Source organism: Echiichthys vipera (genome assembly GCF_963691815.1).
Source record: "Echiichthys vipera genome assembly, chromosome: 9".
NCBI lineage: Eukaryota > Metazoa > Chordata > Actinopteri > Perciformes > Trachinidae > Echiichthys > Echiichthys vipera.
In genome coordinates, this window is record NC_139834.1 from 18358869 (window position 1) to 18419816 (window position 60948).

At 41.1% G+C, this 60948-nt stretch overlaps 1 protein-coding gene across 5 annotated transcripts; it reads right to left on the reverse strand.

The window, feature by feature from the left end:
- Nucleotides 1–20520: 20520 nt before the first annotated feature.
- scn8aa (sodium channel, voltage gated, type VIII, alpha subunit a) lies at nucleotides 20521–59559 on the reverse strand (the record flags this gene model as incomplete). Of its 5 annotated transcripts, none has more annotated exons than XM_083919626.1 (26): nucleotides 20521–21680; nucleotides 21775–22045; nucleotides 22149–22253; nucleotides 22346–22483; nucleotides 22982–23035; nucleotides 23395–23679; nucleotides 27915–28037; nucleotides 32682–32855; nucleotides 33505–33659; nucleotides 34469–34586; nucleotides 35318–35791; nucleotides 35927–36283; nucleotides 36438–36611; nucleotides 38506–38744; nucleotides 38977–39112; nucleotides 40654–40968; nucleotides 42451–42732; nucleotides 42820–43026; nucleotides 44690–44831; nucleotides 44994–45057; nucleotides 45332–45529; nucleotides 48703–48794; nucleotides 49690–49818; nucleotides 50687–50767; nucleotides 52993–53126; nucleotides 59284–59559. In XM_083919626.1, 26 exons carry the CDS (start codon nucleotides 59557–59559, stop codon nucleotides 20521–20523), a joined length of 5883 nt encoding a protein of 1960 aa, XP_083775752.1. The 5 variants fall into 5 exon arrangements, with proteins under 5 accessions (XP_083775752.1, XP_083775754.1, XP_083775753.1 ...); XM_083919628.1 differs by having other exon boundaries at nucleotides 38977–39109; nucleotides 40687–40968; nucleotides 59281–59559; XM_083919627.1 differs by having other exon boundaries at nucleotides 40687–40968; nucleotides 59281–59559.
- Between the last annotated feature and the right edge of the window lie 1389 nt (nucleotides 59560–60948).

Here is a 60948-nt window from a genome sequence, read left to right on the forward strand (position 1 = left end):
CTCTTTTCTCTAGTTTTCTCCTTTGTCTGAGAGAGCACCGGGAGGGAGGGAGCACCATTGACAGCTTTACTTAAATATTTATGCTGACAGGGAAAAGACAAGAATGTTATCTCCAATGAGACGTGCTTCCATATCAACACATGCTCCAACTCAAGACACTCACATGAAAAATTTGCTTCCTACGACCCCTCCACCTTCACTTAGAAGTTGTTAAAAAAAAAGGTATGTGCACCAGTGAAAAGATCGAGAAGCCAGATAAGACTTATATTGCTGCTTTCATCGGGTGCTGTGAATATTAATATAATTTTTTAGCTATGGCAAGGCAAGGCAGGAATCATGAAACTAATACAATTTTAAAATCACACTCCCAGTCTCTCTCTCCAACCCCATGAAATGACTTGCACCACTTTCACCTTACTCGGGCTCATTCTGCCCTGTTGTTCACTCTATGAGTTCATTTGGCTCTCCACTTACACAACACAGATGGACTGGTGTTACAGCGCACCGGCCCCGGGGACATGTGTGCGAGAATGAGGCAGCACTGTACACACAGATGCCACATCTCATGTGATGCACATGCCATTAAAAAAAGGAGGGTGGACAGCTTCTCCAATCAACAGATCACCTTTTCAAAAAGCCCTTTGTTTCCTGACCCCCAGCAGCTGGTAGCAATTAGCTGCCAGGACAGAACACAGCAGTCCAGCTCGCCAGTCAGTCCATTATGGTGCAGGGTGGAGCATGAGAGCGTAATCACAAGCGCCATGAGCTGTAAATTAGATCTATGATATATGCTCTGGAATTTCCCTAATCATACAAATCTAACTTTGAAACTTTTTCAAGGCATGTCATACCCAAAGCAAGGCAACGCACAACATTAGTCAGCCCAAATTACGCTAAAGGGGATTTTGTGTATACCATAGTTGAGATATTAGTTTTTATATTCAGCTGGTTTCTGCTTTGTCAAGTTGGCACAGCAGAGGTGATGAGTTCAGTTTACCCAGTGAACTGCCAAGTTTCCCCTTGAAAAGTCTTGTTGCTGACAGTAATAATAAATTACAATCTGACCAATCAATTGTAGACCAGCTTGAACCCCTTAAGTCCTTAAGAATGAGAGGCTGAGGAAAAATCAATTTGCAATTTACATCAGGCTGATGAGTGTTGAAAACACTGAGAAAGAGACGGCTTTAAGAGTCTACGTATAATTACATCCTAGCCAGTGCATTTACCCTAACATCATCATGGGTTTGATAAGCAATGGTACTGAGTAGAAACTCATAGTACCTAAAGAGCTGTCATTCATGTGCACAGACAGCTCACCGAACTGCCAGGTATCAGGCATGGGAAATGATTTGTGTCGCATCAACAGGCAGTAAGTGTGTGATGACAGCCTCTTAGTGGCCCAGCTTCCTGGAAACATGGCTACCTGGATGCAACACAATGACGCTGTGGGGAAGAGGACACCATTGAGGTTAAGGAGCATATTGAGTCGGGATGGTGTCTCAAGAGCCAGAGGCTACAGCCATGTTGTGCTAACGCTAATGGACTCACATGTGGCGAAATCAGATATGTTGAAGTGTCAAGAGAGCGCTGGACTGTGAGGCTTTTAGTTTTTATTTCCGTATGCAGAACAGGATGACGAGTGCAGGAATCATTTCCTGTCTCTCATTTCTCTAACAAACACACATGCAGCACATAGAGGGTCTCGACACATTCATGCAAAGAACGCAGCGCACAGCTAGAGACGGAGCCAAAAGTCATAATGAAAAACAGAAGCAGAGGGAGGGGAATGAATAGTGGCGGTTTCAACTGTGTTTTGTTTTCTAGCAGAGACAGAAAGAAGAGGCAGAAAAAGGAGCAGACTCGAAGGGTTAAACGTTGGCAAAAAGCGGAGAGGGGACAAAAGGGCCATTGTAAGGGCCAGAAGTGTCCCCGGAAAGGAGGGGAGAGAAAAGAAAGCCACCACTGGCCTGTCCCCCGGACCCATTGTAAGCGAAGGGGAGTGCAGCCACGCATGACAGATGTCCCTGGCCATTGTTTCCCAGCAGCCTCCTCTCTGCCTCCTGCTCCGACTCTGGAATTCCATGAGATGGCCTCCGCCTGTGAGAGTCGTTCAACGCGCCTCGCCTCTCGTTCCCCGCCGCTATCCTGGCCGCGCGCAGCGAGACTCTCAAGGTGGGGATGGGGCTACACTTTTCAGGAGGGGACCTCAGTGTGGTGCCAGAAGTTATCCTCACTAGACACTGTTGGTCCCACCGGCCTGTCATTTAGGGTACTGCACTTACCAAGACGTGTGTGTGTGTGTGTGTGTGTGTGTGTGTGTGTGTGTGTATAAACATATTGTCATTACTAGATACAGTACAGCTGTATTTATGCACACACAAAAAAATCAACTTGTACTACATAAGTCACTAAGACCAGTACATGAAATCTGACATTCACCAACTCAGAAATCAATAGAAATAAGATCAATTGCATTTGCAATCATCTGAATAGCTTCAAGAAAAAAAAACAGCACTCACATTTTATTTTAGCTTTAGGGCTGTGAAGCGAAAGCAATTACTAAAGTGTTAAGTGAAGCGCAGGTAAAAGCTTTTCGCAACATAAAGAGTTGAGGTAAGCTGTTTTTACAAAGCAGTGACGTTTTGCATTCCCCATTCAGCGGCCCACCATGTGGCAGACCTACAGAGGCTGCTTGTCGGACTGTCAGTCACAGCAACAGTGTGCCAGTGGGAAGTGAGCGCAACAATGGCCGTGTCTGGTTAATGGGTGAGAGAAATAGTAGACAATCCTTAATTTCTATGCCTTACTACCTCACTGTCTGTTCTCTGTCCTATTCTTCTCTTAGTAGTAACCACATTCTACCAACACTCGCTCACTCAGGCTCCAATCAGTTACCCCACCCCCACCCGCCTGTTAACATTCATTTCAAAAACACACACCACACACACGCTCGCATTCCAATGCATAAGCATGAGAGAGTGTCAGAGAGAGAGAGAGAAAGATCTCTAAACAGAGTGGAAAATCTTTTTGAAAGCAATGAATGTTTACCAGCTTGATCAATGGCTGGCTGTTAAATTATTTGGTGAATTTTAACAGTGCTGTGGGAACTATCTGCCGTAATGTCCACTGCCCCCCCCCCCCCCCCCCCCCAACTAAATACTGCATCAGCACAAAAACAGCAACTTTGCCACTCGTGGGAGAGACTTTCAGGTCATCATGAACAATACACATGCAACGTACACGTATAATATTCTTCACTTCTGACACAGATGCTCGGAGGAAAACTCCATCAATTTTACACATCAAAACCTGTTTACAGGTCATGGGGAATTATATATGTAAAAAAGTTGTAAAAATCCTTTTTGGCTACAGAGGAAGCCAAATCAAATCTGACAAATTTCCTCATCTGCAAATCTAAGACCAAACTTTTGCCAGTAAAGTTGGATTATGGGTAATGTCTGCGCTGAGTTTTGACAATAAAGAAGAATGAGTGGAACATAAAAGACAATATCTCTGGCTCTGTTACATCCATTTGTATCGTCTTTATTTTTCCAAACCGTCCATCGTGATTCTGACTTTAGAGTTTGCCAGTGACCGCTCACAACGGGTCCCGGAATCAATTTTCCCCATTAAATTACTTCACTCTCTTTTCAGAAAATCCTTATTTGAGAGTTTTAAGCCCCGGAACCAAGACAAGGAGTTACAAAATGAATATTGACCATAAAACCTTTTATCCGAAAATCAGAAGAAAAGGCAGAAGAAGGTAGCTCGGCGCCCCATATACAGAGGCTAACAGGTCCTTACGCAGCGGCCCGGGTTCGACTCCAGCCTATACAGATAAAGGCACAAAAGTCAAAAAAAATAATCTTAAAAGAAAAGGCAAAGGTACAAGAATATGTACATAAACGACTGTCAATGATGAGATCGTCGTTTGCGGGTTGGACAACATTTCCGTGGTAAAAGCGAGCTCCATCAATTGGAGACATTCCTGTTACGCTTAGGATTGTGGGTGGTTAAGCACTTCTCTGTGAGATCGTAAATAAAACATGTTAAATTTAAAACAAGGTTGATATCATACAGACTTGTGGCTTCTACAGGAGCATAAACCATCGTTTCACAATCCCGTAGCTCGTTGTGGCTAATAATCAAAATCTGATGCAGAAAATGAATGGGATTTTCATTTCCAGAAGCACACTTGAGCATTATTTTATAAGTGTACAATGCTAAACACTATATTGATTGTTTAGTTATCCTCATTGACTGTCTTAGCTGTTCAGAACAACTAGGCTATATGCTGTATACTTTTGACTTGTCAGAAAACCTAGATCTGATTGAGCATAACCAATGGGTCGGAGCCAATTTCACAAAAAAAACTTTCTTCAACACATTTATTTATGTTAAATATTTTTGCCTGTAAGTGACAGTGATTTCAGTAGGACTGTTTGACTTTTCACCTCTGCCCTCACCACTGAAAACAAATCTGTTTGTGTCAGTCCTGTTGTTCTGTAGTCTAACTTTTTTTTTATCCTGGGGCTCTTTTTTATTTTCCTTTTCAAGCTCAAGTATTTACCATTTGCTCATATCTGTTCTTCACTGTCACATTTGGCTCCAGGTAACTGCATGACTGAAACACTGTGCATTATATACTGGCCTATTTCTTTTGTTGTGACTGTCAGGTTAATGTCAATGGAGAAGCAACATTAGTGTCATGCGTGTTTCTCAACCCACTCATGTTAAGAGCAACGTCTGGTGTCACAGCTGAAAGCTCAGAGCCAAAACACAGGAAAAGGTCCTGCCCACAAAGAGTATTTATTCTTCCTAACTAGCCTTCATAACCTGGTGGGTCTGACCTTCAAACCGGTGGTGAAGAAAAGCATGACATATGGCCTAGTCTGCCTGTCCACAGGACGACCCTGGGATTGGGCCAGCAGACCCCTGGGTAAAGTCAAATGAATGCATGTAAACATTTAGCCCCCTGCGCACTGTGCCATGATCCCTTGCATGGGCTTAGATGACCCCAGTCAACATCAATCAGACGGAACACAATGGGAAGAGGCACACGGGGGAAAAACCGGGGTCAACCACACTTTTAATAAGCGGACACGGATGGCAGTGTAGAAGCAGATCAGCCCTGTTCTCTTGATCGTGGGTAAGCCGGGCACTCCTGCCCCCTCAACCGCAAGCGGCAATTATTAGGAACCCTCAATGCATGAGCTTTAGAGATGAGTGGATAATCTACTTGGGGCGGATTTAAGACTAATCTGCCATTTCTGTTGTCCAAATCAAATCACAATAGAATACATATAGGGCTTGTGCACTGATATGATGATTTCAAAGCACGGACAGATGGAGGGCGACTCATAGAATGGCCAGGGGAGTATTTGCAAGGATTTGGCAGGAAGATGGTATAACAAGATGAAATGTTTTGGGTTTTTTTGGTTTAGTTTAGAAAGCTGTGCAAGAAAGTTGAAAAGGCACGCACATCCAAAAAGATACTGTAAGTACTGGGTGCTGGACAAAAGAGCAGTACAACGTATAAACTGTGAGTTCGCACACCAGAATCTGCTCCAAATAGCATTTAATGCACCATGTAAGGTTTCGGGCATTCATCAGCCCTTCATCAGACCAAATTGTACTATGACAATCCATAGCCTCTTACTTACCTAGCTCTGTCTCCCGCGAGCATGCATCAAGTAAACAGACAGACAGAAAATGACTGTTTTGACAGCTGCACAGACAGCATTACCCTATGTCTCTGCCTTCTGAGATAAGAACTATCAGCAGAGTGGGGGGAAATGCAGGAGGTGGTCACGCCTTCCCGGCTGGATCACGCTGCAGTTATGTTGTCATGCTGAGGTTTCGAACTATCATTGCTGGCAGAGTTACAAACCCACAGAGCTAATGACGGCAAAACACTAACTCTTGTGATCCTTCAGCAGGAGCAATGACTCTGTGAAAGCGATGTGTCTGCGCGGGTATAAACACACGTAATCATATGCACATGTTCCCACACCTGTTAAAAAATATGCACAAGCAGCACGCTAGATGGTGTGTGTATCCTGACTCGGGCGTCTGTCAGTTAAAATCTCTCGTTCTGGCAGCCCCGGCCCCTCGTTTGATTACCACTCCTCCTCTCTGCCAGACACTTACAATCCCATTATCTTCTACGGCTCAGCTCCAGCCCGAGCCCGAGCCAGAGCCTCTCTGCACAGACACAAACACATTGATCCAACATCTGTACCGGCAAAACAGCAAGGGCAGACACAAGAAGTCCCAGATTCACAGCCACACAATCAATACGGAAGGAAGCGGGAACATCTTCAAAGCAAATTCAGACGAGTCGTTTCAGTCATGCATTTCTGACTAAATCGCTCCCCGCTCTCGTTGTACCGGGCAGATGTTTTTAGAATCATCAAATTATAAAGACTAAATCAATAAATGAACCTCTTATAAATTTAAGTAAGAGCATTGTACAGTCGGAACATTCAAACTGATCGTTAATATCCTCCCTTGCTCTCTGTTCATGCCAAGGAATCTACATGAGGCTGTAAAAAAGTAGGAGGCAATCACTTGGTTGCGTAGGTTTGAGAACACAGTTGTCCACAAGCATCCTTCAAAACGGCTGCAAATAGACTTCCTCAGCTGCTCCACAACCATATTCACCCAAGCTGACTGCTACACCCACCCCCTCCACCTATTCCTCCCTGAGGAGAAAAGGCCGTGCTGCAGAGCATTGTTCAGTATATGAGAACTAATAAGGAAGAAAGAAAATCAAACCCCTCCTGTTCTGGTCTAAGAGTGTACAGGACCACCAGGCCTGTCTTCCATTTTCCATTTGCAGCAAAATGAAAGACAGAGGACAAGAGAAGGAGCAAAGGAAGAATTGGAACATTTTTGTGGGGATGCAGTGCATGGGAGCCGATAACACACTGAAAGAAAAATCCCAACCAACGTAAACTGCTGTGTTCTTGCAGGCTTCCTTTCGTCTCTCCCTCATCCCCACCCCCGCTATCAGCTCTGTCTCCTCTGTCAACCATGGCTGAGCGTCCATGCCCCGAGTGCGCTCGCTGGAGCACAGGGCCCTGCAAGAATGGAGCCTATTCAACAGACTGCCTCCAGATGCTCGCCAAAACAGTCCTCCAGGCTACTGCGGGGAGCAGAAGAGGGGAGAGAGCAGGAAAGGGAGATAGGAATCATTAACAGCCCAAATAAATGGAAAGAAAAATCTCAGGTTAAACCACTGCCCTCAGTCGTGATGTTTATAGGTGATAGTCTTATTGTTTTGTCTCCTGTGGCGTCGCAAAAGCCTGTTATGCCTCACCAGAGAAGGTGTTTGTTGTTGCAGATAAATTGTCTAATGTGTGACGTCCGCTGTGATTCACAGACATTGTCGTTAACCTTAAGAGAGGCACGATCCATATAAGAGCGCCGTGCGGGAGTTGCATTCAATGTAAACTAATCCTACATCTTGTGTAACATCCACCCTGATGCTAGATACATTCCTTGTCTTTTCATTCAGGCGTAGCTTAGAATAATAACAAAAGGCAACGTCTTTAATTGTTAGCTTTCTGTTTGAATCTCGCAACTATGGTTACCATCTGAAACAGAATTTTCCCAGGAAATTCACTTAATGTACAGGATCGTGCACAAAATAACACTAGACTGACGGGGACACGCTGCAGCTCCCCTTAAAGGGATGGGTACCGAAACCTAGCATTAAATGGGCCCCGGGGATAAATGATTAAATACCGTAGTATCGGTTCTTTTATGGGTACTTTTTATGGTTTTGGTGTAATTAAATATCACACGCTGCAGCATCTCCTCTGTCTCTGCCGGGACTAAGCTCCTCCAACGACACTCATTGCTGCCAGTATAATGAAACTATACAATAAATCCTTTGCGGGTAAAAAGCCAATACTTCATCAATACACCTGATCAACAGGCATAAAGGTAAGCGACACTCCACCAGCATACCTGCTTATCTGCTGGGTCTCAGTCCTCACGTGTATAGATTATCTGCAGGCTGTTACTTCAGAGCCTAGCTTCAGGTTAAAAAAGTTAAAACTATAGGCTAAGTTACCCTATCTAATACATCCACTCTTGTACAAAAGCAATATTTCAACCGGCTCTGTCAGCAGTCCCTAATTCACTTGCACGTGGCTAATTAATATGCACATCGATGACAACATCAGACCTTGACGGTGACAGAATAGCCTGACTGATGCACAGCAGCAGCGGAGCAGAGGACAGATACATACTGATGTCTTTTGATTTATTTTTATTGCATTTTAGATTGTTTCCACTGAGATATTATTGAGCTTATGAAGCAACTTTCCTGTTGTAAACGTTATCATTGCAGCTCTAGAAACAACATTTAATATAAATACATTGTACTCCTGTTCCGAATTTATTCTTGTTTTGGATATATAATTTTAGTTTTTTAAAGCAATTATTCAGTAATGAAAAATAACTGATAAAAGTATAGATAAAGAACAGAACCGATAAGGAATGTCAATAATAGCAGAAGTTAGGCTTAAATCTTATCGATACCTATGCCCACCCCCTTACAAAGCTTAGTTACGTGATGCGATGTAAGGGAGTGCCCCTGTGTGAATGCAAAGGTACGGATCAATGCAATATTAATGTATCAATCAGTACCAGGTTATCAAGTAGCACTCCAGAAAACAGCTGTGTAGCCCCTGTATGCATGACCCTCAGCTGTATGATCCCTGCATTGAGCTCCTGGTCTTCTCTTAATGATTATATATATATATATCATATATAGACTCAAACATTTATAGCGCTCCTCTCTCCGGGGGTAATGCTAGAGGAGAATAGTGAGCATGAGTTGCGAGGTCAGTGTGCGTGTGAGTATATTTCTCCAAGGATCCAGCACTTTCCCTATTAATACTATATGACTGCACCATCCACATGCTAAAGGAGCTTCTATAACACACCAAGCTGATCAAATATTTGCATTTTCCATCAGCACCTTTATCTTATTATGTCAGGCTATTAAAAATCCAAATCAAACCCCTGTACTAAGCATGGCTTTAAACCTTGCAGACTGCACATACAAGAGCAGTGTTTCTCATGCTTCAGGTTTAGGACCCATATCAGATTATTATTATTGTTTTATAATCCATCCGTGACTCCCTCCATAACTATATGTAATCTATGCCATATAACTGACATATCTGATAAAGACTTGACAAGATGTTACAGTTGCTGGGGTTATAAGAATTTCAGAACTAAAAACAAGGTCTTGGTGTAGAAAATGTTAAACTCTACACATTGAGAGGCCCCTCGACATGAGAGCGCAGGAGACCTGGATCAGCACTGTGGTCAAGTCTGACACCTAGTGGCCGAGGCCTAGAAGTGCGTTACATACAGAAACTGGCAAACATTAATCACAAGACTCAAATATCTATAACATCAAGTCCATTAGAAAAATAAAGATCTACATAAATATCTACAGCTAGGATTTTTTTTATGGCCTGGGGTCTATTTCTGCAGTCTCAGCACGTCATTAACCAAACAGCCATGACTATGAGTGCCTGGACAGGATCTGAACAACTGTTGGTTTAACTTGTTGTGAACTAAAAGAAAAATAATCTCCCACTGTGATGAAAATGTCAGTTTTCAAAGTGAATAGTCAACTGCCTCTGTTTAACTGTGAACACTGAAGAACATGTAATTGAAATAATAATTATTTTTGTGACACGAACACCTGAAATGGACATTTTTTTTCATCATGCTACTACTTAACTTTTAGTCTATTTTGAACAGAGAAGAAACAAAAGGCAGGAGGGTCATTGCTTAAAATGAGATCAAAACTAGCACAACTTTACCAAAAAGAGTATAATGTTTCCCATTCTAGAAACAACAAATCACCTGTCAGCCAATCGCATTATTTCAACTCTCCTTTAGACTGCCTATTGGGTTAAAATTGTTAATAGAAACTGTACGGTCTGAATTGAAGTTGCAAATCATGACATGATGATGCCTGTGAATATTGTGTACTCACATGAGTCAGCAGGGTTGAGGGAAGCTTTTGAAGGCTGGAGAGCAGACGTCATCCTAGTTCGGTGCTCTGCAGAACATCATGGGACCTGTCCATGAAAGTCCTCTCCCGAAGAAGCATTCACAGCACTGCTCCACTGGGGCACAGACTGCAGGTCCACTTCTTTACCTAAAACATTTTATAACCATCAGGATACCATTATAAACTTCCCTACAAGCAGAGCTGGACGATAATACGATATGATCATTTATCGGCTTTCATTGGAATCGTGTACTGATACACAATTACGTTATCCAAATTGATCATAACAAACACATACTGACTAAAATTTCTGCAAAAGATCGAATGTGAAATATTTTGACTTTATATTTTTTACTAAAGTTCTTCATAGAATGAGAAATATTTTTTATTTGTTACATATTAAATTCACACAGGAGTATTCACAAATAGGCTTTGCCATGTGGTTAATTCATACAGACATGCATCACTACAGAGATATAAAATGACCTATATTGGGATATAAGATCTTGGCCCTATAGTCCGGCCCTACCTACAAGGTATACAACATCAACAGATTTTCTGGTGAACACATGAGCATAAGTTGGCGCAGTTTTTGATTTATTAATTTTGTAGTAGACAATGATGGAATTACGTTTGATTGTGAAAGAGGCATCTCTTTTTTTGTAGTTATACATCATTTGTTAATGTTAAACATACATTATGAAGGCAAATTTAATCATTCAGCTCAATTGTATCTGTGCATGGCTATATTTGGGGCTACCTTGTATATATTATTTTTTCACAAATGTATCTTTTTGCTACTAATACGTTGAATTCATGTTAATGTATATATATATATATATATATATATATATATATATATATATATATATATATATATATATATATATTATTATTATTATTTTTTTTTAATTTTTTTTTTAAACGTTTGAAAGATTATCAAACAATTTGGTGGAGCCCCTGCAGTAACTCTGAGGACCCCCTGGGGGTCCCGGACCCCTGTTGAGAACCTCTGGTCTGAACTGTTCCTGTATGTGTAACTTACTCAATAAAATAAAAACATATCCATCAAGTCCAGTTGAACCTGGGTAACATTAGTTGATTAAGCCCAGAGAAGAACTCACTCATTGGATGGACTGAAACCAAAACATTAATCAGTTATCGACCAATCAATTAATCGACACATGGTAATCAATCTGTTCATATAGATATATGCTAACGCGTTGTATTTATTACCTTACTTGTCACTGCTGGTTTGTTCATCATTTTCATGGCTTTATAGTTAATCAAACAAGACAAACAGCTAAATGTTTGACTAACGTTAGCTGGGACATTTATTAGCTGCACATTGTTGCTACCACGTTAGCGTCAGTTCAAGTGTTGGAGGTAAAGGGTCACCGGATTTGTTAATCGCACTCTCAAGGTTTTACGGTAATTCTCAGCGCCCACAAAGAAAAGACACATTTGCTGACTAGTAACCATAGTAACATTGTATTTTGTATTCATATACGGACACAATATTAGCCATGCCTACCTCAAAACGACTCCTACAACTAAAGTAACCTGGAATAACACATGATTTACTATATTCTACTCTTCAAGACGTGAATTAGTTAACGTGACACGTGTCTGTGACGTTGTTTTTTGTTAAAATTTAACAAACTTTATTAACAACACAGTATTATTACTTTAGTATTTTTACAATGTGCAGTTAAAACAATATACAGTTTACAATTTCAGTTTCATAACAATAAATAACCAACTTAAATCATCTGGCAATGCTGTCCATAGTGTTCTTCAAGATATGAGATGTCTTTAAAGCTGTTTTTGTTTTTTAATACTTTACATACAGAGTCGTAAAATGTCTGAAGTTGACCATAAAACCATTGTTTGGCGGTCTTGCAAAATGGTTTTCGTGCACAACATGAAAACAAGATGTCTGTGTAATAACTTACAAAGCTACAAGAGCAAATAACGTGCCTCTGTGCATTTTAACATGTGCCATTGGGAAACCTTTTTAAATTACTTCATTATCTACAACTTACTTTGCTGCTCTGGCTTATATTTAAGTTCAGTCTTAATGTGTTGTTGATGTCCCTTATACGGTCAAATATCGCAAAAAACGCTTGAGCCATCGGTGAATTATATTAATATGTTTTAGGACTTTATAAATGCGGCCTATTATGAACTAAAGAAAACTGCTGAGACTGTTAGATAGATACATGTACAAGTGATGTGGTGCTGATGGAGGACAAGACAAAATATCAGATGATGAAATCACTGCAAAAGATTTTTTTTTTTATTATATGCTGCATTTCATCACTACAGAAACCATGCATGCTACAGTTCATAATAAGTTCTTACAGCGTGCTGCAGATGGAGAAAATATCTACCCTCTTATTCTGAAATGTTCATTCAAATATTAGCATGGAGTCCTGGAAGACACTGCAGTTTGAAAAGACTTAAAGGCCTAGATTTCAGAATAAATAAGTAAAAAATGCAGTTTCGGAGTCATGTATTTGGCGTCAGACGCCGGATCGACATTTCTTCACACCTGCTACTGTCTGAATAAGTGAGTGTGATTTGACCTTTGACCTCTGTGGAGACTCATCCCAGTTCAGATAAGCTAGGACCCAGACCGTTTTAATGAGGAAGAGGGTCATCAGCTGTGGGAGCTGACCTACAGTATATGTCACACTGGGACACCTGCTTATTTGCAGTTTATTCCACTCTTAGTGTATCTTCAAGGAGTTGTTTAACAGTGTAGGACTTCTCCGTTTATCAGTATTACACTGAATGTGCTCCAGACAAGCAGGTACAGCACTGGTAACCCTAACCCTATGTTATGTTATGTTATCCCATATGTGCAGTTTTTTTTAATCTAATTTAGCAGAATAAACAGTGTGTTTGTTTATGTGTTGACCCAAGGATGAGCCTACACGTGTGGTCTTCGTCGGTTGTGTTTCTCTGTGCAAGCACTAAAGAGATGTTTGTCGATAAAACCACACCAGCAAGGTGTGTAGTCAGTCTCTCTCTGTATAACTGGATACTGGCATGTTCAGATGTTTAGCACCACTTTTACATTTTACAGGACTGAGCAACAATAGAGACATTCTGTGAAAACAACATTTGACAGAAAATGACAGCTGTTTTTGTTTTGTTTTTATTTTACTATTGTAGATATTTTAAGTCGTTTTTGAAATATGTAGATGAGAAACACAACCTGATGTGAAGCACTGAGATTTTATTGAAAATTAAATAGCTTTCTCTCATCGACACCACTTTTCTAAGATAGAATCCATATCAGATGGGAAAAGGATAAAACTTCATCCCAAACCTCAAAAGGCATTCAGATGGGACATTCACCTGCGACTTCACCCATTTCCTCAATAATTAAGACTAAAGATTTTGTGGAGTGGCTGGCAAGCACCTATAAGTCAAATATTTACACTTAGTTTAGTAGTAGTTGCTCTACATTACTAGTAGTGTAGAGCAACTGAACATATCAGTGGTTCACTTTGTCAGTATTTCAGAGTGGATGCATCTTGTGTTTTTTGTTTAACGTCAGTTCCTTTTATTTTACTTGCAGGTGTTATGAGGATGTGCTCCACCGCAGCAGAAGTTTAAAACAGCCCAGATTACATGTACTATACGCTTAATATAGCTTTACGTCATCCAGCAGCATAAAAGAAGATGAATTCTTCTCAACAACATATAACATATTGTATATTCTATTGATTTTCAGATAATGGGTGTAGTTGCATTTTTCTGTTTCCAAAAATAATCAAGATGTTTCCTTTGATTTTGATTTTCCCAGTATGAATAAACTAAGATGCAAAGATGAGATAATAGCTTAAGATAATTAAGGGGTCTTTTTCTGAATGCATTGTGACCGGTAAGTCTTTGCTGTTGTGATAATTATTAAATAATTTAAGATTTTGGAATGAATTCTGTATTGACATTGAAGCTTGATGATAGTTACTCCCATTGCTATCCAAATAAAATGAATAGATGAAGCAGTTTTTAGTGGTGTGTCTAAAAAGGACACATTTCTTACATACACAGGGCTGTCCAGAGGTGGGTGCTGTTGTTCAGAAAATCAGAAAAACCAGGCAGCCAAACAGCTCAGGCTCCCTAAAGGCTGATTTGGGAAAGCTAAAAAAAAAAAAAAAAAAAAGTCAGTGTGTGGGAGTAACGGCATCTGTTTTGTTTCCTTTTGCAGTGCAGACTCTAAATAGCTCACTGTTCACACACACATTAACATTGTTGCACGATAAGGTTATGCAATGAGGCAGGCATAAAATAAGTAATGGCGTTAACATATAGTGGAAAGGAGGGGGCTGGTGGATTTTAGGTAAGTGGAGAGAAACTGTGGGATATAACTGCTGCTGCTGCTGCTGGTGGTGGTGGTGGTGGTGTAGGTTTTTACGTATATGTGTGTTGGGGATGGGTGGGTGGTTATGTGTCTGCCTCATTTCTCATTGAGAAATGTGAATTGTATGAGGGTGCAGCTGTGGTGGGGGCTATTGGCTTCTGGCCATTGCCATGATGGAGAGCTCCCTCATAGAGCTCTATCCTCAGTCCGACTCTCCAGGGAGAAAGGGGAGACCTGGGGAGGAGGGGAGTAGGAGGGAGGGGAGGGAACACCAGCAGAGCACAGAACACAACCCTCTGAACTCAATCAAGGGTTGAAATGAGATCAGATTGTAGGAAAACCCCCCTTTTACTGCTGGTTATTCACACTTACTGCCTGTCTGACATTTACCAGCAGCACTGCAGCAAAATGGGACAGAGCATCCCAGCACTGTGTTGCAACGGATGAATAGTCCTTGTAATGATGTGTCTGTAGTACTGATTGGTGATTAAAGGACTATATTCAGTGTCGCTATCGTGTAAAAAAAGCCTCTCCTTAAAAAGCTAATCGTGGCAAATGAGCTTCTGTGACATGTTTAATCGTTATATTTAGCCACGTTCAGATCTACCCACAGAGAAACCACATGCTATGTGGCAACATGCTTCAGAGGAAGAGAGGTGGGGTGAGAGGAAAGCGAGCAGAGGAGGAGTAGAGGGGGATTGTAGGTGTGGCTGTCTAAGAATTAGGTCGAGCTCCTCCGCATACTAAACACATATTTTGTGGTTCGGTTTATCACGACAACCGGCGCTGTCGTCTTTCTACCCGACCCCACCCAAGGAGCCAAAGAGCCGGGCAGAGGATGTTCGGTACCGCCTTCAGCACCAAGGACAGCTCCTCTGCATAGCGCGCAGCTGTCGGGGATTACGCCGCGTTAAGACGTCGTTAACGAGCCTCACGTTAGGATGAAATGTCCAGATTTTGGTGTGATTTTTTTTTTCCAGCGTGGGAGCCGGTCTCCTAGGCAGCCGTGCATGGGCACACACTGATTGAGGCACTGGGCCAAACTGGGAGTGTGCTGCTGACTCAGCCTCGGCTGCTGCATTAATTTATCTGCACTGCAGTGCTCCACCACCTCCTTTCCCCTTCCTTTCCTTACACCCCCCCCCCCCCCTTCCAGACTCTTTCGCTCTCTCTCTCTCTCTCTCTCTCTCTCTCTCTCTCTCGCTCTCTCTCTCCTCCTCATCTCCACCTCACTGCACTCTCAGGCAATGAAACGAGTTGGGGGGGGGGTCAATAAGGAGGGGGGGGTCAATAAGGACCAGGTTCCCATTGCCCATGTGTAGATTATATACAACAGAGGAACAGAGATTTGAAAATATCATACAAAAATTCAGGGATGTGGAGGAAGGTTTGGGAAGGAGGGGGAGTCTACGCGACTTGAGGGAGGGAGGGAGACGAGCCAGGGATACAACATTTTGTCATGTAATAAAAAAAGGAAAGGGAGGGTAGTCCATGGAGAATTTACTCACTGCGTCATTTCCACACACTTCCACCTACTTTCCAAAAAAGGTTTTTACCCTCCTCTTCCTTGAGGAGCACAAACAGATCAATATCCCCCACATGGCTATCTCAGCTTAGTGCTCTTGAGGTTGTGAGGTTATGTGGGTGATGACTGTAATATCATACCTCTAGGCTATTTACTTTATGGTGGACCACAAACAAGGGCATCAGTTTACAGATGGACTGCATAATAATGGCGCTATAGTCCATCTTCTGCCTGTGAGGGGGATGTTAACTCAGGGCTCTTAACAAATTCAATAAGTCCATTACATTTGAAAGGCTGCCTTTCATGACCCCTGTTACCACGGCACCACTCATCTCCAATTCACAGGATGCTTTGTAATCCACATACAGCTCCACAAAAAGTAAAATAATCTGCACAAAATGGTGACCACTACTTAAAGTGGACCCAATGAATCTGAAATAAGCCTGAAGGAAAGTAGCCAATGGAAGAAAATGGAAAACCAACACACAAATTGTAACTGGAAGGCTGCTTTATTGGTAATAAAAAGGTTCGTGCTCAAATGAAGACAATCTTTCATATATTCTTACCAAGAGTCCAAGTGGTTGTGCAACACACCATCATATTGTACTGTATATCCTCTTTTATCACGGTGTCAAATGATAACAACAGTTTGAAAAGCACTTTTTTAATTTTTCAGCAAAAAGAAAAAACGCCCATAATAAACCATGCTTAAAAAAAGAATGAGTCCTATAATCAATTATTGATACAAAAATAAATTTCAGATGGAAACAGAAACATTGAAGAAATTAAACATAAATATAGAAGGCAAGCTGCTTTTTCACAAGCCAAGTGGGTGACACACATAGCACTAAGAACAGGACATTTTTGAGTTAGCTGTTTTTTCTGTTAACATCACACACAGTTGAATATTAAGATGAAGTGGGGTGTCTGGATCATCCTCTGGCAGTATTTCCGACTCGATATTCCTGATTAATGTTGTGCTCACCCCCCAAAACCTCCATCCGTCCACAGCTCTGACGTAGTTTTATTTTTTTTGTTTCTTTTTTTGTTTTTTAAGTGTGGAATCGACATCCAAATTCGCAGAAAAAGCAGAAAAAAGGCACATGCCATTGAGTGGAACACGAGAAACAACCCATTTAACAAAATAAATGTGAGGATGAGAAGCAAGTACATGATTGTATGCATGTCAAGCTGCAATGGCACTGATGTGTGGGTATGGGGGGGGTATGTACCGTCTCAGGGTGTGTGAGGCAGTCAGCCACACCAGCTGACGTCCTCCGGGAAGAGATCACCGGTAAAGTCGGTGGGCAGTGAGGAGTCACCTGTGTGTGTGTGTGTGTGTGTCCGTGACTGTGGGTGTGTCCTGTATACTCAGTGAAGGTGAGATATATGACAGTAAGTGAGAAATGTGCTGGTAACATTATCCTTTCATCATGATCAGGCTACAATCCATGGCAAGCAGCTCCAGTAATCGCACATGAGCTATTCCCCAACATAGAAGGGTGCTGGAAACAACCAGTTTTAGACATCCACTGAACGTGTTGCACATAAATCAAATGTGACAAACAGTGTTCTTCTGTTTTTATATACATATAGACATATATGTATACATGTATATATCTTTTGTATTATATAATATCTATTTCATTCAATTTCCGTCAACAAAGTGAAAAGTGTCTCAAAAAATCCAAAAGGTAACAAATGTGACAAAGGGCATAGCTGGAAGCCATTCTATATTATTGTTATTATTCATTTTTTGATTATTAGTAGTAACATTTTTAAAATTCCGTATTTACAAAAAACACAACAAAGCATGCCGATAAAATAAAAGAATATAATACAATATTTATAGTTTCTCTCAAAAAGTTCGTTCTTTTTCAGCGATTGTGCCATTTACATCATAGCCTGCACTGTACATATATATGTTTTTGAGTTTTCTTTTTTTGTCTTTTTTTGCTTTTTTGTTTGTTTGTTTGTTTGTTTGTTTGTTTCAAGTGTGAATGTATCATTCTAAAACATTACATCCAAGATGAACATGGGTAAATTTGATGACATTTCTCACTCCTCCTGTGGTTCTCATTGGGAATGTATTTGGTTTCAGTGTGCAGCAGCCAAACTGATTTGGAGACCTCATATTGTAAACAGACCTCAGTTATTTTTACACAGAGGGGCTTCTGGTAGTGGCAGTGTTAAACACACCAAATGGCATTAATGGTGTGACAAAGGATGCCAGATTTATGTCCAGTCATCTACTTATAAATAGGATCATCACTCCTGTGTAGAAAAGAAATGGCAAGAACACCTAAGGAGGCAGTTGTGTCTTGTCTACCACTCGACAAAGCCTCAGATTTTTTATTTTTTTTAAGAAAAACGCCCAGAAAGCTTATTATACAACATAGCTGCGTCGATGTGAGGACTGCTGATGTTCAATCTTGGCGAGTGTTCGCGCTTCTACCTCCATCTCTGGTAATTGTTTTGAAGCAGTTGATAGTACTTGAAAGCCTGCAAGTATGTGAAAAGATGGTGCGAGCCCGGGTCCAACACCACACAGTGTTTAAGAGGTCCCACAAAAGCACAATGATACACTGACAAACATGGGACTTTCAGCACTCCGACTCAGACCAAAGCACTATTCTCCTCTGCTCTTCCATTTCTCTCTTGTTCTCATGGCAGTCAGACGAAAACCCTGAAGGGAGGGGCTCTACTTATTTACTGGTCCACGTTGGTGTTACTGTTCACCTGCCCGCCTCCCTGAAATATCAGACAAAATACATTTAATTCTAAAGTCCAAACCACAAGCCCTTCAAGGCCATCCACCCTCCATACATGCTAGGCACGACAAGGCATGTCCTTGTGACAATTCTCTGCTAACTCTGCTGTTTTCAGATGGTCAGTGTCACTCTCACTGATCAAATCCTTTTCTGAGAATGATTGCATCACAAGATAATCAGAAGAGGACTTCAAGGTTGTTGTTTTTTTCTAAAGCTGGCAACTCAAATTGTCCAAAAAGCGCTACCTAAAACATCACTCACTGGGAAATTCTGAAGTGGACAGTTTCTGACAGAGTACAAAAGAAGAACTTAAAATTAATTAATCAGTAAGAGTACCGTCTACTGTATCTAAATGCAATTTTCAGTTCTTCCACTAGCCCAAAAACAAATCAACAAGAACAAAAAATAAAACAATTTTTCCTTCCCTTCTTCAGAACTACAGTAATAGAGGGGATACCTAATGACACTTGAGCACACCAGACCCTTACTGGCGCCAGTTATGGATTCCTTGGCGTGAAACAACACCTGCTCTCATTGCCGTAACAGGGACCACAGGTAAGTAAAGAACGTGACTGTATAATGAATTAAGTAAACAAAGAGATGTTAGCCCCAGCTTTGGCTCAGGACAACTGACATGGTCTTCCAAATCTGTGCATCCTCATTGTGAGGATATTCTGCTTCCTAATACTCACGCACACTTTCTCTACTCTAACAGAGCAGAGAAAAAAGTGCTTACATCAAGCAGAGCTGAATTAAAAAGATTTGTCAGTTGAAAAGCAAAACTAACTAGTGAAGGGCAGGATCATACAACTATCATTCCCCCAATTTTAATTCATCAGAAATATTTGTTTTCCAGTTATAGTTAATTCCCCAGTGGACAGCTTTAAACTACAGTCAAGCCACTGCAGTGGTCTGAGAATTAGTGTTTTGTGGACTATGATTACTCATGCATGATTCCTGATCAAAACATGCCTTCATGCAAGTCATTTCTATGCATTGAACGAGCACAATAATTACTATTTATCTGGAACTCGGCCTGAGCAATTCTCCTTCAGCCCAAGTCAAAACAATGACTAATGACCCCTACCCAGTCAGTGTGAAAGCCCATGTAGAAATGTCTTTTTCGATGTCAGTATAACAAAGAGGAGATGAAAAGACTAGTGACATGGGCCAAATGTTATCTGTTTTTGCCGCTCAAATAATGTAAAGATGCAAGTATACTTAGCAAAAACAAAAAAATATCTGTCTATGGTTCTGGGTTTCCCCCTCCCTCGCTAGTGTTTCCTTCCTATCTAAACTTGCTTGGTTGATTATTGTTTTCTTCTTGATAAAGACGGTAAACACTGTGTTACAGACGCTCCTTTAGACTGCTAATACAGTTCTAGTGGGAGATGTTTGGTCCAGTCCCGTAGCATTGGAGCTTTGCTGCAGGGGTCCACACTGGGTGGTGGCAGGGATTTTGCAATTCTTCAATCATCCAGCAGAGATTTCTATGCCTTGGCAGTTGGTCCCCAAAGAAATGTGTGTCATTGGCCAGCACACTGTGAGTCCTTTTGTATTTGTTCCTCGTTTCTATGAACTTGGTCATTATGCAGCAAAGTTCCGTGGTAAACTGATTGTGTTTGGTTCAGCTGTCTTTGACGACATAAGAAACCACATTGCCTCAGTAGTATTGAGTCTGTAAACATTTTTTTCTATGTTTTCTTTTTCTTACTTGCAAATGATCACTGTTTCTACATTTGTTGGGTTCGGGCTCAGAGTCTCATCTCGCTGTGTTTTATTGGATTTAAAGAGTCACTAAACCCTAACACTTGGATTCCCACTCATCTTTTTGGTTTTTGTCCTTCTCTTTCCTGGCCCACTCCTCCTTGTTTTCGTCCTGCTTCTCCTTGTCAGGTTTGGTCACACTGTCATAGGAGGGGAGAGAGGCTGTGGATGGTGTGCTCTCCTTCTTCTCTTGGTTGGTGCTGCCGTTCTCGAGCTTATTGTTAGTAAAAGTACGACGTTTGAAGATGATGCCGCGTCGAATGAGGTGGGTGCGGTATGCATTCTGGATAGTTCTGGCAGACACATCCTCCTGTTTGCGGCGAAGAGTGGTGGTGATGGGTTCGTATGACACCTTGGATGGGTTGGCTGCAACAAAACGCTCCTCCATCTGTTGCCTCAACATGTCCAACTCACCACTGTCACCCAGAACTCGCTTTGTGAAGGCAAACAGGATGTCCAGGCAGTGAATGCGATCGCCGCTTACCATGGGCATGTCCATGGCGATTAGTTCTATAGTGTTGGGCTTTGGCACCCGAAGTGGGTGCTCCAGTGTGTCGGCAAAGTCAGACAGCTTGGCAAAAGTGATAAACTGAGAGGCAGTGGGGTCAAACTTCTCCCAGATCTCATAGAAGGTCTCAAAATCGTCCTCACTGAGTGGATCAGCACTTTCCTCTGTGGCAACGCTGAAGTTCTCCAGGATGATGGCAATGTACATGTTGACTACAATCAGGAAAGAAATGATGATATACATGACAAAAAAGAAGATTCCCACCGAGGGGTTACCACAGTCGCCCTTCACAGATGTACCAGGGTTCTCAAAAGTGGGGTCGCAGTCTGGCGGGTAGTTGAGGATGGGCAGGAGCAAGCCGTCCCAACCAGCTGATGTGGTGATCATGAACAGAATGATCATGCTGTTGCCAAAAGTCTCAAAGTTGTACAAGTCATCAATTCCTGCTCCGTGTTTTACGTAGCCAAAGTTAGACATGCCGAAGATGGAGAAGATGAACATGACCAGGAAGAGCAGTAGGCCAATGTTGAACAGGGCCGGTAGTGACATCATCAGAGCAAAGAGTAAAGTCCGGATGCCCTTAGCTCCTTTGATCAGACGGAGGATACGACCAATACGGGCCAACCTGATCACCCTGAACAGGGTCGGTGACACAAAGTACTTTTCAATGAGATCAGCCAGGAACATACCTGGAAAGAAGAAAGGAAGAGATTACAATTGGAATAGAACAGACTTCTCAAGCTACTTTCTCTTTGTGTCGTGTCTTCCACCTCCCTCACTTACCAACAATAGACAGGATGACCACCACCACATCAAAGATATTCCAGCCATTGGTGAAGTAATAGTGGCGAAGGGCAAAAAGCTTTAACAAGAACTCTGTGGTGAAGACTACAATAAAGATGAAGTTGACCCAGTAGAGGACATTCTCCGTTTCATTTGACTGATCGTCTGTTTCCACCATCATGGTAACCATGTTGAGGCAGATGAGAATCATGATGGAGATGTCAAAGACTTGCTGCGTCACAAAGTCAAACACCATGCCCTGGATCTTGTTCTATGAGGAAACAGAGGAAACAAAGAGGGATGACATTCAGGTCTTATTTTTTCATTTGAAATAATCTTTACACAAAAGGCGTAACCCCAAGAAAAAAACGTACCTGTGGTCGAGGAATGGGTTTTTGTGGCTTTTTGGACCCCAGTTTTTTCATGGCATTGTAGTACTTTTTCTGTTCCTCTGTCATGAATATATCCTGACCACCAAAGTAAAGAGATAAAGAAAGGTTATGTTATAATCACGTTTTGACACAAAACTCCAAAAGCAAAATAGGGTTTAAGGGGACAGAAAAGGTCTTATCTTTTTCTTCTGCTGGTTGAAGTTGTCAATGATCACACCAATGAAGAGATTGAGGGTGAAGAAGGAGCCAAATATGATGAAAACGACAAAGTAGATGTACATGTAGATGTTGACTTCATAGTCGGGCTGGTCTTCCACCTTGGGAGGAGGCAAAATGTTGAAGGTAGTGTTATGTTATATTAACACAATTTAAGGAATGATTTGACATTTCAGGATATACAATTATTTACTTTAATGAGTTGGAACAAAAAGCTCAATACCATTTTCCGTATGGTAAATATGAAGCTACCGGCAGCAGCCAGATAACTTAGCACAAAGACTGGAAACAGCTAGGCTGTCTCTGTCCAAAATCCTTCTAGCCACCTCTTACCTGCACAAATTAATTTGTTTAATCTGTACAAAAATCAAAGTACCTGCTCAAGAAATAAACTCTAAAGTTAGTCCAGGCTAGCCTAGTCTTTATGCTAAGTTAAGTTAGTTAGCTGCTGGTGGTAGCTGCATCCCCTTTTCATATTAGTATTTAAAGTGAATAAGCACATTTGTCAAACTTTTCCTTTAAGACCTGCATGTTAATAGTCTGGCATACCATGTGAGAAATAGGCATTATAGTATTTATTGAAGAAACAAAAAATATACCTCTCTAGAATCCACAGCCGCGTACATAATGTCCATCCAACCTTTGAATGTAGCCTTTCAAAAGAGAGACATAACTAAATACATTTGTAGAAAACAAACAGTGTAAATTGAAATCCAAGAAATTCAAACCAAAACTGATGCATGTCCTGTAGTACAGCTTGTGCATGGAAAGAAACAAGCAGACGAAGGAAAGTTCACAGAGAAACACCGGATATGCACAACGAACAAGAACAACAGACAGCCTCGGAGTACTGTGAAAGCAAATGGCGTTTGAAGCGACAACAAACCTTCAGGTGAAGCACAAAAAGAAAAGGAAAAAACAGAAAAGTGCTTATAGGAAAATGAAAAAAAGAAACCATGTTAGCGTGAAATAAGAAATGGAGTCAGAAAGGGAGGAGGAGCGACACTCTCACCACTTGCAACAGGGCTAGGTAGCCGGCGCCCACATTGTCAAAGTTGATCTTCACGTTCTTCCACCTGACCTCAGTAAAGTTTTGATGCATGAGGGCCTCGCACTGGGTTTTGTTGTTGACCACGTCGACGGGAAAGTATTCCTCTGATGTCTGATTGAAACAGTAGTAGTACTTGCCCGCAAACAAGTTGACCCCCATGATACTGAAAATCAGCCAAAAGATGAGGCAAACCAGCAACACATTCATAATGGAAGGGATGGCACCCACCAAGGCGTTGACTACCACCTAGACCAGACCAGGGAAGACAGGATATGACATGAGAACCAGGAAACAAACGCAGCTCTTTCAACCCCTCCAACAAGACACTACATACTGTTATGGCGTTACACTGAGTACTTAAAAAAAAGCTGTTCAACCCTTTGGTACAGGTGACGTTAAAAGCAGCAGTTCAATCCTACTAAGATTTAATGTAGCTGAACATAGGCACTGCACACCACTGTGATGCACATATTGAAGTGTGGAGAAGTAATGGGAGGGATCGCTGTATCAGGCCCTCTCTAATTAAAGCAGCACTGATGTGACTCTGAGATGCTCTTTGATCTGTCGAAGCATGCGGCTAGAAGTTCTTAACGGATACTCAAGCGCGCCCACATACACACACACAAACTAACACTTGGTTACCAAGGCAAATACAGACATTACAAATAATCTCTAAGAATCACGTTTATGATGTAAAATGTACAATTTATAAACATTTTTGACATTTGTGACAGCCACAACTATTTTATATTTTATTCAACATTGTAGAATTGCATGTTGTATTATTAACAATTGTACACTTTACACAACATATTTGATCCGAATATTGTTTTTCATAAGGTTACACACACACACACATACATTAAACTCACACACACCACACCCCAAGGGTTGTTTTTTTTAATTTACTGTATAAAGCTCAAATGTCAGTAAAAAAAAAAATCAGTGTTTGCCATACCACTATGAAGTGTCCACTATTACCACCCCAACCTTAGACAGTCAATATTCTTAATCTTACTGACCCTCTCCCGTAACTAAGTCAAACAATATAACACTATAGCAGTAAAAGAAAAATCAATTTAAGTATAATAATTCCCACCACCAACCCAATCTGATCTCCCGTAAATTAATAATAGCCAATAATAAGCTCAGCACATAGTGAACCGCTCACTACCAGTGTTAGGAAGGCCGACCAGCAGCTCTCAGGCAGACAGCTGAGCATGCATGTCTTTGGCAGACTCGTTTTATGGAGCCATATTCCCTCCTCATTACAGACAGACGGGGAGGAGCTCGAGAGCGGGATTCTCTCAGCGTGTGCACAACCTTCACAGGCTGACTCATGTTGAACATTGAATCTTACATTTGTGCTGTACAGAGGGCACACTGGTAAAAAAAATTTAGGAAACAGCTTTAGGAAGATGTCTTGATGATACAATTGAAGGCCTAAAAAACCCTACCCCTCACAGTGTTGCCATTGCACTCGCTGAGAGAATGACTCTCTGATGCTCGATCTGAGATACAACTGATCCACTTTCGAAAATTCAGTGTTTAAAAAAAAGAAATGAGGCCATGCTGCGTGGATAGCATTCTCAGAAAGAGGGAAAATGGCTTTCAAAAATGCATAATGTGCATCGGCAGTTATAGTACATGCGTGTTACATGGCATTGTGCAATCTTAAGTACCTCTCAAATCAATTAATAAATAAATAGAGAAATGTGTGGATAGAGAGATAGCGACTAAAGAAATAACGGTTGAAGCTTTGCTTGCTTGTGTGTCTAACGAGCCATTCAGATGTTTACATGGTTTGTGTGGGTGACATATATCTACAGCAAAATATGGCTGAAGGCTTATATATTATGCGTTGGCCTGTTCATAGTGAAGACGGGCCGTTCAAGTGATTGGGGTTCAGAGGTTTCATCAAAAGCCCCACGATGACAAATTCCTTTAGATAAAACTACCAAAATCATTATCATTTCAAAATCTTTGGTGTTACTTTAACGTCACCAGGTTCGTCAAGAGAAGGGGGATTTACTGAAAGTGGGTTAAAGATGGCTAGAGATGTTGTCATTCCTGTACAATGCATTGCTCAAAAAAGTAAGACCGAGATGAAAAAGCAGCTTTAAGAGAAAGAGAGAGCAAAGTACGTAGTCAGAACAGCCCATTTTCATTGCATGTTAAGCAGTGCAATGTGTCCAGTTGAAGCTGCGTTGCTCGCTCGGCGCTGTTGAGTTGCGATGGCCTCGTGATGCATCATGCCGTAATACTCAACCAGCGGGGATATAAAAGTTCTCATCATTCTAACTCTCCAGAATCTCTTTCATACGGAGTCATCTCTCCATTCATGTACATCGCTATTCATTTATTCATTGCTTTGACCTTAAATTTTCCATTTTCAGTTCAAACAAAATGGTAACTCAATTGATGAACGTATACATTATAATAATAAAAATGTATACAGCAGGATCAAATTCCTCTGTTTCCCTTTGCGTGGCTGGGCCACCGTCACCTCTCTTACTACATACACCCAGTGAATGGGGTCATTCATAGGGGCACTGGTATTGGCATTATCACAATCAAAAACAAATGTGCCCTGATTTCCAACCCCAAAAATGACATAATAATGAATAGGTCTATTTCCTATCCCATAATTGACAATTACAGCTATACAATTTTAGTGAAACATTCATGACAGCATCCACATAGCCTATCCAGGGCCTAAAAGCATTGATGTCTGCTCATGTGCAATGGCATCACATTTTAGTCACTGGATATCTAGTATGAATGAGACTTCACAATAAATTTAAAATCAATCCACCCCCTACATAATTGCACAGGCCTTCTTCTCCTGCTGGGCTGTCATTTTTGGGACATACTAAAGAGGGGCGACACATTGTCTGTCTAGGGTTGAGAGTGTTGTCCGAACGCTGTAGTACTAGTCGACCTATAGGCCACCACCCACCCAGACCCAGAACTAAAAGTCAGTTTAACAAAGAACTCAAAGAGTTTAACTGGGCCCATTGTTGCCTCCCAGTTTCACTTCCTGTGGGAGTGGAAGGCAACAGGAAGCCAGGGCCTGCTGTATGTGCTACAATATGTGGTGCCATGACATGACAGCAGTAATGCCTTGTGTGAAATGGCAGCCTAAAATATTTGCTAAACTTCTGCCTGCATTCCCGAGGAAGGCAATACAAATGTTTTAACTATCTAATATAGAAAATGTTTACAAAAAGTTACAGTAATAACCTGCCACCCGAATGGACTGTTAGCAGAACTGTCTGACCGTAAGCGCTGACACTGGCAGAAGCTTAACAAATATTATCCTCCCAAAGCCACAACACTGTGAGTGTGTGGTTTTCTGTCTCAGTCCCTGATGCAGAAAGATCCTGGACAAGCAGGAGAGTGTGGTGACCCTCCAGTGGTCCGACCCAGCTGAACCGGGTCAAGGTGGAGCGAGTAGTGGAGGGATAAGGTGGAAGGGTAAGAAGGGAAAGGGTGGGATGGGTGCTGCACATTGAGGTGGGGAGGGACTGAAGTGGAGAGAAGAATCTTATAGTAGTGAGTAGTAAAAGAGAAGGAGCTCAAGAGTTTGAGTAAATGAAAGAGACAGAGATGGGGGGGTGGGGGACTACAGATGACAACAACCAGGTGCAACCTATTGCTACCACCAGTCACAGAGACAGCCAATCAGATTGGAAGAGACGGCTGAAGCAACCAGAGGCCCCAAGTGATTTCTGCCTTGTAAATCACTTCTATCACATATGGGACATACTGGTTGTTTGGCAGCCGCCTTGCATGCAGAGTTTGGGTGTGACTGGTTGGGCAGAGGTTTTGGGGTCCTGCTGGTTGTTCTCGATGCACTGAGAGATGGTGTGAGCTGGGGAGGGGAGGGAGGGAAGGTAGAGGGGTTATGGGGGCACGGGGGGGCTCTCAATTAAAAGCAGTGGTTGAGAGTCAGGCCAAATGAAAAGCTAATTGTTGATTTGAATGCTCTATGAAATGGTATGTAAGTTTGGTTAGCTTTGACCAACTTCACATTCACTTTGGCCAATCAAGAAGAAACAAAGTAAGATGAAGTAATCAGAATTTCTAGGTTGTCACTTATGTGATGAGGCAGCTTTGTGAAAAACATATTTTTGTTGCTCTTTGGGTAATTCTTTACTATGAAACAAATCAATTTGTATGTTTTTTTGTGTTCAATTGAAATGCACGTTGTTCTGCTGGCAATACAACTTTACTGTTACTTTACTCAGTCTCCCAGCTGCATCATGACTTGTTCTTTCGCTCTAACAAAGGCATGGTACAGGATTGCGCATGGAAAGGTGACTTCTTGGCTTTAATTTCCTGGTTTTTAAAAACAATCCCCCAATATTTTTGGGAGGTTTTTTTGTCCTCTTAGTTTGTTTTTTTAAGATCAGTTCTAGCATGCTTTAAACTGTTGAATGGGCATGCGGAAGGATCAGCTGCTTAGCTTTGGATCTTACCCTCATCCCTTCAAAACGTGACAAGGCTCTGAGGGGTCTCAAGGCCCTTAGTGTCCTGAGTGATTTAATGGGCCCTAGATCGGAGTAGCCCAGCGCATTAGCTACAAGGCTGACTATAGACACCTACACAAAAACAGAGAAGCAAAAGAGGTTCCAAACTGTTAGAAGTGAGAATATTCACTAAGGAAGAGAGACGACCCTGGCATAGGCGGAGAGTTGCTTGACATACACACATAAATCTATGCATGTATATGCATGTATAATATTGCATTTATACATGTATATACACTGAGAGAGAAGGTCAATGTTTAGTATAGGTCTTATGTGCGTAGTATTTTTAGTAGCAGTGCGCCATAGGGATTGTTTGTCTGTTATTTTGGGGCAGTTGACGAGATGTGAAAAGTCCTTTGTACCTGCAAAGAAATTTGTGGTTGAGAGAGAAAGAGAGGAGATAGAGACATAAGACTCAAATAGAGGGTAAATTAGACAGAAAAGAGTGCTACATGATTTAGTAAAGATACAAGCGACGGGACTGGAGAGCAGAGGAAGAGGGGTTGGGGAGGGAGGGAAGGAAGGAGAGAGATTACCCTGTAGAAGCTGATAAAAACCCAACAGACTTGAGAGCCTTACCCTTGCCCCTCTTACATTGTCTCTCCATGTCGCTCTTGGGCTGAGGCATAAAATCCCATATAATTTAAGACAGACAAACTAATGGAACCTAAGAGAAAGAATACAAGTAAACATGTACAAGTGTGTCATTTTGCCATTTTCTTTCTCAGACATCAAATTAAAAAATGTGTCACACAGTATTTAGAGTCAAATAGGAGAGCCACAGTCACATGAACAACGCACAAGAAACAGGGATGGAGGTTAAGGGCAGACGGGATATAGTTATTAGCACTGGATGGCACTGAAAGGACAAAATACACAGTCGAGTTACACACAGTTAACAGTAACGGCACACAACCTCAAAGAAACTAGTGCAGCCCCTCTCACGTCCGGCAGCAGCCACCGAGGCATTGCTAAAGAATGCTTCATAGTGTGGTATCACTCACTATTACATCCTTTAATTATGTAAGTAAAACCATTCACAGCAATAGTAAATGTACAGAGCTGTTATCACTATAATGAATTAATTTAAATTTAGGAGTTATGTTTGGTATTTTGTGAATCCCCTATAGCTCTGGGTTATTTAGCTGATCGTTAAAAAAGGAAAATTAACAATGGCGATTGCGGGGAATAAGCGGCACTAATGTTCTTTAAGGGCTGGTGAGAAGTGCAGAAATGCCTTAGCCTTGATGAAGTCACCTCAAGTGTGCTAAGACAGCCATTACAGGTTTGTCTGCTGCACAGAGACATTTTGTAATGAAGGATTCTTTGGCTGAATGTAGATTATTCCAGAAGGAAAATGCAGGAGTGGGCAGCTGTTTAAGAATTAGGTCAAATGGAGAGAAATGCTTTTGTCCAAGCATTAGTACAAGAGCACACAAACTGTATACTCAGGAAGTCTTTTTTTTTTCTAACTGCAATCCTGGTCTTCATGCTGGAGGGACTGAAACAGGGGGAGTACCAGTTCCTTACAAATAAGGAAATATATCAACAGTGAACACATGTGAAAGCACCTCAAACCAGCCATCGACACCAACCGGTCAAACTCACCGCAAGAAGTACACAACATCCAAAGCTTACCAAAGTCACGGAGGGAGGTTTGTAACAGGCAAAATCTTCATTTTTACTGCCGTCATTCTCAACGTGGATTACAAGAGTCTAACTTTTAAGGGCGGAATGCATCAAAACGATGGAAAGAACAGCAGAAAAAGGGTGCAGCATGGATTCAGACTTTTTACTTTACATATGTTGGACCATAGTCAAACATCGGGTCCAGGGTGTCCTGGACTGAACCTTTATTTAGATTGTGTTGATATTTATTTATTTATTACTCTTTAGCCCTGTTAACATCAAATCAATCATCCTTGCCTCTTGAATAAGTGATCAGCTGTTCAGGTGGGGAGACAGTAAAATAAAGATTTTGCCTTGATCTACACTACAGTGTTTGGGGTAATTGTCACCTTCAGCCTGACCCCTTGGAGAGCCCCCCTTTGGGGTGACTGGCCTCTGGCCCCCCGCTAGGCCAGCTGTGTGGTAGTGACCTCAGAGCCTCAACGTCCTTCTCACAGAGCTCTGCAAGGCAAGGCCAGTGACATCTGGGGCTGTGATCCCATGATGACGACAGCACAAACCAAACAGAAATAAACCAAACTAAAAACAAAGGGAAAAACACAACAAAACAATGATAATAATCTGAGTGAAAAATAACGGATGAATGGAGTATGAAACCTATTATCCTCACATTCCCACACCTCAGTATCACTATTAAACAAAAGTTATCTTCCCTAGCTATTTTGTCACTTTAAGCAGGCAATATAATAACTACAATAATAAATGTCCTACTCTACTTTGCATATACATGGTTGTGTTCTCCAGTAACCATGCTGCAAAGTTTATTTCTTAACTGATTTAACAAAACACATTAACGTTCTAACTTTACATTTCTTACCCTGTGCCCCTTTAAGCCAATACATGACAATATTTACAAAAACATTCTTATAATGAAAATAAGGAAAACACTAAACAATGGGTAACAGAAAGATAGTAACATAAGGGAAATGAGGAGGAACACACTCACACAAAGAGTCAGGCACATCCACAGTCAGAGAAAAGTACAGGCCGGTCTAATGATGGTGCCCCCCCTTGCTGAGTCCATGGCAATGGTTTCACCCCACAACACAGGACGGCAGAGGCACATTCAGGCCACAACACAACCCAGACTCATCAAGCACAACTCTCTTTTTTCGGAGGGGGAGCGCTAGTGAAGACCAAACTTACCGCCGGCCGCCTGTCACCCACCATCATTACATCTCAGCACAATATCACCACATTCCTGAGGTTACATTTTCAAGAAAGGAGGATTGGGAAAGCGGGGGAGGAGGGATCACTCTCTGTGACATGTTCACAACTTGGGAAACGTGGTGCCCCTGCACTGTCCCAAGTGTTGGACTTGACAACACACCTACAGGTAGGGTACAAGCTCTGTGTGCTGTATGTGTCAACCTCTGGTTTAAAATAGCTGTATACAGAATCTTTAGGAAGTTGTAATATTGTTATGTGTAATTTTAAGACATACAAACGCTAAAATATACAACATAGTATCTGGGCCATTGTAGGTTCAAAATGGAGCCAGGTTAAGGGGGTAATAATCCCAGAAATAACCGTGATCAAAGTGGTACTTTTACGCTAAAAGACACAAATTTATAATAAAAAAAACTTGGATAATCTCTGAGATTAAGAAATTAAAAATCCATAACAAGAAAATGCATCGCTTTACTTTGCAAGGTTGGATCAACCTTTCAAAGTTTTTTATCTCATACATTTAGAACTTTAATCTCAAAAATCTTTATTTTTTCTTCTACAATGGCTTTAATACGCCATTCTAAAAATATATAAATACATGTATGTCATCTATGGTACAGTATGTCATAGATGTATGTTTGCTGATGTTGGTTGTCTGGGATATAGGAGCTTATAATGAATCAACATGGCAACCTCTTGCCATTGATAGCAATCCATTCACGGGTATTGGCTGAGGTGTTGGACACTGCGGAGAGGTGGTTACTTCAAGGAGAAAGTCAGAAATCAGGGAAATTCTTATTCTATCCAATTCTGCCACTCAGTGCAGACAACTGCTTGACTCAGCATTTATGTTAAATTCAAATGCTTTAAGCTTGTAGCCATGAAAATGGTCCCCTCATTTTCCCCTCACAGACTCAGGTTATGTCTTCTTAAAAACAGAAGAAATAAGATGAAAACATAGTAATATACGTGGCAAAGAATAGATGGAAGAATTTTCCCTGTTCCGGTCTTTCAATCTTGACTGACACAAGGAGCAGAGAAATACAGAGAGAGAGAGAGGACAAAGGCACATACAGTATCAAACATCTTACAAGCAAAGACAGCTTTACACAGAAACACATCTTTGACACGTCTCATTGCTCTGAGCATGACTTGAATATGGTTGTAACCAAAAGTTATTGATTGGCTGATTCCAATTTGTGTTAGCATCAATGCTTACATATCTGTGTGTTTTGCTTGCCTCGCCTAAAACCAGTAACACTGCTATCTGCACCAAGTAGTTTGTTGATACCTGAGAAAGTGTTTTCATTCACAAGCAGATAATTGTTGTACATATTCAAGCATCTCAGAGTGATAAACCAAGAACAAAGCAGGGAATGTTGCTTGATGGAGTTGTAAAAGGTGACTCCGGCATGGGTGCACTAAAGACAGACTGCAGTACAGTCTTGTAAAACACTGTCCATACAGCATATATGTAAACAAAAGAAAGACGCTTCTTATTGTGAACAACATGCCCTCTCACCTAATGCATGCCATGAAGCAGATATTCAATTAATAACCTGACCTTTCAAACCTAACCACACCCAACAGACAACACTTAAATTATAAAAAATATCAATCCTGTATCTATATAGTATATGTAGTGCATATGACATTGTTCTTAACATCTAATAAAGTAAAAAACTGATTATTACAGTAGAAATAAGCCTAAGCCCTGCCCCCTTAACAAACTATGTTCTTCTATGATCTTTGTACCAGTATGTTGCTGTTGGACCAGGGTGTGGTTAACTGCTCTTCTTCTCTAGTCTAGTTCTCTAGCTCTTCTCAGACGATAGAGGAAACAAGAGCTGGACTTACATCCACAATGAAGAAGTCCAGCCAACACCAGGCATTGGTGAAATACTTGACAAAACCGTAGGCGACCCATTTCAGTAACATCTCCAGGATGAAGATGTAGGTGAAAACCCTGTCGGCGTACTCCAAAATGATCCGAACGGTCTTCCTCTGCTCGATGTACACATCCTCAAAGGCCTGTGGTGAAACAGGAAACATACAGACAGGTCAGTCAGACAGGATAAAGAGGGAAATATTACACCTCATGATTTATGATTCCACTAATGAAATTGTATACAGCACTACAGCCCGCTCATTGCTAGTCACTAACAGTGATTTACTAGCTTGGAAATCCAGACCCACATCTATCCAGACGTGTCTGGCAACAACCATTAGACCTTCCCAACTCAAGTGATTTACAAGATTTAAAAAAAGCTGTTCTGCATTCAATATTTAAAAATTTCACTCAATATATTAAAATATTGACTCCACAGCTAATGTAGACTTGCAGCAGTTTTTGCTCTTATTTTAGTCGCATCTGACGTGCTTGAGAACAACGCCCCACTCCAACCCCAGAAATAGATGTTTGATAAACGGCACAGTCCATTAATCACAGGCACTCCTGGCCCCTCCCCCAACCCAGCAGCTCTGAGACTGACTGCACCACTAGTTTTGCTATACTGCACACACACTTGGTCCTTGTGAAGTACTTCTATTGTTAATGAGTAACCTTCATTCAATCTTTCTCTCGTCAGTTTCCTTCTGAGATTAATGTAATTTTTGCGTTTCAAAATGTTATGTTATTATGTAATGCTATGTTGCTTTGTGTTTTAATTTTTCTCCTTACCAGGGCACCGCTACTGAGGAGGATCATGAAGATGATGAGGGTCTCAAACCAGTTGTGCTCCACAATCAGATAGCAGGTTTTCCTCAGGAACCACCATTTCTTCCACCAGCCCGTCGTTATGTCAACTTCACAGCACTTATACTTGGCCACACAACCTGAGCACACAAGGCCGATTTGATATAGTTAGATGAGTTACAATCCTGATGAATGAATGTTTAAATTTTAGTCTTTAAATTGGTGCACCTCTGCATGCAGTTTGACATTTCAACATTTTCATTTTATTGTATTTTATTGTCATCATTTATAGTCTTTTTTGGCATGTTTCCTGGTTTTTATTCCATTGTGTTTTACAATTGTTGTTGTTGTTATAGCTTTAAAAGCTGTTTTATTATATTTTCATGATTTCCATTTTGTTCTTTTGTCTTTTTAATCTGTCGTTCTTTAATCTAGTCTTTATTCCACTGTGTTTTACTATTATTACTGTTACAGCTTTTAAAACTATTTGCTTACATTTTCATCCTTTTTATTGTCTTACATGCATTGGTCCCAAATTGTTAAATTATTATTTTTTCTTTTCTGTTGAACAAAGCTTAATTATTTTCCCCGTGCATACAGTACTGTACAGATACACAAAAATCTAAATTTGTCTGACATTAGGAAAGAAGGAAAACAACCCTCCCTTGTGTGTTAAGTGATATGATCATATATATATATAATCATGATTTTTATTACTTAATTTAAAAAAAGGCTTTATTAGCAAATAATTATCTGTATGTATTTGTGTATTAGTGTGAGAATCATAGACAGGCAGACAGACAGATAAATAGAGTCTCCACGGGTGAGTGATCCTTCATAATGAAACTCTCCTTCACCCCTATCACTGCCCTATCATTTCCAAAGAGCCCAAGGGAGTCTCTGTGCTATTGAGTGGAGGTAATGGGTGCTTTGGGAGCAGTGGTCTCACCATCTGTCCAACAAGCCTCTGGTTCCAAGTATTCCTCCACGGGCTCGACCACCACCTCCTCCACCACATCTGGCTTGATGTCGATGGTGCTGCCCTCCGAAGAACTGGTATCATCCAGCTGTATATGAGACACACACACACACACACATACACACACACACACACACAAACACACACATACATACACACACGCCACATAGATTCAGACACACATGGAAACACAGGAACAAAGCTTCAGCAATTCAGAAACATTTCCGTAATTACTGCACGGTTAAGGAACTGCAAATAATGGAGAAAGCTTAACTCATGAAGACCAGTATGGACCTTTAAGGAAATGTATATTTCATGTTATTTCCAAATTGTGTTATTTATTTGATCTCTGAGGGTTTTAACTCCACATATCATCCATGTGAACACTAAAATGGAATATCAAATGGCAGATCATCTGCTCTGAAAGTCTTCTAAAAGCATTTGGTCAAAAGACATACATCAGCAGATATTAATTTCACCCACATTACATGCCTGCTCTAACCACTCTAGATGTGTCTATTGAGTAATGGAATTGTATTAGTGTCTGATCAGTGCAGAGTAGCCAGCCACACCCGTGGCTTTACTGTCCTGAGTGAGGAAATTGCACAGTGTAGAGTATTTGAAGATTACAACAAAAACAACACCAGGAGCGTCATAATATTAAATGTAGTTATTCTAAAAGTACAATTAATGATTTAGTAAGTGCTTAGAAATCATAGTGATGTTGTCATGTATGCTGCAGATTCCATTTATTATGTCACTGCCTGCCTGAAAACTTGTGTGATGGCAGTGGATCATATATGCACTCATCTCACTGACCTCTTTGCTGTTCTCATTTTCCGACTCGCTGCTGAAGTCCTCCGTGTTGAGGTTCTCAAAGTCAGACTCTCCCACAGCTATGGGCACGCAGACGGTCAGATTCGGGTTGTGGATGAACGACATGTGGTCTTCGTCGATCATATACTTGCCCACGCTGCTGCCAATACCGCTGGTGGTGCCATTACCATTCTTGGCATAATCCAGGTCACGGTTGATGTCCACCCCCGTGTGGTTAGCAATGCAGTTCAACTTCTTGTCATACATGTCATCCAAAGGCTTCTGCTCGTCCTCCATCTGTGGTTTCTTCAGCAGACTGGCCATCAGTATTCGCGTCTTCACTTTTATCCATGCAATGCCGATCTTGATACGCCTGACGGAAATCTGCAGGTTGTTGGGCTCACCGTCATCGTCTGTTGCAGCCAAGTTGTCAGCGCTGAAAGAGCTCAGCAGCAAGGCAAGAAACAGGTTCAACACCTTTGGACACAAAATGATAAATCAGACACAGGATGTCAAGTGCTAATCTTTCCATCTCTGACCACATTATAATTATTTAATAGATGGGTTGGAGAGTCTGCTGTTTCTCTGAAAAACTTGAGTCTCGACACTCACCACCAGATTACCAATGACCATGACCATCATGAAGACGATGAGGCACATGCCCTGGCCTGCTACTTCCATGCAGTCCCACATAGTCTCAATCCATTCACCACACAGCACCCGGAAGACGATCAGGAAAGAGTGGAAGAAGTCATTCATGTGCCAGCGGGGCAACTCACAGTCGAGTGAGATTTTACACACACAGTCTTTGTAGCTCTTGCCAAACAGCTGCATGCCCACCACAGCAAAGATGAAGACGATGATGGCCAGCACCAGAGTCAAGTTCCCCAAGGCTCCTACCGAGTTACCGATAATCTTGATCAGCATGTTGAGGGTGGGCCATGACTTGGCCAGCTTAAACACTCTCAGCTGAAATGGGGTAGGAAGGATATGATTTATGATTTGCTGCTTTACTCCAGTGGAGTAAAACAATATAAACATACAGATATGTAGCCTGCAAGCACACACAGTGAAAAAAGTAAACAAAGTATCTATTTAAAGAGGAACTAAAATGAGCATTTACCAATCGGAATGACCTCAGCACAGACAGGCCCTCAACGTCAGCCAGAGCCAGCTCCACTAAACTCAGTGTCACAATGAAACCGTCAAAACAGTTCCATGCCTCCTGGAAGTAGTAGTACGGATCCATAGCCACCAGCTTGAAAAGCATCTCCCCTGCAAAGATCCCTGTGAACACCTGGTAGGAAAAAGAACAGATTTGAACAAATGGCTTTGACATAACACTGTGTTTCACAGGAGATGTGAAAGCATGATGGCTGGCGAAACCTGTGATATTTGTTGAAACCAATTATCTGTGTGCGTTATAGATGTGAAAAAAAATCCATCACATTATACATTACCCATATGGCAACTGTTAATGAATTACCAGTAGGATAAAATCAATTATTTTGAGAGGCGACACATCTAGTTTCTGTGTGTGTGTGTGTGTGTGTGTGTGTGTGTTCCAGCTGTTCTGTAGTCAGGAAAGGTGAAATGGCACTTCTGCCAAGGGTTATCCTTAATCATAGAGCCCACATAATGAATTTACACAGAATGTGAAGCACATATAAGGTGTGTGTGTGTGTGTGTGTGTGTGTGTGTGTGTGTGTGTGTGTGTGTGTGTGTGTGTGTGTGTGTGTGTGTGTGTGTGTGTGTGTGTGTGTGTGTGTGTGTGTGTGTGTGTGTGTGTGTGTGTGTGTGTGTGTGTGTGTGTGTGTGTGTGTGTGTGTGTGTGTGTGTGTGTGAGACAATGACTCATTTTGCATCAAGGTCACCTCAAATTTCCACCTGTGCCACCCATTGGCCTTTTCTGTTAAATTTCTCTGGAACACGAATGGTAAATAACATCTTTGTGTTGTTTCAATTGTAAATAGAATAGAATAGAATAGAATTACTTTAATGATCCCAGACTGGGAAATTATTTTGTAACAGCAGTAGTGGGTCAGCAAATAAAAACTTTGTACATAACATAAACAGAATCCAATATATACATAGTGTATATATACAGTGCACAGTGTGCTAAAAACAATAAACAATAATAATATATACAACAAAATATGCAAAATATAATATAACAATGATAATATATACAAAACAAACAACAACAAGAAAAACAGTAGAGAGAGCAGAGTTCTCTGTCAGGCAGAGGTGAGAGAGTTATTATATAAAGTGATGGATTGTGGCAGGAAAGATTTCCTGAATCTGTTGCTACGACAGTGAAGCTGAAGCAGCCTTTTGGAGAAGGTGTTCCGCTGTCTGACCAGTGTGAGTTGTAGAGGGTGGAGAGGATTATCCATGATGGATAACAGAAATGAATGACTATCCACATTTATGTTTCCAAATATATACACACAAACACACACGCACACGCACGCACGCACGCACGCACGCACGCACGCACACACAGACACGCACGCACGCAGGCACGCACGCACACACACACACACACACACACACACACACACACACACACACACACACACACAAAAACACACACATACAGTAAGTGGTTCATCATTGCAATAACTAGGCATATATCATCAATGGCACATCTCGTTTTGGAACGCGGACACAACATATGTTAACTAATGTGTTACTCAAAAGTAAAACAACAATCATGGAGCCAGAGCTCAGATGAACTCAGTTGCCTTAAAAATGTTATTAGTGAAAATGGGCAGGTTGAGTTATCCGAGCAGTGATTCAGGCACCATTTTAGAGCAGCTCATCGATCAGGCTCCATGAAATATTAATGCAGGCCTCCCACCAGTCAGCCAACCAGAAGAGAGGCACGCTGGTCCCACTGAAGCAAACAGCAGCCCCACACAACCAGAGGAGAAAAAGAGAGATAGCAGGAGAAGACAGGGAACATGTGTATAGTGAAGAAATGAGACATGCATGGATACAGGAAAACAGCAGGGAGGGTTGAGAATGTTTTTTTTCTCTCCTTTCAACTCTGAATCAGCAATGACAGAGCTGCCAATTACGGTCCCAAAAATAACACCTCTCTGTGAGCAGAAAAGAAAAAGCGGAGGAGATTCTTAACCGGTTAATGAGATGAAAAAAAATAAAAGAACAAAAAGAATGCCACTCACCAGATTGCCTACAGACAGCATGTGTTCAAAGTCTGGGGTCATGGGGTAGTGCTCCATGGCCATGAAGAGGGTGTTGAGGACGATACAGATGGTGATGGCTAAGTCCACGAAGGGGTCCATGACAATCAGGTTCATAATCTCCTTGATTTGAATCCACAATGGGGAGCACTCCCAGATCAGGAATGTGTTAGAAAACTTATACCAGCATGGTGGACACTTTCGCTGAGACTCCTCCAGTTCTGAAGACATAGCGCGGATCACACATCAAAACCAAACATACTTGAGTGCTTGAGCATACCGCATGCAATGGTATAAAATGATAGATAAAACTGTATGCATTGTATGTATCTGGTACTGTTGGATATGCAAAGCAGATAAGCAGGAAATTCATGTCAAACTTATCAATGAGAGCAGCCCTAGTTAAAGAATAATGAGAGAGCAGGTTAAATAGCTGGGTTAAAGTGGCAGTACCCTCCACTAGTGTGTTGGTAATGACGCTCATGACACTGTTGGCCCGCTCTTTCCGCCCAAAGGAGGTATTGAGCTGGTCCACAGACACCATCAGGGAGCCCGACAGCTTCTTCTTCACCTCAACCTCAGTAGTCGGCTGTCAGGGGGAGAGGAAGAATCAAGCACCCATGGAGAGGACATGAACACCATCCCACATCACCACCGGTGGCCGGCGGAGGGAAGTGCACAACAGCATTGGCAGGAAAAAGTAGTTGATGAGATTTTTGGGGTCGGGGCATATTTCAATCTTTTCTATATCAATGCTGGTTTCAAGGAAGATGTGTGTGTGTATGCTGTAAATTCATGCAGGTCTCAGCCAAAGTGGGAGCAGTGGTCTAGGGCTACTTGACCTAATTGTGTTTGAATGTAATTATCTCATCGCGATTAAATAATAAATGGATTGTGCGATATTGTGCAAGGAGAACTGCTTCTGCATGAATGCATTTTCAGTCCTGTCATGCAATAATGGAGGCTTTGCTGCCATTGCAATATAATCATTAGGTTACTCTACAAAATGTCTCCCAAATATGGCCTTTTTAATGTTACTTGCAAATTGTTGCTACTGTATCTTCCTATTTTGAAACCATACAACTTATATTGCAACCATCAAATCAAGAGCATTGTAAAGAGATCATATGGAGACAGATAATTCAGATCCATCCAGTTGTCATGCATGAGCATGCTCCAAGTCAAAGAGAAGGAGAGGAAATTACAGACACCATAGCCATTGTTCAACTTGTCTATGTCATGCTGGTTCTAATTTAGTTTAGATCTACCATGCTAACTAGAATGCGACACAACTAATTCACTAATGTTGACCAGGGAGATTTTGGAAAACAGGTAAACAGGAGAAAGGTAAAGACAAACAAGGACAGCAGCCCTCCTTTTTTCTTAAATTCTATATGATTAATGCCTGATAGGATGGTGTATGTTACTTGTGTATCTGCTTTGGGATATTAACAGTGAATTAGGGAAGCAGATAAAAATGTGTGAGGCTCTATAGTGCTGGTCCCCTCTGTTTCCTCCGCCTCCTACTGTAGATCTACCCACACAGGCTAGCATAGGACCTGGAAGCCTAGAGGAGGAACACATCAACACACTTGAGCATGTTAACTCATCATTATATGGTGTTTGTTGACAAAAATGACATTAAAGTGTGTTAAACAGGAACTTTATGAGATCCCACACATAAAGTTGTGCATTAAATATTAATTAGGCTTTGATATAAAGTGCCAAAATCTTATGGGCTAATGGGGATGCAGAAGAACAAAAGAGAATCATGTCTGTTCGATACTGTGCGTGTGGTGCATGAATGAATAAATAATTTGATATGAAAATTCAAAACATTGACATTCATCGTTCAAATCCAACAATAAAAATTGCCTGGAAGTCACTGATAGACCCAGTTTCACTAGGTATAGTATATTCATTATAAAATGTATTTATTTCTCCATCCTTTGCCTACTGTCGGAGGGCAGCATACACTGCAGGGGCTGGGGGAGGGGAGGCACGAGCGCTTAGCCAAGAGATACATACGGACTTGCAAAGATGACAGAGTAGAGGATAGAGAGCAAGAAAGAAAAGGATCGGACGAGAGGGGGGCCATGCCTAGATAGGTCTACTCATTGACTTCCTTACACTGTCGTCAGTATCTGCCTTATCTATTTTCACCTCAGGCAGAAGGCGTCCACCCGGCCCAGGGCCGATGAGTGACACCACGCCGTTGCAATCCACCGTGCTGTTCCTCTTCCCGTGGAAGCCACTGTAGCTGTTCCGCCGATAAGGGCTGAACAGGGAGCCCCGGCGCTCATCGCACTCTTCCACCGTGCTGTGTTCATCGTCAGCAAACTCGTTCTCCGAACCCACGTCCTTACCACGGCCCTTAAAACTGAAGATGCTGCTCTTGCTGTTGTGGCGGGACAGGAAGGGCGAGCCGGGTATGCTGAGGAGGGACTGTAGGTGGAAGAAAGATGAGGAGATGAGACATTTGTTTGACTGGTGTAGCACAGGCCATTTCTGAATTACAACTGATTGCACCATCATATTTGTGCTGTTTGTCATCAGTTCTGGAGGTCACGATGAAAGGCAGCCTCTGGGGTGTGACAAATGAAATGCAACCAGGACGCTTTTCCCCAAGGAAACATATTCTGCTGGAGCAATCATGTGACTTAATAAACAAGAGGGAAATACATAATTAGGTCAGCCATATCATACACTGTCAAGGTCACACAAACACACACACACACACACATACACACACAGATACAGGCAACTGAAACAACATGGAGAGGAACATGAGTCAGGACAATCTGGGCTGCTGCTAGTATTGATCTGAATATTATTATAGCTGCAAGCTCAGCTGGAATCACATTTTTCGACAACAACCCTCTGTTACAAAAGGGTCAATATGCCGTATCATATTTGGGGAATCCTCCACTGTGAAACACATTATAAGAGCCAGCGGAGCCCTAGTGAGGCCTTAGCAAAGCTGCAGGATTTCTCTCCTTGAAACATTCATGTAATCACTGTGAATAATTCAGGAGTTGGACATGTGTTTCTATATCCCTGGCCACTATATGCTTCTCTATATGTGAGTCTGTACAACACTGCACTACAATAGCAGCACTATCAAACTGAAATATTATTTAAAAAAATAGGTCATACAGTAACATAATATTGAGTCATATTTGATCAGCCCTGCCTAGTTTGACAGTTTGAGCTGAGTTTCGTATCCCTGGAAAAACTGCGCTGAACACACCTGCAGACTGGTCAGTCATCGTCCTAAACCTGCTCCACATGAGATAAACGTGAATGTTTCAAGATTGTGATCGATCCAAAAAATCTCAAGCTGCTATGACAGACTATCTGCCAGAACCAATGAAGCATGAGTTGGTTTCCAGACTGGCTGCTTGGTATTTGCACAGAAAACGTCCTGTAATGTTTACACTAACAAAATAAAATTCTGTTCAAGATTCTGAGGCAGAAATGTGAAATCATCTGCACATTAAACCGTAGGAATAAATGTTTTTGTTAACTTCAATAGGTTTTTTACACTGGCATAATCCTGGCGCGTTCCAAGGTGGGCTCACCGACTTTAGCTTAGGACTTCCCGGCCCTACTCCAGGGCAGGGTTAGCCTAGAGTTTGCAGGGTTATCCGAATAACCACTAAGCTAAAAGTTAACAGTGTGAAACAAGGCTAAAGTAAACAATGGAATTTGGTCACATTTTTGTTGTCCAATCACACACACCTCTTCATCACAGAACTAGTCGAAGGGTAGTGTGTATTGTTTAGCTCTGGGATTAGGTTAAACCTTGTGTTAACAATGAAAATGGAGCTGAGCTATCCCAGGGTCAACTCATAGTCCAGAAATTACAAAAAGAAGAATGCTGAGAAATGTCTAAACACACATAGATATTATCATGGTTGAACTCACCTGGTTCATAATGGAAGACTTTCGACCCAGGCGATTATCAGGGAAACGGAAGCGGCTCCTCTTGCTGCCATCATCTGACTCTGACTTGACAAACTTCTCACTGTCGCCTTTCTCTTTCTCCTGCTCTTTCTGCCGCCACTTCTTCTTTCGATTTCGCCGCTCTTTGGCGCTCTTGGAGCTGAGCTTTGACATCTCAGAGGAACTGCATGACATATGCCCCCCTCCATCGTCCTCTACCGCGTCCTCTGACACTGTACCTGCAGAGGTTGCCATGGCAGCCGTCTGCAAAAAACTCCATGAAGTAAGTCAAAACAATGATACAACATGACTCAAAAGTAACCATGTGCTCCATCCTGCAGAGGGGCTGACCTGGGCGTCTTCCTGCTGTTTCTTGAGCTGCTCCAGCATGGCCTTGAATTCCTCCTCCTTCCGCAGGGCCTCTTCCATTGTGGCCTGGTTCTGCTCCTCGTAGGCCATGGCCACCACAGCCAAGATCAGATTCACCAAGTAAAACGAGCCGACAAAGATCACCAACACAAAGAAGATCATGTAGGTCTTCCCTGCAGCCCTCAGGGTCTGTTGGGAGGAACACCAGAGACACTCACAACTTCTGATACTTAACCTAAACCCCTGAACCAATCTATCACAGTGACTGATCAGAAATAAATCAACTGTTCCACATTGTTGGTGGAGAAAAGAGGACGGGCAGAATTGATTGATTGGGCATTTCAGGGTGCAAAAATCAACTCAGCATAAAGGCCTTTGACTTTCCACATTTAAATGCCCGTGTTCGGTACAGTATGAGTACTAACTACCTCCACTATCATCTCATACAATGATGACTTCATACACAACCTTCTTCGTGTGCACCCTGTGCTCAGCATGAGCCCAAGGTTTTGCTGTTTATCAGGGAGAGCCATGAGTTATGCTATATGCTCGATATTTTGACCTACTTTTCCATGCACACTATAACAGCCTGTGCACAGCCAAACAATTGGGATGTTATCCCCAGTGGAGATGGGAAGTGAGAAGCCTGAGCTGCAATTGCATGGCAGAACAAATGAGAACATTCTGGAAAAATCCCCCAAAAATGTTTTGAACATGATGGTTACCTTCATTGCATTGCAGGTTTAATGCAAAATACATTTTTCTTATACAGTATTTTTTTCTTTAACTTTGATTTGAATTGCTCTCACTCACTTTGGTTCAGGTTCTATTAAAAAAAAAAACATCAGCAAAAAATAGATAGAGGGCTTCCTGGGATAGGGAAGTGAAATTTCCCACACATTAATTATGAATGTAGTTGACATGTAGTGCTGGGAAGTGTATAAAACACAACATTTCCAGAGAGAGAAGCACACATAAATTAGCAGTCCAAATCATTCTCTTAGTCTTTTAGTCCCACACATCACCATGTATGAACCGTAAGATCTCATCAATCTCATTTAATTTCAGAGCATCTTATAAAGAAACACTCAACAGCCTTCCTAAAAACTGCTGCATAATTATTATTCTGAAGACACAGTACACAATATCAGTGAGCCTGTAGTTGGGAGCTGAATTTCAAAGATAGGAGCAAAAATAGAAGTATGAGCTGGAAGGGTCCCATCAAGTCTCGTCTCCTTCATTGGCTCTACTGTAATCCTGAGCTGTTAATATTTCATACTTCCTTCCACTTAGCCTCCGTATGTGGTGGGAGGAGTGTCTCCACAGGCTTTGTGTGGAAAAGGCTAAAAGACAGGAAAGAGGTGGCCTGGCTACACTATGCAGGTGAGGCAATCACATTGTGAACAAGGGAAGAACTATAGGCAGAATAATCCACCATTTTCTGTCTAAAGTGTTACCCCGTGCGCATCAGTCTTTTCTGCAGGGGAACCCAAGTCTCACAGGGTATCTGCAACTTGCTCTATGTAACAGGGCTGCCATGAAGAATGAAAAATCATTTTCATTCTAAATCTATCAAGCGTGTTTTGAATTACTGAAAATATGACAAAATAGTGAAACAATAGTCATCATAAGTTCTGAGACCCCAAATTTTCACATTTGAGAAGCTGGAGCCAGCAAATATTTGACAGTTTTTGCTAAATAAATCACCTATAAATTTAATCGGCTAATCATTTCAGCATCACTAAGCAATGTTAATGTTTATTGGCAGTAGTATTTGACAGTGTGTGTTGTATATGCCTCCTATGAAAAAAGCTGAACTCCATGACACATATAGTTGACACATCAATTTTACCAGCATGTAAAGGTTTTCCCAGAAGTCCTGTGTCATGAGTCGGAAGAGAGCCAGGAAGGCCCAGCCGAAGCTGTCAAAGCTGGTGTAGCCGTAGTTTGGATTTCTCCCAGCTTTCATGCATGTGTAACCCTCTGGGCAGCGGCTGAGGGGTGAAGAGAGAGAAAGAGAGAACGGGGCTCCCGGCCCACAAATTATTCAGCACTATTTGCTTATAATGTAATGTGACTTCAGGCAGATAGAAGAGCTACAGCAGGTCTTTGTAAGGATCATCAGCATAGGGAGGAGGGCAGAGAAGGCAACTCACCCAGAGTCGGAGCTGTTCCCACAGAGAAGAGCATCCAACTGGCCAGGCAGGAAGTAGAAATTGGCTAAAGAAAAAAAAACGCTATAATGAGTCATTTTGCTCACATTTTGTCGCAGCTACAGTTTATTTATTCTGCAAAGGTCTATAAATCCATTCAGACCAATTTCTGACACCAGTTTGCTCATGCCTTTTCAATTCAGCGCAGTTTATTTCAAACCAATTCCTTTTGTCTATATAGTGCCAAAATAACATATTGTTTTGACATTCCAGCATATGGGCTGACTCATACCCCTTAATCGCTGCCAGCTCACCGTCGACGAAGCCTGGCCTCTACTTACTGTCGTTCATGATGTACTCGTTCCAGTCGAAGCCCTTGGTGGTGTTAATTGGCCAGAAAACACACTTGTGACGAAGGTTGCCCATGAAGAGCTGAAGACCGATGAGGGCAAAGACACTCAGGCAGAAGACGGTCAGGATCATCACATCCGAAAGCTTCTTCACAGACTGGATCAGGGCACCCACAATGGTCTTCAGGCCTGGGGGGCAGTTACACACACACGTAAACAAACCACACAGGTGATGCAGAAGATGCTGATGCCCCAGGTATGAATGTTTGGAGTGTGTACTTCTACTTCAGATTATCATCATTTATCACTGGGAAATATCCAGTTTCAAATTGATTTTCGTCTAAATCTTGCACTGTACTGCTTTCCTAGGTAATTGTGTTTATTTAACTTTTTAAGGAAATATATTTTTATTACATTAGGGAATTATAACGTGTAATATATATATAGATGTTAATTTGTCATAATTGTGTTAAATGTCTGGGCTAAACATCCCAAAAAAGGATGGGATTTATATGAAGGAAATTTAAACTGGAAATCATTTCTGTCTATATATAGGTAGTAATACATTTTGGACAAAACTGACGAGATTACATACATAACAACTCTAGAAACAAAACAAACAGGAAATATTCAGGAGCCTTCCCACTCTTTTCAGACTTATCCATACAGAAAATATAGTAACAAATCAAATCAAAGATCAGAAGTACTGTCTTTTTTAACGGAAGAAATTAGCATTTCATTGCCAATGACGGAAAAAGTGATCAAGAGGGGGAGGACTGTAGAAAAGTGAGAGGAAATCCATAAGGAAGAGAGCACAGCAGCACAAAAAGGGGCCATGAGAAGGACAGAGGCACAGGCAGGGGGGCTGGAAACCACATGCAGGTCATTTAAACTCCAAGGCTGAACAGGAGCAATTCAATGCCAGTGCCAGTGTGGACACTTTCTTGAACTGTCTTGTATAAGGTGTCGTTAGGAAAGCACTGACTCCCCATACCGTGACCCTGAAGTCTGTCTCATCCACACCTTTGCTAAAGACACAATCGTTTTACCTTCTGGAGCAGGTATCCTCCCGCAGCGTTCACATGGGTCCACAAGGAACTCAAACTTGGAAGCAGGATGACCCGCACCCCCTTTTCTGTTTGGTCTCTACAGGTACAGTGGGCTTTAGCCGCTGTACATACCTACTGTGTATTCTTGTAAAAAATATGGTCTAAATTTAGACTTACACATTTGGACAGTCTTACTAGACGCTACATTTTCTCCTCTCCAGTGCAACAGGCCTTCATGAATTATTGTTAAAGGAAGAGCTCGACATTTTTAAAGATATTATTTACTTTCTGGCAGAGAGTTAGATGAGAAGACTGATACCACTCTCATGTCTTTTTTTTAAATAAGAGTCTTCTGGAGTCTCCAAAGGTTGTTTGGTAATTGCTATTTAGTAGGCTAAAGTTTAGTAGGCTACGTTTAAAATCTTATGTATGAAACCAATACATGAAATGCATACTATTTCCGGCAAAATATTACAGTATGCACTGCTACTATGGCAGCATAAATACCCCACAATGCAATGTGGCAGTGACAAAAACTTTAATAACAGATAGACAGCAACCAAGGCAGTTCTTTAGCGTCAGTAACACTTCGATTAATATTTTCTACATATTGAAAATCCAATTGGATGAATCTTTTACCTTTTACAGTTATCTAAGCATTATCTGGTGATACTGGTAGAGCTGAGGTAGGCTCGGGTAACCATGGTTATGCGTTTTCGGCATGAATTCTCTCAGGAAGTGACATGGTAACACGTCAGCTTAGAGCATCAGAAAAGATACATAGCCTATTATTATTACCTATTAACACAAAAGTGTTCTGAACAATAGTATACATATTGTGTTTGTAGTGCAAAGTATGTGATTTTGGACACAGCTTATAGTCCGGCACATAACCCCTCATAAAAGGGGAACTGACGTTTTGATAGTTTAGTTTTTGCACAGATTAAATTACCAGTTGCTCTTTAGTGAATCTTACAAGAGCTGGTAGGTAAATTTTGTTACCTTCAGATGGAGCCAGGCTAGCTGTTTCACCCTGTTTAAGTCTCTGTGCTAAGCTAAGCTAACCATCTGCTGGCTGTAGCTTCATATTGACCGTCCAGACATGAGAGTGGAAGCGATCTTTTCATCTTACTCTCTGCCAAAAAATAGGTACGCATATTTCCCAAAATGTCAACTATTCCTTGAAATACAGTTCAAATCCACATATCATCCCTTTTTGCTTGCACTTAAAAGATTTCCTTTTCCATATTTCCAAATGAATATGCGGTTTAAGAAAAGCCATCCACAGTGGTTGTTTTGAGTCAGCACGACATCTGTTCCACATCCTCTATCAATAGATGGATAGATGTGTGTTCAATGTCACTCAAAAAGTTCAAGAGGTCATTCAACCATCCCATCTGTGTCCCCCAACCTCTACAACGTGAGCACACTGTTTCTTTTACTGTGTGGTATATCATTCAAGTAGGTCGTAAAAAAACAGAGAGGAAAGAAAATCAATAATCAAACTAAAAAACAAAAGAAGGCAACTCAAACTTTCAATGCCATTTGTCAGCCAAGCTCTTGGTAGGCTAATATTGTAAAAGCAAGTGACTGAAAAGCATCATGCAGCATAAGAGATATGTTCACAAACTAGGCTTGGCAGTCTTCATACATAAATAATTGGAGTATTCTGTGGGATCTCTCTAAGAGCATTGCCATTTCTAATATGAACACAGAGTATACAAGGTTTGTTTTTGATCCCAGAAACATGGAATCCTTTATTTCCAATGCAATCACTAGTTATAATATAAAATATCAATCTTTTAATTTCACTTGCACTTTCATTTTTGTAATAGAAGAACTAGAAGGAACTAGAGAGAGAATAGATCATAGCTTCTCAAATTTGAGATTCTTAGCTGAAAAATATACCATGTATAATCACCTGATTTATTTTTTTCCCCCTTAATATGAGAATATTCCATGATAAATTTTCTTTCCTACAGATCAGAGCATTTTCTTATTCCTAAAGCTGGTGAAAAGGAATTGGGTTAAAGCTATTTCTGAAGAGAAACACAGCTGCCTTGGAAACGAGCCTCATAATGAGAGCGCTACTGGGGCAGAAGAGAGTGCAGACACTTTGGAGGGCCCTAGAGGAGACTGCAAAGCCTATCAAAAATGTATTAGTACCATTTTTGATAATTTTGGAGGAAAAATAAATCAAAAAATGGTTGTCTCCAATTCTTTTGTTGTTGCTTAAATCATAATTGTAATCATAATAGTGAGTAGAAAAGAAAGGGTGAGAGGATCAGCCTTAGTGTTTAAACTGAGTCTCACCTGGAATGACAGAGATAGTTTTCAATGCTCGGAGAACTCTGAATGTTCTCAGCGCAGATACATTGCCCAGGTCCACAAACTCTGTTATATATCTGAAATAGGGGAAGGATCACACACAGAACAAACACGATGACAATAACCACACACGCCAAGAGCACAACACCACCGAACCAGGAGGAAAACGACGCCACTCACAGAGCCTGTCCACTGAGGAGAAGGGTGGAAGGTAAAAGGAAAGAAAGACACACACACCTAACACCGACCCCACCCAACCATCCCCCGCCCCATCCTGTCTTACCTGGAATAACAGAAATAGTTTTCAATGCCCTCAACACCCTGAACGTGCGCAGAGCTGAGACATTGCCTAGGTTTACAAACTCTGTTATATACCTGCAGGATCAAACCACAGTTACAAGAGCTCGTTATATACATGGAGATATGAGGTGATAAGGTACATTTACAAACAGACAGGCTATGTGACAGCTCTACAAACAATGACAATGTAACAATGTAATTTGCATGATCCTTAATGGGTAAGTATTTGGTTATGTAGAGGCAGTAAATCTGAATTATGAATACTACATGATATGTAGTCGCAGGGGGGGGGGGGCACTGGACCTTAAATTGAATGTTGTGGACTGAAAGAGAAAAGGTGAATGAGAGGGAGGTGACAAGAGGAAGATAAATCAGTTGAATGGGACTGAGGTGTGGGTGTCGCCAGGGAGGCCGCAGAGTGTCGGATGGAAACCTTCAATTCCCAGAGAGAAAGACCAGAGAAGTCTCCGATCAATGGAGGAAACACAGAAGATGGTTTATCAGACAGAAAGAAAGGAAAAAAGTGAGGAAGACAGAACGATGAACAATCATCAGTAGCATTGAAAGCTCAGTTACTTAACCCACCCTCTTTAACAAAACAATGGCAATATTTGCGCATGTGAATTAATTTAATCCTCCACTACTAGTCTGAATCCCAGGAAAAATACTTACGCCATCGAAATCACCATGAAATCCAGCCAGTTCCATGGATCTCTAAGGAATGTAAACCCATCTATACAGAATCCTCGTGCCGTGATTTTTACAAGAGACTCAAATGTATAAATTCCTGTGAATGTGTACCTGCAAGAAAAAAAGACAGAATCAGTTCACCAGGCCGGATGAAAGTTCACTCACATAAATGTCTTTACCCTTATTAGATGTTGAAACACCCAGGCGATGACGTTAAGGTTAAGCACAGGATACATTTGGGATGATAAAGTCAGGTAGATTGTTACATTAATTGTTGTTAATTTAGCAAATGGGTTGGGTTTTTTTTACAGAAACTGTGCATTTGTTCTCTTGAGTTAGCATTTGGCTAGCTCTAGTTTGTGCCTGTCTCCCATCACATTCTGGGTTTTTCAAAGATCACTATTTACTTTTCAGAAAATCAGATACTCAGCTCTGAGAGACAAGTGAGATGATAAAGTTTGATCTAAATGGTTTTCTCTCCTGTGTATATGACTTTAGAACAGGTGAAAAAAAAGGTTTGCATGGATCTTTTTCATTTTTTTTCATCTGTGAAAACAGGTTAAAAACGTTGTATCATACATTTGTGTTATAATAAAAGGTTTTGGCAGGTAAATTTCTTTTTCTTTTTTTGTCTTGTACTACTCATTTCAGCCAACAACAAATACAAATACAATTCCCCAGCCAAAACATTTTTTTCCACCCGTTTTCACAGATGAAAAAACAAAAAGAAAAAATTTGAAAAATTATCCGGGCAAAACTTTTTTGCCACCTGTTCTTAAGTCATAAACACAGGTGAGAAAACAAACCACAACAGACTTAGAAAATGGATCATACATTTTTTTTCTCACTTTACTCTCAGGGCTTCTGTATTCATCTCTGTGCTCTAATGTGATAGTAATACATATGCTCAAACTGGGGATAGCAGTTAGCATGCATTATTATATAATATAATAATATATAATATTATATGTGTACTTACTCTACTTGTTTTGACCACTCGGGGGGATCACTAAAGGTCATGAATATACAGTTGGTCAAAATAGTACACATAATGATCATGCTGAAAAGAGTGAGGAGCATGTTAAGGAAAATATGGATTATAGAGGCAATCACATCATAAACCATGTTGAAAATGTACAACACAGAAATGTAAAACATCTACAATACCTACAGTATGCATCTTCTGTGATTTCTGTGGTCCAGTGAACCATAACACAGCCCCCCATCTCAAGTTTTGTCATAAAACCTACTCATTGCACTTAACAGGAGGTGGTTTTGTGTTCTCACTACCACGAAGGCCATTATTTTACCCATGAAATATTTAAATGGTGTATATTTAGTGGAAACACAATGGCATGAACATAACAATAGTATGTGTTAAAGCTGCAAGAGTTTCAGTACAGAGAGGTTTAAGGAAACAAGGAAATCCTTGGTTATCTTTACATGCAGCCAGAGGTCAGTAATAGCTGTGGCTCGTGGCTAAGAATGAGAGGAAATTGGGTAAATGTAAGGATGGAGCAATAATAAGAATACTCATAGTAAAAAAGAGCAGTATTGCTGTTTCCGCCAACAGCCACAAAGGGAAAAGACCTACATTGCTTCCTCTAACTATAACTTTAATTTGACAAATCTGTCATCATATTATTACATCTTTGCTCTATTTAACTTATAACAATAAGATCATTGTTCTGAGGATGTTTGGACGAAAACTTTTTTTCTTTCTCACGTATGCTTTAATATTTTCTAAATATTGTTGTGTCATTTAAGTAATTAACAAAATATTACCATACACTGACATCATTGTAGCTGAATGAAATAAAGTTATGTTTCAAAATAAAGATAATGAATAGTACTATGATTAAAAAAGTATTTACTTCTTATGGTGTTTTGGTGCAACAAAAGTGCTCATTATTTTGTTATCTTTTTGGCTATGTCAAATATATGCCCCAAAAATTGATATGGAGTGTTTTTGTATTAAAAACCTACTCTTTTTCTCTTCCTGTAAACTTAAAATATATATGATGACCCATTATTATCATTAGCTAGCAACTCAAGGAAACATTACATTAGCAGCTACTAGCATAACACACCTGAATCTAACTGTCAGCGTTCAAGTTGCATGGAGGGTAATTTAGGCGGCATGCTTCAACAAGGAGGTAGAATCAAGCCCCAACCACAGCAACTTCCTGGTTGATCCAATAAGGAAGTGCCAAAAATTGCAGTTCTCCAAGTGTCCACTAGGGGAGTGGTTCAAAATAGAGCAGTTTCTCATTGACCTCCATGTTAAACAGGCTGTTTTCACAGCATAATTGAACCTATTTAAGGCCTGGTACAAAAAAAAACATTGTAGTCTGTATGTTTAGGCCATATCTCCATGGCAACAATTAGGGGGGTGAATGTTTTTGTAAAAGGCTAGTTTTTATTTTTTTGGAGGGCAAAAGTGTGTGAATTATTAGGGGTGTGGTCTCTTGAGTGACAGCTAGGAGGCATAGTCAGCCTGATAAGATGGCCACTCCCATAGGTGAGTATGATTGGATCAAGCTGAGAGAACGGACATCTACGTGAAGGCTACTTCCATTTTTGTTATACAGTCTATGGGTATAATGCACAGAAAGACTGCTGCATCGACTTTGATACTTTTTATATTGTCTATTGTGAATACAAACTTGTTATACGAGTGTTCTTTTAGACATGTGCCTATGTATTGTAACCTCTCTTTAGTTTGCTGGCTGTTGGTCAAATCTGTTATAACTTTAGCTAGTGTACAGTTGCTGAATGGGTTCCTGTTTAAATCTCATATCAATAAGCAGATTTGACCTACTTTATGAAATGCTGCTTCGATCGACTGCAGCTTGTTGTCTTAAACCGATTTCCTGCTACCTCTTGAGTGTTTATTTGACAGCTCTCTATATAAAAAAAAGGTACAACCTTCAAATCTTCAGTGTTGGTAGTGAGATGGACAGCACACTGCTAAACCATAATAGGCTTATTGAGGAGAGCCAGCCTGGGTTACTGATAAGGATGACTCATCATTTGTTCTAGCCTTCCCTTACAATTATAAAATGGCTACCTCCCAGCTTCCTGTATGTTCGTCTATGTAAAGAAATCACAATTTGTTGTGATCTGAAAAGATATACGTTTCTATCTTCATACCAATTGTCTGTATCCTCTCTGGTAGTTACAGTCACAGGAAACATCAATAGCAGTACGAACAGAAAGACAGAACATATCATCATGAATAATATACATGAACAGGAAAACCTTTTGTCTCTGCTGTTAAGACACTGTTTCAAAGGATATGCATGTATCAAAATTTTAATAGCTACTCGCCTAACCGGATTTAAAGGACTTATGAAGTACAAGGCAGGTGTGGCACTAAAACGGAAGATTGTCTTCCCTCTATTTAGCACTATAAATGTCTGTGGAGAGAAAAGAAAGGGGGATAGAGAGAGGGAGAGAAAGAGAGAGAAAGAAAGAGAGAGTATTAATCACTTGATCAAATACACAATAGAATACATTATTAAAACATTTACCAAAAGCAACAGAATTTGATACAAAAACAAATATGAGATCCTATTTCATGTATTGGGAGCATTGTTTCTGCACACATATAGCTCAGTATACATAACTCATATACATATTATAGGTAGTATGTGCATATGCTCATAAAGTAGGAAATTGCACATTTTCTGTCACATAAAATTATCTGAAACACATCTGAACAGAGTGAAAATGGCTGCCAGGATGTTTCTAATGTTGGTATGTTGTCCCAGTCACTCCGTACCGTCCTGCACATCACGGCTTTGGTGGTTTCAAAAGAAGGAAACAAGCAAAACCAAGAGAGGCGGGCAAGCCTCTTTCTGTGGATAACCTCATAATTGTTTAAATAAAACATGGCAATTTTCATGAAACTTTAATGGAGTTCTCTGCATTTGCAAAAGTGATATGGGGCCTCGCGCTTTTAACAAGGCAACCCTCACTACGCTAAGCCCTGCAGAGCTACCCAAGGCTGGAGACAGTTGAGTCAGAAGGGAGAGGAGAAGAAAGATGGGAAGGAAGAGGTACAATCAGAGGCCTCACGGTGGTCACATGACTGCATGATTTGCACACTTCTAACAGAAATGAGGTGCATGTGTAAAATGTTGTTGACAAGAAATGTAAACATCTTAGAGAAGACATGGAACCGAAAACTAAGAGACTTTCTGCCCAGAGGACATGGCACAGTTCTGTCACATGACCTCCATGATATTAATTTGACTGAAATCTACAGACAACTCAGAACAAGCTAGCACAGAAACACATGATTAGATAACCTTACTCTCTACTATTATAGGTCAGAGCAGCAGCCTCTCCTGAGTGTTAGTACTCTCATATATACCATAAACATTTTCCAATAAGCGCTATGGTCAGCCATAATGACACACATGGAAACGTCCCAGTTGCTGGTAGAATATCAGTTAAATACAACCATTACACACAGATGTTGTGCATATGTGTGACAAATACACATGACCTAATACACAAGCACATACATGAACTGACATGTGCACACAAACCAGAATGCACAAAACTCAAGAAATGAGCAGCCACGGTTGGCATCCACACACATACACATGACTGCTATGTATGTAGGGAGTCTTTTTTTTGTAACGCATGACTAAACTGCTGCAAAGCTACTGAAAATTTCATTATCCAGAGTGGAGCAAAGATAGGAGAGCGGAGGAGAGGACGGGAAAGGCAGAAAAACTGGGGAGATGGAGAGCAAGTGAAGCAGGCAGGCAGGCAGCAACTGTGGCAGCAGCATGCCGAGAAGAAGCAGGGCAGAGGGAGCCAGAGCGAGGGAGCTGGGCAGAAGACGGAGAAGAAGAGGATGTGAGGGGGGATGGGCGGGAGACAGAGAGAGGAAGAAAGAGCGCTTCAACACAGAAGCTCCAGCCATCAGGCAGGGCTGCAGCATCAGCATCCACGGGGGCCCAGCAGCCATTCAAAGATCCCCCTTCTTTCAACCCTTGTGGTAAATGCTAAATGGACTGCGTTTACAGGTCCTTTAGTCAGAGAGACTCTCATTCACACACACACACACACATTAATACAGCAATGGCGTAGGGCTCGGCTGCCATGCTAGGTGCTAACCTGCTCATGTATTCCTCGCCATGCCTTTTCCCTGGTACTGCTATTTTACATGAAAGAAAAATATGTTTGCATTCCTAGAGGACAACATGGTGTCTTTGTGGGAGAAAATATGACTTTCTATGAATGTGCAAATGATTAGGAGACACGCTGACATGTTCCTTACACCATGATCTACGTATTATTTCCTCTAATATCAAAATTACTGTACGTTGTTGCCATCTGTGACTTTTGAGATAATATTCCTTGATCCACAAAGAAAAGAAGAACAGATGAGCAAATGTTGTCTATCCTCTGACACTCGTACACAGGTGTGATGGGGGAAATCATTAATTTCCCTGATTTTATTTCAAATGATAATTTTACACCTTATGGTCTTCCTCCAGAGAAGACACATTTCAGTGGCTGCAGCGAGAAGAATGTGCTCATGCATCCCTGCACATGTCATCCATTTCATCCCTGTCCTCACTTCATCTCTCCCTCACTCCATCTCTCTCTTTCCCCCCTCTTCTTGAAAATGATCTGTTTCACCTGCCTTGTATATTAACACCAGGATCGACACGGCCTGGCCTGGCTCGGCTCAGCATGGCACTGCCCTGCTCCGGCCGCCGGCTAAGCGGGGAGGGCTGGATGCTGCGTCATCACCCAGCCGGCCTGTCAGCCCTCTGTCCCAGCTATGACACAATCTAAAGGAGCCACAACTGAAAAATTTGTGATAAAGATGACAAACATGCTCTACTCTACAGTTTTTCAACCCCTCCCTTGCGAGGCATGTATCCACATCCAGCCCGCCACCTCTCTGTGACAAAGACAAACACAGCAACATTCATCCATCAAGGTCACCAACTGATCTGACGTCATAGCAGCTTGAGCTGCCAGAACCAAAGTATCATCGGTTCCCTTTGGCATTAGAACGAGACTAGATCGAGGGGCCATAATTAGATTTGCCTGAAGCTGAAAGCTGACAGGACTGCTGGTAGGGGCGCGGAGACGAGAAGCAAAACACAAAGAAGCTTGCACGACTTGCATGCATCTGTGTCAGTAACGCATGAGCATGTCTGGAGAAGAAGACAAGGGGGTGACTTTATCAACAGTCCCACGTATCGATGGACATGTTTGCCACGTGTCATCTTAATCGTGTCTCCTCCTTGTGCAGTGGACTGGTACGTTACATAACAGTAAGCGTGTGCGGTGTAAAGACAGCGATGTATGAGACAGAGACAGACGGAGAGATATATACTGTGCACCTGAATTCACGCACAGCTAATGATGATGACTAAACAGAATATCACAAGCTTTTTGTGCTTTATTTTAAGGAACACTGTGTGGACAGGCACTGAGTTATACAACACCACAAAAGTGCAGCAGTATTTAACAGAATAAGTGATTGGAGGAGACCATTTTGAATAAAAATGCCCATTTTGTTACATAACTCGTTGTTAGAAATACAAACGACGTTATCGTGGTAGAAAATTTTAGCCTTACTGCTCAGTTCTGTTTATCAACACATCGGTATAAACTGACGGCATTTGGCTCAGATTTTCCAAAATGGCTGCAAATTTAAAGAAAGTTTTTAACTTTCCCGAGCCTCCATTTCAGACTCCGGTCTGACAAAAGCGAGACACCATTATCATCGACATAAATACAGTCTTGGTTGACATGTACACATGATGGAGATATTTAGGGACTCTCAAGGTCACCTGGCCGTCCTCACACTGAGCATCAGAGATGACACTCAGAAACCCCCAGAGAGACACGTCTCTCCTCTAAGGCAGCCAAACCATCCTCCGCTGCTTTTCTCTCCTGCCACAGATTAAATTTTGAACAATTAGGAAAGTCTGTCATGTGGAACAACAGTCTTTCAACAGTTACTGCTCCTGACCTTTTCCCCAAAGCCCTGCAAGCACATCAGAGATACGGAAAGCGCCCACTCAACAGCTCGAGTCTTACACTCCCCAAAGGTCTTGAAGGAGGAAACCATAATGACATTCTGCAACCTAATCATGAAATTAAAATAACTGTGAAGACAGCACACCTAGAAGCCAACCATCATAGACAACACAACGTTTGGCCATCCTCTAAGTAAATTTGCAGTTATTTTGTATGACTCACCTCGACGTTGTGAGGCCACTTATCTATTGGCCATTGTGTAAGATATTAATACGAGTGTTTGGGCTCGACCGATATAACCAGAACACCTGTTCATCTGAGTAAGCATCAAAAGTGGTGTGTATGTTGAGCAGTTATTAAAAAAAATCACTTACTTGAAAACCAAACCCCAACTAACTTGCTATCAAAATTAAGAGAGGTGTGATGTGATGTAATCATATTCTGACTTGCAAATAGAGTGCTGCGGGAATGAGCCCTAAAACCCGTAAATGAGCATTTTAGCAATTCCGGTTTTCTTGTCACATAGTTCATGGGTTTTTTGAAGAGCTTAAGAGATTTCCACGTTATGTTCTACGGCATAAAATACATCAGTAAATACTCCACTCATGAATTCTGAAGCTGTCTTAAAAAAAATTCAGACTACAGATGTTGTAAAATGTCATACGCCGAACACGCAAAATCAGTTGGAAGCTAGTAATGGGTATGTAGTCATGTGACCATGGTGTAGTTTGTTTATACCTCAATGTACAGTAGTAATTTTAGATTTCGGACGCCTGAGGGAGAGGGACAAATACCATTTGTAAATAGGACTGGGTATTGTTTGAAATTTGGTTGGAGATATCTCCAATGATTGAAGAATTTTTACTTTTTTCTGCATAAACATTTTTTGGTGAACAAGAGGTTTAAAACATGAATGTTATCTAAACACAAGCTGCCATGGAAGAACTGGAAGAATATGTTAAAGGTCCCATATTATGTTCATTTTCAGGTTCATACTTGTATTTTAAGTTTCTACTAGAACATGTTTACATGCTTTAATGTTTAAAAAACACATTCTCATAGTTCCTGTCTGAATATACCTGCGTTCACCCTGTTTCAAACACTCAGTTTTAGTGCCTGTCTCTTTAAAGTCAAGTTCAGACCAAAGATTTGCAACGAGTGGAGTTGAAACTGGCAACTATTGCAACGTGCCGGTCTGCAACTTTCTGAAACCTGCTCGCTCAGACCAATGAGATGAGACGATTTATCGTCTCCATATCAATGCCTCTCTGTATTTCTGCTCTAACCTTTGACTTCTCAGGCTTTTTTTCGTAGCTGGATATAATTTGTAGCATTTTAAAATATAAATGAGGAAAGAGATAGTGAGATACTCCCTACAGCTGTATTTTTAGTTGTAATGAAACCGAAATACCGTTTTATTTCCCTGATTCACTGCTTTGTTCTGGATTACGGCGCTCCCTCTCCTTATTCATTGTATTGCTCGCTCAACCCTCTCTCTTCGTCTCTCTCTCTCTCTCTCTCTGTTTTTCCTCTCTCTCTCTCTCATGCTCGTTTAGCGTCAGATTGATTGATTGGCTGTTGAAACAGGTCACGTGTTAAATTCTAAAACCAGCTGCTGGCGATTTGACAAGCAGAAACGCTGGCGACGACATCAGCCTGCTAGATTTGCAACGAGACAGGTCACTCACACCGCTGCAACTCTCACCTGCAAGTTTTTTTGCAGGCGAATCTTTGGTCTGAACTGGGCTTAACACCCATGATCCAATGTGGAAGTGCCAAAACTTGCAGTTCGCATGTATCATAACAGAGCAGTTTCTCATTGATCCCCATGTTAAACAGGCCGTTTTCACAGCATAATTAAACCTGATTAAGTCCTGGTACAAAAAAACATTCTAGTCTGTATGTTTAGGTCATATCTCCATGACAACACAGGACAATTCTTTTGTACCAGGCTAGTTTTTATAAAAGATTATGAATAATTACAGGCACAGCCTCTTAAGGGACAGCTAGCCGCTGGCCCTCACTTCGCCTCGAAATGGACGTATCTCCCTCCCCTCAACGTCCCATCAATGACCTTTTTTGGTGAAAGGAAATGGCGGAGTCAAAGTCTGACAAGATGGCGAGTCCCGTAGGCGAGGACGATTGGATCAAGTTGAGAGAAAGGACCTCGACTTAAAGGCTATGTCCATTTTTTATACAGACTATGGTTTAAAAAGACAGTTTCTGAATGCATTTCTCTGTGGATTGAGCATTTTGATACTTTCACAAATTTATATAGCACCTTGACCCATTTTATGATTAAAAAAGAACATAGAAATCTCACTTTTCACAATAGGGGACCTTTAAATCAGGTAATATCTGATGTCTGAGGAATAAGTAAACAAGGCTTTGAATCCGACCAGAAATTGGCTTCCAGCTTTTGATACTCCTACATTTGGACGCTACCAAAAAGTATTAAAGTTTAATACCCAGCCCTAGTCAGAAACATCCTTTGGTTCAAAAAACTCACAGAAATGTGAGTTGGTATCATTATTATAACTCATGCAAACTTACTTTCTGAGAATTCAGGTAGTAGGGGTCCAGGTCCTCCAGTGGTACCGCCACCATTCCCTTAGGGATGTCCCCGTAGATGTAGGGCAGGCTCCTCCCAGCCTCCAGGTCGCTGTTGGGCTTGGGCTTGTTCTCGTCATCGTCGTCGCGGTAGCTGCTGTCCTGCTTGGGTGGCTTCTTGTTCTTCTCCTCATTGATGCGCAGCTCGATAGTCGCCAAAGATTCCACAGTAAAATACTTGAAGCTATCAGGTCCTGGCGGTGCAATAAGGGGTGCAGCCATGTTTTCATCCTGCAGCTACCTGGTCTTTAGGTTTGTACCATCCACAGTAGCAGCTCTGCAGGAGGTGCAGACAGAGAGGACAAGTTAACCAAATTTCCACATAACATAAAACGAGCTTTAACCTGGGATGTTGTGCAAGTAAACAATAATCATTTCACTTTTCAGCAATAATCCTAAAGTCTTTCTTTGTGAATAGGAAAAGGTCTACAACAAGTGACAAAATGCATAAGGGAAGGTCACAAACACATATACACAAACATGTTTACAGATTTTGTTACAAAGTTGTGATGATAGAAATTTTGTTAAGAGTAGGGAGAAAAAGTATTACGTTGTAATGCTAAATATCTAATGCCACTGGTGTCATAATGGAGAAAATAATTATAGATAACATGAAGTACTACAAAAATGGCTGCCTGAATGTTGCATTCTTGCTACATTATTTATTTATTTATAATATTCCCATTCTAGAAATTACTGGATTTCCTTGATCCAAATGAATGTAACACATTGTAACACATTGTAAAGGGTAATTAGATACACCATGGAAGTGTTCTCTACAATGTTTGTACATTTGTCAATCAACATAACGTGTTTAACAGCCAGTGAGATGCAGGAATGTTTCCTCCAGGCAGCCTCCAACACTCGTATTTATAATGTCTCACTCACTCTTTAAATAACTGTAGATATAAATAGATACTGTTTATCTTGTGCAACACTGTCTGTTTTGTGTAGAGGGGTATTACTTTAAAAGTCAACCAAAATAAATGAAATAATTCATGTACTTACAAAGGCAGCTGGCTGCCAAGAGCTAAAAGCTACAGTAATTATAGTAAAGTGAGATATCCCTTTAAGGGCATTCAGATCCCTCATTTTACTGTCTCTCCCTCGCTTTTGCCTTTACCTCAGTTAAGGAGAACAGAAACATGAACAGACTTGTGGTCATTGATCTGTTAACGTCAACAGAGAGAAACCAGGACAATGATACATCTGATATATGATATAATATATCTAATGGATACCTTAAAACATGCTCAGTGACTTAAACAGGTTATGCTGATTTATAGTGACAGTTTCTTATTCTAAAGCACTTAATGCAGCATCTCTTGTATGAACGGTGCTATTCGAATAAAGTGTTACATAAATAGACTTGTTAGGTTTAATACTGTACTAAGGTGATGGTCATTAAAATTCATATGCTATTCCTGTGGTTTAAGATAAACAAATGTTTGTGAACATGAACAACTCTCTCGCAAATCCAAAAACCAGAGTGCTAAAGATCAAATTTGTGATGTCATCAAGTATAAATTGTGAAGCTGCAGGTCTTATGTTTAGGCAACAATTGTAGCCTATACAGTAAAGGTGTAGCTAACTAAGACTGAGCCAAGACCC